This window comes from Zootoca vivipara, chromosome 5, assembly GCF_965207765.1.
Source record: "Zootoca vivipara chromosome 5, rZooViv2.hap1.1, whole genome shotgun sequence".
Classification (NCBI taxonomy): Eukaryota; Metazoa; Chordata; class Lepidosauria; order Squamata; family Lacertidae; genus Zootoca; species Zootoca vivipara.
In genome coordinates, this window is record NC_142588.1 from 56,998,557 (window position 1) to 57,070,645 (window position 72,089).

Sequence of the window (72,089 nt, forward strand, 5' to 3'; positions counted from 1 at the left end):
AATAGCTTCAGTGGTAAACACCAAAGATGTGCATCTTCCCAAAGCTTATTTACCAAGCAAACAACATGCTGTTAATTTTTTTTTTTTAAACATAGCATGCAACTTTACTTGGAGAAATCTGAAATGTGAGAGGGCTGTGTGTTCTAACCTAATGTAGTTTTAGTTCAGGCTTCGCCAACTTAGTGTCCTCCAGACTTTTTTTGACTACAACTCCCATCACCATTGACCATAGGCCATGCCAACTGGGGCAGATGGGATTTCTAGTCCAAAACATCTGGAGAGCACCAATTTGGGGGATGCACCTAGTTAAATAAAAAGGTGCAGGGACTGAATGTACTTTAACTCAAGTGGTGGGTTATGTAGATTGAGATGGAAGACCTGATATTTTGGAGCCTGGATCACCAACTGAGTCATAATATAAAGACTACGATGACGTGTTTGTGTGTGATCAGGCTTCCAATTCTACTGGTGACAAGGAATCAAATTGAATCTCGTCCTGAACCTGGACTGAAAGGAAGGTGAACCTTATTTTCCCCATAACTACTGTAGATCACACATGGATCATTTTTTTGCAGCCTTTGTTGAACAGAACCTTTTTCCAAATTCATGTTACCCATTCAGAATAAGGATTTAATGACAACAGCAACAACAACACCAGTGGAGTGATACATGCCCCAATCAGGCTGAGTAATGATGAATAAATTAAAAGGTGGAAGGTTTCTTTAAAAAAATAATAATTAAGGGCTGGTCTGACTTTGCCCGCTTTGAGGATGGGAAAGTTGTTGTCAAAACCCGTTTTTCTAACTTTTGACCTAAAGGGTCAGCACAAACTCTACTCTTCAGGTTCCCTGATTGCATCTGTGATTGTTAGTCCCCAGGACCTCAGCTTGTGCAGAGTCTAGCCATCTCTCAGAGTCCTGGCTATGAGAAAGCCGTTCTGGCATGCTGGAGGTGGCTGGTACCTAAGTGAGCAAGAAAGTGCTGAATATTAACTTTTTCAATAATCTAATTTCACCTGTTAAGAGTCAAGTTACAATTGAAGATCAGCACATTTCCCCCCTTCATCCCATCTTACCTAGACAAACTGCACACCTTTCTGCATGTGGTTTTAGCTGCACAATAGGAATTATTATTGGTTCTAAAAAGTATTTATTTCATTAACAGACCATCTTTCTTCCATGGTGGCACAAATGGGCTTCCCTAGGTGGTCTCCTATCCAAGAACTGATCAAGAGCCAGCACTCCTTAGCTTCAACAAAGCTAAGATAAGTAACTATAACTACATATCACTTACAGCATGGCAGTAACATACAATATTATAGAGAAATCCATTACCTTTTTACATGTGCCATTCACTATCATTATATGAATGCCATCTAAGTTTTCCAATGAGAATTGTAACAGAAACTAACTAACTAACCTGCTGGTTCAGGTGTGCTGAACTCATTAGCAAATCTGTATTCGTTTGAGCATGAACTATTTCGGTCCATGGTGACCACTTGCATATCACAAAAAGGGGGGAATGCTTCACAAAAAGGAGTAAAGAAGATTCAGATTTGCATAACAATTGTAAATGCTGATATATATGTATATATGTCACCATGGTAGGGAAGACCGTGACCAGATAACCTGTCTGCTTGGCTAAATCCACACTCAATGAGCTAACTGGCCAGGCTGGATGAAGACCTTTAGGAGCCATAAGCACTGAAAAGATTATGGTGATTTCCATATGTACTTCAAAATTCCCTAGAGAAACTAGACTGGCTCCCTCCTTGTTGTCCTTCTGCCGACAGGTAAAGACTTTCTTGTTTCAGCTGGCTTTTGAGAACCGAGTGCTTTTCAGATGTTAAGGAGATAAGTAACTATACGACCTTTAGAAGACACCTGAAGGTAGCCCTGTTTAGATAAGTTTTTTAATGTTTAATGTTTTATTATATATTTTTATATGTTGGAAGCTACCCAGAGTGGCTGGGGCAACCCAACCAGATGAGTGGGATTCAGTAATAATGATGATGAAGATGATTATGCAGCAAAGGCTGGTGCCATGTTGCTTTTGTTATAATTGTTTTTATGGTTTTAATTGTTTTTATATTTTTGTTTGTGCATATATTTTAGTTTGGTTGTGCTATGCACACACACACTCATATGTACACGTGTGTGTGTGTGTGTGTGTGTGTGTGTGTCACCTTTTCATGGTGAATGGGCTTGCATATTGCATATTCCTATGGCCCTTGTGAGCAAAGCCATCAGGAATCTCGTACTCCCAGCAGGGTCACCGAAGGCAGTAAGGTCAAAGGGAAGGAGCTAGACAAAGGATGATCCAAGAAGTCCTCAAGGGCAGAAGAGGAGGATGATAACAAACGGTATGTTACAACGGCTGTGAAGGTGGATGAAGGCTGCAGCAGATAGGATCTTCCTGTTCGTTGTGACTACTCATACCATCGGAACAGAGCCCTACTGCGAAGACTGTGCATTGGTCAGCGTGCACTGATCTACACACATAAAACAAAATCACGCACAGGTGTCTTCCAAAAACCCAACCCAAACCCCAAAAGTCCCATGGCGATCGGCGAATGGTAGCGGGGGCAGGATCGTGAAATCTGGAAGCCCCTGGTCACGAACCGGCACATGGGCGGTGGATACAGATTCAGTCATTCTGACTCAAGGAACGAGGCAGTTGAGCAGCTCGGCAGCTGTATACATGACTGAGCAGCCCTTTTTAGGATCTACTCTGCTCACCCCGAAAAGGCGGAAGGGCTAGAAAAGGTGCCCAAACATAGTCTGCCTCCCTTTTTCCGTGACTGGATTACTGTGCCCAGTGGGGTCACCACCTAGTGGTCGTAAAAGACAATTGAACATTGGAACATGGAATATACAGACTTTGTCAGATAATGCAAGGGAGAAACGTGCTAAGAGGAAGGCACACTTGGCAAATCCACACTGTGATCAATTCCCACCTGGGAACCAATGTCCCCACTGTGGAAGGACATGTGGATCCAGAATTGGCCTCCACAGTCACTTACTGAGGTCCAGCACTGAGGGCCTTCTGGCGGTTCCCTCACTACAAGAAGCCAAGTTACAGGGAACCAGGCAGAGGGCCTTCTCGGTAGTGGCACTCACCCTGTGGAATGCCCTCCCACCAGAGGTCAAAGAGAACAACAATTATCAGACCTTTAAAAGGCATCTCAAGGCAGCCCTGTTTAGGGAAGCTTTTAATGTTTGATGGATTTCTGTATTTTGATACTTTGTTGGAAGCTGCCCAGAGTGGCTGGGGAACCCGGCCAGATGGGCGGGGTATAAATAATATATTATTATTATTATTATTATTATTATTATTATTATTATTATTATTATTACGGACATTGTTAAAACTGTGTTTATGGAAGACAATCTTACTCGGCTAAGAGTGATCGCCAAAGAAGAAGAAGTGTGTGTATCTATTTATCTAATTCTATCAATGTTTTATTTTTTTGTTTTTATTATTATTGATGCTTATTTCCCATGTTCCTCTTTTAACCTGTAAGCAGCCTTGAGTCCCTGTCAGGGAAAAAGGGAGGGTATAAATACATATATAATCATAATAAAAACCAAAACTAATATTGCAGGGGGTTGGACTGGATGATCCTCGTGGTCCCTTCCAAAGCTGATTGTATGACTTTCTAAACCATAAAATAAAATATCATTTTTTGAAATGATGCAAAAATGAAGTTAAAATAACTCCTTTCTAGATTTTCTAGATAACTACTTGGTTGCTTTTTTGAAATCAGATGTCAGTTTATTTTATTTATTTTAAGCACCTTGCTTTTTCTCGTGCCCCTAGTCTAACTTCTTAGGTTCACTTCTTTTTAAATAGCACTTGGCCGAGAGAACCCTTCAGATTTAATAAATACTCCCTACTTTAGTCAGCGTTAACCCCAAACCTAAACCAAGTAATTCTTTATTTTTTTTAAATGGAATCATTTTACTTTCTGCTGCTGTCATACCTTCTGGGGCCCTGATGAAATTTAATTGCCTGCCACTAGTTTAGATGAGCAAGCAGTAAACGTAGCCAAAGGGGAAAAGGTTCTGACCTTTTGATTCCTCAGAAACTCTTTCCTAAAACCTTGATCCTCACTTTAGCCTGTGTTTGTGGTACCATTAAGAATCGGAAACCTCTGAGCAGACAGCTTGGAGGCACTAGGCTATCAAGCAAGAGATGCTCTGAATATGAGATGGGTTCCTAGTTAGTGAGTTGTGTAGATAGGTGATAGAGACCTGGCAACAACTCCCTCCGCCCCTCAAGGAAAGCTCAGGGGGGAGGCATGAACTTTATCAGGAAGAAGATGGACTGGCCACCTTATGTAATAGGCAAGAACCTAGGGGATTAATAGCTTGAGTCCAGGAATCCTTTGAGCGTGGAGCATTTATCACACTGAGATTTGAGAGAAGACTTGCACGCACGCACAGACATACACACGTACCCCAGTTAATATAACATGTAGCAGAACTGTTGTAAAGCCCTTTCAGGGACTGGTGGGTCAGGCTATGATGTTCTTTGTGCTGTATTACCAAAAGGGGAATGTGTGAGAGAGGTAGATAAGGACCCTAGAGAGGAAGGACCTGCCCATTTTTCTTTGCCTCCTCAATTACTCTGATCAGCCCAGCGTGGCCCCTGCAGGCATTGTGCTTTCGGCTTCTGCACTGGAAATGTGCAAGGGGTTAATGAAGCTTTTGATCTGACCAGCAAGCAAAACATTAGCTGGAGGCTCTCTGAAGCATTGCTACTTTGTCTCAGCCCAAGAGCACGGGGATTATTTCTCGTTTCCATGAACAGCATGAGATTTGCTGGGATTTCAGCGCTGCATTTGGCCGTCCTGAATCCAGGCCTGTAGTGTTGATGAAAGCCAGAGGGGGGGGGGGTCAGGGAGAGGTGATGTCCAGCACTCTGACAATATTTTTCAGCCTGTTTGTAGTTCATCTGAGGAGGATTCTGTGTTTTGTATAGTTCCTCTGCCACTGATCCTCCGGGTTTCGCCATTCATTAAGAGGGACAGTGAACTGCCGAGGTCGTGTCAAGTCCTAATGAGAAATGCCTAACAATGCTCAGCGTTTGATTTATGAGCGCTGCTTAAGTTAGGCTTACAGTCATGCCAAAACAGGCCAACGAGATAAGCACACATTTATCTATAGAAGTTACGGAATAATTATGCGAAAGCGTTACATTTTTAAGAGAAACAAAGGCAGACCTGCGGGAAGCACATTTTCACAGCGTGATTTAGCAAAGCCCAATCAACCCCCTTGCGGGAGGACAATTAACAGAATTAAAAGTTGGAATTTTAATTATCATACAAATTAGGGGGAAATTAATCAGCTCATATTTTATGACCACTGCGCTCTCAGCCTTGCCAGTTGAGGTTTTATGGCAAATCTTTTGATTAATTGAGATGCAGCATGAAACCATAAAATCTAAACTTGAGTGGCATTTTAATATGCAACCCTCTCGTTCATTTGCTTCCCCAGCATTAGGAAAAGGAAAAGAAAGTGAAAGCTCTTTGTTTACCTTGCAGCTTCACCAGACGCTGCCTTTTTTTGCCTTAAGTCTACCTTCCCCAACCTGGTGCCCTCCAGATGTTTTGGACTACAATTCCCATCAGCTGTTGACAGGCTGGGGCTGATGGGAATTCTAGTCCAAAACATCAGGTTGCGAAGACTTCCTTAAGTGTCCTCTAGCACTCTATTACACTTTCTTTGTTTCAATGTACAGTGGTACCTCAGGTTATGTACTTAATTGGTTCCGGAAGTCCGTACTTAACCTGAAGCATACTTAACCTGAAGCGAACATTTCCATTGAAAGTAATGGAAAGTGGATTAATCCATTCCAGACAATGAAAAACACCCCCTAAAACAGCAATTTAACATGAATTTTACTGTCCAACGAGACCATTGATCCATAAAATGAAGGCAATAATCAATGTACTATACTATAAAATAAATAAGACAGTATTGTAGATGAAAAAAATTAACATTTACCTCAGGTTAAATACTTAATTGGTTCCAGGGTGCCATTCACACCCCGAAAATTACTTAACCTGAGCGGCAATAGCGCGTGTGCGAAGCGCTAATAGAGTGCTCCTGCACATGCACGAAGCGCACAGATCGTTTCTGTACATGCGTGCACGGCGGAACCCAGAAGTAAAAGCTTCTTGGTCCATGGAGTACTTAACCTGAAAGTACTCAGCCTGAAATGTACTTAACCCGAGGTATGACTGTAGAGAAAGCTTCTAATCGGTGCTTTTTTCTATGAAAAAAAAAGGTGCAGGAACTCACCGCCTCAGTTGCCAACCTGACGCCATAGGGAAACCAGAATTTCGTGACAAGATGCCAGGTTCACGGTTAAACCTGCCACCTGCTTTGGCCGCCATTGTGCCCGTGTGCACCTCGCCCTCACCAGTTCAGACCGCTTTGGCTGCCATCCTGAGAACCTTGCTGCTCGGGAACTTCCTTTGCTGGGTGAGTGGACTTCTTGGACAAAGCAGAGCAAAAAAGGTGCCGGAACTGCACTCTGCCATGTTCTGGCAGGAAAAAAAGCCCTGCTTCTAATTCTAGTGGCAACTGGAGTGAGTGTTAGCATATACCCAGGGATAGGTGAATATGTCCATTTCGGTTTATCTCAGTTTTCCATGGTTAGCTGTAGTTTTCCACATTTTCTCATTAGTTTTTTATTAAAAGACGTTTTGAAAATGTTTTGGTATTTTAGCACAATCCTCCTAATAGACACATTTTTGTATGCACCTTTATTTCATATGCAGAGTTTTTGCAAGTCATGATTTCCCCATATAAATTGTAGGTTTGTATGTTGTTTTTCCTAATATTTTGTACATCGCCTTGGGGCATATGGGGCTTCATTTGTGCCCCCAGGCCTGAGGTTCCCCACCACTGCTTGTAGGGCTCCTCTCATCTGTTCCGTATTTATGTGAAACTTCTGGGTGAGATAGTTTGTGGGTCTGGCACTAGGTACCTTCAATATATTGATCATGCACACTGATATTTTCTATTTTGATATGGTCCAGACACAAGACTGAGGGCATGTTGGTTGATGAGTTTTCTGATGCGAGGAGAGACAGGGACGTGGCATGTGCACCCAAAGGGAAACTTCTATAAAAGCTTCGGAGAACATTAGAGAAACGGCAGTCCAAAGATAATAAACAGTGGCAGAGGAGGACATTTTGCCTATAATACATCTTGACGTGAAATATTGCTCAATTCTTACCTACTTAAAATGCAGAGTAGTGTGTGCTCCAGGAGACCACAATATGTTGCCATGTATGATAGGCTAGGAATACAGCCAAGAATGGCACCGGTCAATTATTTTTCCCTAGCACTTGAAGCGTCAACTAAGATGCCTTACATATCCCCCTGTTGGAGATTCTAACCTTTTTCTGTAATCATTTGTGAGAAGTCGCATTAGGAACCATCAAAAGGAAACACTACAGCTAATGGTCAATAGCTAGAGATTCATGTTCAATTTGACTAGTTTTATTTCCGCCAGAAATGCTCGACCGGCACATGCTGCGGTCTGAATATTTCGGGAACCATCTGCTGGGATGTCTTTATTTTCTAGCCCAGCTCCATTTGCATCCATGATCAGTACTGTGCATTTGGCTGGAAACAGCAGGCTGCAATGGTTCTGCTTGTCAGTATTTGCTTCAGCCAATCTAGGGCTGCAAATTAGCCTTACTTCCAGATCAAAGCATGACTACTCCCAGGAAATCTCAACTGTCTGAGGCACAACAGAAATATGGATCTTGCATAATAACTTCTGCCTGGTACAAAATGCAGTCTTTAACCTCTCATATACCTTCAGAAGTGAGTCACTTTACTCGCACAGTATCTGCATAGTAACAGGATGGAAAATATATGTGCCTAAGATTGGGATGGAAAAGTCTTGTCCATTTTGGTTCTCTCGCTTTCCCAGTTTCCCAATCTGAAATTCACTTCTCTGCAGAAATTTAATTCTTTAGCATTGGAGTGTGATTTTCTGCTAATGAAAACATTTTTGTATGCTGTTTTGACTAGTGTGCACATTTTTGCAAGCAACTTCTCCTAAGTATGTTATTTTTGCTAATATATTCCTTTTAAAGCACACTTGCCTCTTATTTGTGCATTTTTGTAAACACTGGGCAGAGAGATGCATCACAAAATTTGGTGTGGATTTCCAAGGCTGGATGTGTTTTGGGTCTCCTTGTTTTTGGGAAATGAATATTTGATAGATTCAGTTTTAAACATGAACTGAATTGAATTTCTCCTCCATCCTTAGGGTAAGAGTAACTACCCAACTGCATGTGGGCAATTTGTTTGATGGAGGTAGGGAGGAAGGAAGTTTCATCCATGCCCACCAATGTTTACCCACAGAACGCCTAGTGTCCAAGAGACAACAGCATTCCAATTGCCACAGAGGGCCCCCAGGTTGAACCAATTTTCTGCTGGTTAGTCATGTGTATAAGTGGCCTTTAACAGGAAACACAGCTTTTCATCTGAGTAATGCAACTTCAAAGCCTTTGATTTTGCTCGTGCCTCCAAATGGTCAGGGCATTCTGCAGCCAGATGGTGTGGAATTAAGGATTGCTCTGCAGGGCTGACTAGTGACATGGAAGTGATTATTTTAATTAGCTGAAGATCAGATTCTGGATGACAAATGAGCTCAGACCCACTGTCTCAGAACAGACACAATTTATGGTTCAAACACAGCCTCCTGACCTCAGCAAAAGTTATTCTAAACATAAGGATAGAATTAGGGTTGTGCTTTGACGAAAAAAAGTTGAATGCAGCTCAAGCTGGACTATTTACATTTCAGATTCATAATCCAAATGCTGTACTAGCATATGAAGATTGCAGGAAAAGCATATGCGATAACTTCAATGGACAAGCAGTTAACAGGTTTGTCCCCAGAAAGCCTTCAAGGCTGCTCCAAGAAGGAATGGAAACCTCAGACCTTTGATGTATATGCAATAATCCACATTAGTCCTCCTGTGAGCCTTGACTTGGTGTACAAAGTTTTCCACGTTTTGTGTCACCCATAATTTGGCAAGCCTGGGTAAGACAGAACAAGGCATCCCATTTACCTCAACAGCTGCTGATCCGAGAGTGCTCCTCACACTCTGTAGCTAGGAGCAGATTTGCCACACACCCTTTTTCTGGGAAAAGACTTAAGTTGATTTCTCCCAAGGGAGGAGATCTAGGGGAATACAGGGGCAGGAGTGCCCAATAGGAAGGGCAAGCTGGCTGGCAAGTTAAGCTGCCTCCACGCCCACACCTCCTCCTGCTTTGCAGCACCCATCCCCCCTCCCACAATGTAGGCTTTTGCTATTCACCTTTTGGGGCTCAGCAGGAATAATTTTGGGAGTCTCTGATGGGCTGCTGGAACTTCCAGCCCCCCCCAAAGTGCTGTCTAAAACACAGTAGCTAATGAAGCTGTCAAAAAAAGGATCTGGGGTCCCTCTTGAGCACTGCAGAAGTGTGCCAGCTCAAAAACAAATAATTCAGCCATCCTCTGTGTGGTTCCTGGTAGCCACCCCAAGCCTCTCCTGCTTAGTTCCCAGTGGGGCTTCAAGAATGTGCTCACCAATGAGTTAGGGCTTTTGTATACTTTTACAAGTATACGGTTCGATTCCCTGCAATGGGGTGAGCTCCCGTTGCTCGGTCCCAGCTCCTGCCAATCTAGCAGTTCGAAAGCACCTCAAAATGTAAGTAGATAAATAGGTACCACTACAGCAGGAAGGTAAACAGCGTTTCTGTGCACTGCTCTGGTTCGCCAGAAGCGGCTTTGTCATGCTGGCCACAAGACCTGGAAGCTGTACGCCGGCTCCCTCGGCCAATAATGCGAGATGAGCGCCGCAACCCCAGAGTCGTTCGTGACTGGAGCTAACGGCCAGGGGTCCCTTTACCCTTTACCTTATACTTTTATTATGATTATTTTGGATTCTGGTATTGTTAATGAAGCTGTTCCAAATGGCTGGAACGTTCCATCAGCCTGTTTATTGGGACTCCAGCGCACTTGGAACCCTTGGGGTATATGTGCGGTAGAAGACATTGACTGAGAGGAGGCCTGACCAAACCAAGTGCCGGGTGGGGAGGGGCCAGAAGGCAGGTAGGGGTGTCATTCCTGTGCAATAATGTTGGTGGATCTTGATGGCCAGTCTGAATGGATGCTGTAATGCTAAGTTGAAGAGCCTACTTCTGTCTACAGCCAGGCACATAGCTATAGAGAAACATGGCAGAGAAAGCCGGGCAGGGGAGGCATGGCAGCCCTTGGATCCCAAGACCCCTACACCTAAAGGATCATCTTTCCCTGTAGGAACTTGCAAGGAACCTGAGATACAAGAGATGTCTGGAGGATGGTGGCGAGAGGTGGGTCTTTTCTGTGGTAGCTCCCCATCTTTTGAACGCTCTCCCCAAAGAGGCCTTCCTAGCAGCAAGTTTGTCATTGTTTTGGCGCACAGGCAGACATTTTTGTTTGCATTTTGTTTGTACAGTGATTTAATGTTTTTATTCTGACTATGTTTGACTATCTGATATTGGGTGGCACTGCCTGTGGAAAGCAGCTCGGCTCCAGAGGATTCTCAGCCTCGCACCCCCTCCTTTTGGAAAACCCCATTTCAGAGCCTTCCACTGGACTCTGCCAGCAGGAATACACATGTCTGGAAGACAGAAGGGTGAGGTTTGTGTTGGGGCTTCCAACAGAACCTAGCAGAGGGGCACCTGCACTCAGTCCAATCCTTCTTCGGCCTCTCATAAGAGTTATTGTTATTATTGCAACCTAAGAATTAGAAGCTATTAGCCTGCTAGCCTTGGTGTAGCACTGAACAACCTTTTGGTCATCAACTCTACCGGTATGTACAGTTCAGAAGAGCAGCAAATGCATGATAGACAGGTGTGCGTCATTTGATAATGTTGAGAATATTGAAATACTACGAGAGAATAATTGCATTCCACACATACTGAAGATGGAAACTATTTGTTCATTCACTGATTACCACACATGAGCCGGAACAACATTGGCAACATCAATGTTTTTGTTTTGTTTTTTACCCTTGTACTTATAACAACTGCCCTTGCGCAATTCAGAGTACATAATCATGATTGGTGAAACATCATTACTACAGCGAGCTTCCCACCCCCTCTTTAAGCCCCAAACTAACAAACAATCAAGAGCACTAAAAAGTTCCAGATGGCAAGGTGTAAGCAAACTCTTTCCAGATGTAACATCTGGCTTTTTGACAAACTCCTCGAGCTGGTCCCTTCCTGAAGTCTTGCCATAAGATCAGACAACGAGCTGATGGCCTGAAATAGTGGCCTGGTTTTAGATCTGCTCTAATTTCCTCTTTTCTTTAAGGTGAAACAAAATACAGAGAAACATAGTTATAAGCAACAAAAAATGAAGCCCATCCTTGAGGATCTTCTCTCGTGTCACCTCCAAGAGATGTTGTGAGGGTGGCAGTGAGGGAAAGGGCCCTCTCTGTGGCAGTGGGCAGCCCCCCATTATGGAATGCTCTCCCCTGGGAAGTTCACCTGGCGTTGACTCTGTTATCTTTCTGGCGCCAGGCAAAAACATTTTTATTTTCTCTGGCATTTGAACTGTATTAATGGTCCAAATTATAGCAGCTGTTTCTAGTCATCATTCCTGTGTTAGGTGGGGTGGATATTCTTGTTTTTGATTATTTTGTGTGCTGATTTTTTTTTCTGTGTTTGTATTGCTTTTCTGGGTATTATATTGATTTGTTGTTTTACTTTTCTTGAAAAGCCACATCCACATCGTACTTTTGTAGGAAATGTATACATTTTTGTGCATTCCACAGTCTCCACTTTAACAGTCTTTTAAGTGTGCTGAGACTTGCCAGGAGATCCGTCACAGAGCTATAATCCCCAGCACCCTTAACAAACTACAGTTCCCATGAGTCTTTTGGGACAACCCATGTCTGTTAAAGTGGTATAAGAGTGCTTTAGACATATGGTGTGGATATAACCTAAATCTCCTTTGGGACTCATTTCTGTAGCATGAAGTGATAAATAAATTTCATAAACTAAATTAAAGATTAGTAATGAATAAAACAAATCCATAATTATTTATGAGCTAATCACACATGGAGCCATTTTCCTCCTACGGGTGGTTTCTTATTACTTCCCCCATTTTCTCCAGCAATAAGGAAACTTATTTCCCACTAGCCCTCTGTGTGCCTTGGTTAAACATTTCCAAGTTTTTAAATGCAATGACTGAAGAATGAAACACCAGTCTAATTACTGTTCAATACCGTCTGTCAGCATCTCTTTATAATTTAGCAATACTACAAAGGGGGAAGAGCAGAGGAATAATCCTTGCAACTTCTGTTCCTCATGCAGTGGTGACTAGTGCCCATTCGGACTGGTGGGGAGGAAGCCAGGGAGCCCAACAGTAGGTGGCGACAGAGTCAATGATTGCAGAACCAGGTAATTCAAAATTTGCCCCAATCCAGCTCCCTCCAGATTTTTACAGGAGAAACACAGAGACTGAGGAAATGGAAGCTACCAAGGGGTGTCATCATCTGGACTGGATGTATGCAAGAAGGCAGGCAGGTGGGAACAAGCTGAGAGCAGATTGAAGTTGGTGATGCAGAGCTCCACTTGCCCTACTGGACCAGACTCCACTGCTAACATCCCTCTGTAGTGTTACTGTGCCCTCAAATTCTTAAGAAAGTTGGACCTTCAAGGAAAATGCCTGACCTGGTTCCCATAGAAATCACTGGGAAGCTCGCCTCTGAACTCTGCAAACTCTGATTGAGTTGTGAACACCGGCTGCCTTACTAAAGTAGTTGCTTTGTCGATATTAGATTCTCCGCAGCATTTGAAATCTTTTTTCAAGGAATATTATCTGCTGAAACTTCTTTCCCAGCAAGGGCATGCTTGTTTATGGAATGTCATATTTCACCTGTTGTTGAGACATGCCCACGTCTTGAAGTTGAGTGCTAGAAGAAATCTTTTCGGTGATCAAATTTGCATTCGGTGTCCTTGTGCACTAGGAACAACAGATGAAAGAAATGTTGGAAACGAGGACACGGATGGTTTGGTAAATAATTCCTTGAGTGGCTATAGGGGGAATGCTAGTAAATTCTAAAAGTGTGTATTGGATCTGTGTGAGGGGCAAATGAGATGAATTGGGGTGATTCAGGGGTCTCCCCCGTCCACAAGTCAAAGGATGATGCCATTAATCCTTGCCCAAATCAAATCAAATTAGGGTCCCCACAAAGTCTTGTGTCACTGAATTGTTTCTGTACTTTTATGTACCGTATATGTCTATCTTTTCGATGTATCTCTAGATTAGGCGTGAGGGACCTTTTCAGCCTGGCAGACTGGAATCTGAGGTCCCCTCACTCCAGGTCGGCCAAAACATCAGGGGTGAAGCAGGTGGGTGTAGCCTGGGAAAAACAGCCACACATGCCCAATATGGGGCATGTTGGGCAGAAGTAAGCCAATACGTAGGACCAGAGGCTCCCAATTGCTGAGGGAGGTCCATGGGTTTTGCAAGAAGTGAGACTGTCCAAAATGTTCCATGTGGAGCACTGGAGACACCAGGATTGTTTTTTGTTAAAGCAGATCAGCAGAGTATTTTAAAGATGAAGTTAAATGCTTTATTTAAGTTTTTAGAAAATCCTTATGTTGTTCTGATTTAACAAACAAGCAATCCTACCCTCAAAAAAGCAACCAGAATTTTTCAGAACTTTGGAGGCAACATTTTGGACTGCCTCAAATTGAAGGTCCACTGAATATATCCCACATTGCTAGAATCCTTCCCTTTAAAATATACAAAGTTATAAACAAGAATAGGCACTATTTACAAATTAATTGCAGCTGCTGTCAAGGACAAAACAATAAAATTATAATTAATAAAGCCTTCCTCCTATAGCTGCCCAACTATAACACATCTGTAATTTATAAACCTATAGTATAAAAAATTGAGCATTAGAAAATAGATGGCCTTTAATGGGACTCAGCTATAGGTGATTTTAGCTGAACAGCTTTGATAATGGTGGGGAGCATCTGTGAAAGGTGTTGGCATCCTCCTGGAGGCCATATGTAATTACGCCAAGTCATATTGCCTCTGTTAGGCATGACATGCTTTTTGTTCTTATCAGAAATACAACAAATATATGCTTCCTCCTAGTGTTTTAAATGGATTTTGTTCTTTTTTGGAATCTGCATGCCACATATTCAAGGGCTTCTATGGGTGGGGAAAGCCTGCCATGGCAAAATAGTAACAGCATAACGTTGAAACTGCTTCCTTGTGGTCCCCAGGCAATGAATTCACAATTAGCCACTAATGAATTCTCTTTAAGACTGATGTCTTCTCTTCATATCCACCACTTCTCAGATAAAAAATATTTTTGTCACTCATTTCTGTTCACTGCCTCTGTAATTTGAGTTGGGTACTGTAGGAGTGACATTCCTTTTGTGCTGGCATTTCAACTGTGTCCCCTGTTTTCAATTAGGAGCCTCTTCTCCTCCCACTGTCTAGCTACATACAGTCTTGCCTCTCTGGTCAACTGCTGCTCCAAGATGCCACCTCAGCATTTGTCCACCCCACTCCAAGTGATTGCTTCAGATGTTCGGAGAAGGATGAATAATTGCCTATTGGATTCCAGTTAGCAAAGGTCAAGGTGATATCTGCCTGGCCTCTTCTGGACTTGCCATACAACTTGCTGTTATTACATGGGTTATTCAAGCCTATAATCGGCTGAGTTCCACTGAGATGGAACCGTCTGCTTCAGTGAATTGTGTTTTTTTTTTTTTGCAGCACAGCCGCCAGGATTTTTCTGCCCTGGACAGCAGGAACAGGAGCGGTCGGTAAATTTTTACTCGTGCAAACCCATTCTATTTTTAGTTATTATGTAGTAGATGAGTAATGAAGAAGATCAAGCAGTGCTTTGGAAGCACAGTGACTCCCCAAAGCTACAGTAGTTTACACAGCAGTGTTTTAAAATGTTGCACTGTTGTTTTGGACGGACTGAGAGCACAAATCGTCGTGCCCCCACTGTAAAATATGCTGGGAGGAATCACTGCGTACCAGAGTTTGTTCTGAAGGAGGATTTCTTCTTACGGATATCTCAGGCAGAGGCAGCCCAGGGAAAATCTTGAATGCAAATGGATGACACTCACTAAAATTCAGGAGACATTCCTAAGTACCAGGAGAATGAAGCAGAAAAACATAAGTCTTCTTCCACATGAAAAAGAAAGCTTTTGAGAAATTGGAAGAGCTTTCAGCACAGCACTACTGCAGGCCAGCCTTCTCCAATTTGGTGTCCTGCAGATGTCTGGGACTACAGCTGTCATCTTCCCTGACCATTAGCAAAGCTCGATAGGACCGATGGGAGTTGTAGTCCAAAATATATTGGAAGACACCTAGTTGGAAGAGGCTGACATAGACTATACTGAGCTAGATGAACCAGTAGTCTTACTCAGCATAAGACAGCTTCCTACCTTGCTGCTTTTAATCTGAGCAGCTTTCCATTTCTTCACAGAAGCTCCTAATTGAAAGTGGATCAAATAGATATCCATCAAAACTGTGAACCATGCTGGAAAACACAGAAAGTAGGGAAGTTGTGTATGACTCCCCACAGATCACGTTTCTGTACTAAAGCGGCTTGATGAAGGACTACAGTTCTTGTGAGGTTTTTCCAGATCAATTTCCTTCCAGAAGGTGAGTCTGGATGGCATTCAGAAGAGTATCTGAGCAACTGGTATAGATTACTATTGCTCTTGAGGCTATGGCTTCCAAGTATCAGAGACTCCTGTGTATACTGCACATATTTTGCTTCCACTGAGGAAAAACAAGTGGGATTAGCTATAGCAGGCATGTCCAACAGGTAGATCGTGATCTACCGGTAGATCACTGGACGTCTGTGGTAGATCACCGGTAGATCAGTGGCTCCCCCCAAAGAAGCTAAAAATCTTTGGCTCCCCTAAAAAAAGCTCAGCATCTTTGCCCTGCACCCCTAAAATGACCTGAACCACCAAAAACAGGGTTTTCCTTCCTAAAAAAAAGCTCAACGCCGCTTTCCTCTTCCCTAAAGAAGTTCAACAACTTCTACATGAACCCCCCAAAACAGGGCTTTCCTTCCTAGAAAAAGCTCAACAACTTTGACCTGAACCCCCCAATCACTGCCAATTTTTAACTGTGAGTAGATCGCAGTCTCTTGGAAGTTGGCCACCCCTGAGCTTTAGGACCCCAAAATTGGTATTTTTCTTGCCGCAACTTGACTTGCTATAAAAATGGTGATGAAGACAAAATCTGTGAGCTGAACTTGGCAGCTCTAGCCTGAGGAAATAGCCTGTCGTACCCTTTTAAAAAAATTTGCTCTTTATACTTTGCACAATTGGCCAAATTTGCTTGAGCCATAATAGATGCTAATTCAATGGACACAGTTAGCGTGCATTTTTCTATTACGTAAATAGAAGCATGGGTGAAGTTTGAGCAACTGGTAAACAAAGGATGAGGGAATGTTGGATGTTGAATCTGGATGTTGATGGATTCTATTTTATTTTTAAATCTTTTGCTTATCCCCCCATTAAATTTCTATGCCAGCATTCCTCGGAGGATCACAGAACGGTTTACAATATAAAAACACAATCCCCCCCACAGTGTCTCTCATCAGCCCCCATTGCCAGTGATCTAGAAGGCCACCAATTTTCCATCCCTGTTCTAAACCATGAATGGGAACATCACTTGAAATGCAAATGACAGCGTCGGAGTGGAGATTCTTGTTGAGATCCCCTTTGCTGTGATCCTGTGGCTACTGTAGCTTCCCCTGAGCTGCTTTTCATTCACAGGTGCACTTTACCTGCATGCCTAAGTCTGGACCACAGTAGTTTTCATGCAAAGAAATAAAATATAAAACGTACAAGATGCTTACCTGAAAGCTGATCGCAATTCAAAAAGACAAAACTTAGCAATCTTCACACACACACACACCCATAACACAGCATGGGCTCTATCTACAAAGCTTCTGTCACAGGATCTAGGATTGCCTAAAACTCAGATAATCAAAATAATAAACTGTAAAGTGGGGCTTGCCAGACAGAGACGGTGAGTTAGCTGCCGCACCCCATGAGCCCACCACCAGAATGAGCAACAGACAGAAGAGCCCACTCTCAGCACATTCGCAAAGCTTCCATCTGCTGCTGCAGAAGGAGAAAATGCAAGAATCGCCTCTAGCCAGAATTAGAGACTTTGAAAAATAACAAAGTCTGTGGCTGGCTATGCAGACCTACGGTGGCTAAGTGGTTGGGGCATCCAACATGGTTTCAGAGCCTTCTTACTGTGCACCTCTCAATGCATGTATAAAAACCAGAGTGCCTTTTTCGGTTAGATTCATGTAGCGACTACAAGTGGGGCAGTTAGGAACAAGGAAGCTGCCTTGTACTGAATCAGAGCATTGGTCCTTCTAGCTCAATATTGCATGCACTGACTGGCAGCAGATCTCCAGGCAGAAGTCTCTTCCAGACCTATCTGGCAATTCTGAAACTGAACCTTCTGCGTCCAAAACGGCTGCCCCACCACAGAGCTATATCCCTTCTTCATTTTGTTAAAGCTATCCTTGCATATCAGAAATAACTTTCTCTCTGAATTAATTTACACTTTTATCCTGCCTCTTCTCCCAGAGCTCAGTGTAAGTTATGTTTTCGCGTTCCTGCTCCTGCCCTTTATCCTCCAAACAACCCTGCAGAAATTTGGTCCTCTAGAACCAGTGGACCTTGTATTTCTTGGGCTCTCCTTCCCACCTACCTGGAAAACATACATTCTGAAATGGGAATAAATTATGCATATTAGCTTAGTACAGTCACACCATTGAACTTATCTGTGCAAACCTGAGGGCTAGGAACATTTTAAAGAATGAAAGTCCAATTGCTCATGATTTTTTCATAAGTCTCATGGCTACAGGCTTTTAAAAATAGGCTTTTACAGGCTTTTATGATTGCAGGCTTTTATCTACTTATATCCTCTCTACCACCCCTCCCTATTACGAGCCCAAGGGATAGTGTTAGCGTTCTTGCTCGCATAAATGCAGAAATTGTTACACCCCTTTTACAGTCAAATCAAAAATTCATACATGTAAATAATTCTTGCCAGCTTCTCCATTTTCTACTAGACACATTCCAAGCTATTATCAGAATTAGCACACACAGTTGGGTTTTGAACCAACCTTTTATCCCACAGATCTTCACCTCCAGAGCCACCAAATAAGTCAGGCGACTGCATCTTGCCACTTTTATCACATTGCAACTTGCATCACATCGCATGGCAACTCAAATGGTCGCTGATACTTAAAAAAGAACCCCCAAAACCCCCCAGCACATAAACATATGCAATTCCACTATGACGATCTTGCACCATTGAAACAATTCTGATTAAGAAGGGCTATGGATGCAGCAATGGTTCTGCCACTGGATCCCACGTCACCCGTCATAGGATAGCTTTGCCTTACACTAGAGCTTTGTTGTTGCCATTAATTATTATTAGTACTTTGAATTCATACCTGCCCCTCACCCCAAGGTCCCAGAGTGGATGTGGAATCACCTTGCAAATGGTTCATAAGGCTGGGCTGACACAAGCTCTGCAGATTGATTTTGAAGGACAGTTGAGTTCATACTGACCCTTGATCCAAAAACGGTAGGACTGTTTTCAATAACTAGATCCACATGCAGTTCCATCAGGATTGCAATAAGTCCTCTGGTGGATCCACAAGACAGCATGAAGCTATCTTACATAATAAGTGGCAGATTGAACAGCATTCTTTTAACTGTGTTTCAGTGCTTTTGTGTGAGACTCAGAGCTAACCATAGAATATTGACTCGCTTGGGCCAGTAGAAGCAGCAGACATAGCAGTGCCTATATTATCTATAAATTAGGCTGTTGTCTCTGTTCTCTGTAAGTTACTGATTCTGCCAACACTACGAAGGTGAACTCAATAGGTTATTGTCATGGGGAAGCAGTGGTGAAGAGCAAAGCAATTGTGATCTATTTATTTTTTGCAAGTTTCCAGTTCTCTTGTATTATACAAAATGTCAAACCCATTTTGGAAAAGAAAGCATTTCAAAAGTCTCTGCTCACTTTATGCACTGGAACTTGGAAACTCTTTAAATTGATCATTTCTGTTGCAAGCTCAAAACATTTAGCTTCTTCCTTTTGACTGTGGAAGAGCTATGCAAAATAGGAAAGTTTATGCACAGTCACCAAAAGATGGGAGAATTCCTCCAGCTTTCCGTATCATGATGTTTTCTTCATTACGTAGTTGGATTGCAGAATCAACCTTTCCTATGCATTTTTCTTAGGGCTGGGAGAGCAAGAGAGCTTGCTTTCATTTGCTTAGATACCACTTTAGGTTGGTACTGGAGCCAACTGGGTCTTCTTCTACAGAACTCGGTCTTCACTATGGATTTATTGGAAGCGGAATAAGATTATCAGTTTGGAAGGGAGAGCAGCTCCACGTTTCCAGTACACAGTGCTTGAATGGTAATGAGAGCTGCATCTCGTTAGGATTAGCAATGCAAAAAGGGTTCCATTTAATGAACTGCACAAACATTTTGGCAGTTGCCAAGCAGCCTATTGCTGGGCTGTTCATGCTGTTGTTGTTCCGAGTTCCTAATGAGGCTGTCCATTACCAAATTGGAATTTTGAGGGGTTATTACTTCTCCAGGAAATGGATGCCTCAATGAGACTTGGCACCTAAGCACTCCTCTCAAGGAGTACGTTCTGTGATGTGTAATCTCCTTTGTGCCGCGTACAAAACTTGCACTTCACAGGCTGTGAAGAATGGCTTACACTTTCAGGAGCCAGCCCAGAAAGGCTTCATGGCTTGGGAAAGCAAACAGAAGCGGGTGGCTTGCCGCAGCCAATTTGAAAAGGCAGCCCCTTTCATAGTGTTTTCACTTAATAAAAACCACATCTACATGCCTGCAGATTTGTTTGCCTTTGGTGTACGTTGTCTACTTGCTACTCATAGAATCATAGAATTGTAGAGCTGGAAGGGACCCCAAGGATCCTGTGATCCAAGTCCCTGCAATACAGGAATCTCAGCTAAAGCATCCATGTCCAATCTCAGATTTAAAACCTCCAAGGAAGGAGAGCTCACAACCTCCTGAAGGAGACCTTTCCACGGTCAAATGTGTATATCTTATCATTGACTGTACAAGTTCATGTATGCTCCCGCACCCTGGCAAATGACAGCTGGGGGAGGGCTTTAAATTAGGAAACTTGTCCTGATCTGATTTTTCTCCACACCTACTGTGATTACCTTTTTTTAAAAAAACAAAAAACAACGCTGCTGCCTCCCCAGGATGGCAAGGGGGGGGGAGACATACCAAGAAAGAACTGACCAGCTCCTGAGTTCTCGCCCCTTCCCACAATACTAACAGACATAAAGTAAGTTCGGCCTGTGCAGATAGGTTGGGATGGTTCCAGTCTTCCAATAAGCTATGATCTCCAAGGAATTTGGTGAATGAGTTTCCCTGCTCTGCAACCTTCACACTAGACTGAACCTGGAACCTTAAACATGAATACTAAAATAAAAATTAATTTTTTATTTGTACCCTGCCCTCCCTGGCTGGAGCCGGGTTCAGAGCAGCTAACATCTTATAAATAATGTTGTTGTTGTTTAGTCATTTAGTCGTGTCCGACTCTTTGTGACCCCAAGGACCAGAGCACGCCAGGCACTCCTGTCTTGCACTGCCTCCCGCAGTTTGGTCAAACTCATGTTCGTAGCTTCGAGAACACTGTCCAACCATCTCGTCCTCTGTCGTCCCCTTCTCCTAGTGCCCTCAATCTTTCCCAACATCAGGGTCTTTTCCAAGGATTCTTCTCTTCTCATGAGGTGGCCAAAGTATTGGAGCCTCAGCTTCACGATCTGTCCTTCTAGTGAGCACTCAGCACTATTTATATTGTATAAATAATACAATATGCATAAAACAATCAATCAATCAATTAAAATACACCCCAAAATTAATTCAAAAAAATTAAAATTGAAACTGACCAATGACAACCCTCAGGTTAAAATTGAAAGCGGTTCATACTTGCCAGGACCAACTGTTTCCACTGATATTATAAGGACCTGTGAGCAGGCTGGGAAACCTCCTTCGTGCTTGTTCTTATGCAAAGAGAAAATGAGTCAGCCTGGCGGAACAGCTCCGTCTTGCAGGCCCTGAAAGATGTCAAATCCCGTAGGGCCCTGGTCTCTTGTGACAGAGCATTCCACCAGGTCAGGGCCACGACCAAAAAGGCCCTGGCTCTGGTTGAGGCCAGTCTAATCTCCCTGGGGCCCGGAATCTTCAGGGTGTTGTAATTTGTAGACCGCAAGGTCCTCCGTGGGGCATACCAGGTGAGCACATCAGCAATGCTCAGGTTTATGAGCAAGGAATAGACTGGGGCTGAGGAGCAAGGCTGAGGACACCTACCTGGAATTAGGTTTGTGGTTGTGGCATCACACTCCTACTTTTTGGTCATGTCCATGGTTGGTACTGAACACACTGTGTGAGGCAATGCATGATGGAGAAGTGCTTGCGGTCTAAACAGCATTGTCCGTCTGTCCGTCCGTCCCCTGCAAGTGGTGAGGTCAGCACGAGGTTTCAGGACGTGAGCGCATCCCATTGCAATATATGTCCAATTTAAACAGCTACATCAGATTTTACTTTTTTTCTTGCCCAAAGCAAGTCTTCCCAAATAAAGAATGATAGTTGAAACGAGCAATGGCATTTAGTAGATATGCTAATTAATATCTAACAGCTATTTTCTTTGGTGCAATTAAATCCAGGCACATCCTTTTAAATTTTTAGTGCTTTTAATCAAATGGCACCTTCATTTCTTTGGCTAACCATTTCACACACAATAGTTAAAAATACAAAGTAAATGCTCCGCAGCAGCAAAGTATACTGGAATTTAATGAAATTGTAACAACTGTCCTACTGAATCTAATTTAGGTGCTTATTTCAGACGCTTCATTTAATGTGTTAACAAAATAAATTGCGTGTAATTGGAAGCATCAATACTGCAATGAAGGTTACTGAATTAGCAATGGGATGCAGGCAATAACACATTGGTATTAAAGAGGCAAAAGCAATGTCAATTCTTTTCAATTTAAATAATTAGGGAGGGGGAAGTAGTTCAAGGTATAACATTAGTTTTTGAGTCCTCATTGTTTATCTTTGCCATATTCTGTTTTCTTCCCAGCATGTTGTATAAGTTATCACCTTAAGATAATTCAGTTTTGAAGGCCAAATCCGCAATTAGACCCAGGGGCTATAGTACAAAATTGAAATAAATGTGGACAAGATTCATAACCACTTTATATCTATAGTTTATAGGTCAACATTTTCAGTTCTTTCAGTTGCTCATTTTCTGCCTACCAAAGACAATATATTGTAAAGCCCAGCTTTCAATAATTATTAATCATTTACTTTGGGGAAATCAGCCTTGTGAGGAGTCTCAGCTGACTCCCAAACTCTCTGGTTCTGGAAACTGTACATTCACATTCACAATTTAACAAAGTACTTTGTAAAGTCCTCTTAAACATAAACAGTTGAAAGGACGCTGGTTTATTTTTCAGCAGTGTCTGTTTCCTGTGAAGTGTATCATTTGGGGGGGGCATTGAAAGAAGTATTCTAACTAGGGATGCCACCAAACAATGACTTTAAAAATGGATTGTGTGGCCATATCTGAAGTTACCCTGTGCAAAAAAAGAGGATGATTCCATGGGATTTCAAAAGGCTATATGTGTTGAATGTGCTTCAAATGTGTGGATTTGCCCAAGACCTGGAAGGCAGTAGGTTCTCAGTCTGGGTTTAGTATTTCAGACACCTTATTTTATATGCCTAGTTGTAAAACGTACCATATATGAAAAAAATATAATGCAGTGAAGAAAGGTTTTGATTCCGGAGAGCTGCTCATTAAAGGAATGATTCTACAAGGCTTATTCTGAAGGCTGTGGTTGGAATAAGCTCTCCCATGCAAAGGCAAATTCAGCCCAGGCAGCAGCTCACTTTGATCAGTCATGATAGGCCTGCAAAGAGAGATAAAAGATTATTTATTAAGGGTGAGTGAAAGGACTCACAGCCATTTTAGACACCAAAGGGCTGATCATGCATTACTGGATCGTAAATTCCATGATATTTGCACAATGAAATGAATTTGATTTGGCTAAATTATATCTGCCAGTGGTTGCTGACATCTAAAAATGCTTTGTTATTTAAGTGCTGGTGGTCAGAATGGTGTTAATATGGGATATTTGAGTCTGAACCAGATAGTTTGTGTATTCATTTTAGAGAAGCCTATGACTCGTGCCTGCATATGCTAATTAAATAATGAGTTTCCTTCCTCAGGAGAAGTTTGTGCAGCTGACTAAATGGAAAATGCTCTTTTCACAACTAGAGATCTTTGAAACTTCACAGTACATACACAGACACAGTACATACTGCAGTGGTATCTGTTTCTCACACCCACGCACACGTAAGTATACCCTGCAGTAATATTACTTAACCCTGCCAGAGACCACCTTATACCTTGCATATTCTGTGGGTCACTGTGTTCTGCTGCAGAGCTTTTCCTTGAAGTTCCTGAAATTTCAGAAGCAGGGCTTTCGGTGAGACTGCCCCTGTCTTGTGGAATACCATCTTGTTGAGATACATCAGGTGGCCGCTATTTGTAGTTTACGGGGGGAAATGAAGATACAAGCAGTGACCATTTTGCTCAGGGGTTCCTTTCCTGCCTCCCACGCTCAGGGAATCAGGCAGAGGGCCTTCTCAGTAGTGGCACCCGCCCTGTGGAACGCCCTCCCATCAGATGTCAAAGAGAAAAACAGCTATCAGACTTTTAGAAGACATCTGAAGGCAGCCCTGTTTGGGGAAGCTTTTAATGTTTAATAGATTATTGTATTTTAATATTCTGTTGGAAGCCACCCAGAGTGGCTGGGGAAACCCAGCCAGATGGGTGGGGTATAAATAATAAATTATTATTATTATTATTATTATTATTATTATTATTATTATTATTAGTGTGGTGTGCATAAACCTGCCCCACCCCGTTCTGCCCTGCCCCATTCTGCCCTCTTCTGGATCAAAAAGGACCCATTTGTCAGCAGTCACACATCAATTGGACATGCACAAAATGGTTACTGCCTTTACTTATGTTTTGACAAGCTTTTCCAGCTGAATCAGGAAAACTGAAGTCTGTGCCCTGAGTGTTTATTCTTATAGCTTTACACTCATTTTTAGCTGTTCTAATTCAGGTTTGGGGAACCTGTGGCCCTCTAAATGTTGCTAGACTCCAACTTCCATCATTCTTGACTGTTGACCAGGCTAGTTGGGCTGATGGAAGTTGGAATCCAACAACAGCTGGAGGGACACAGGGTTCTAGTTTAGAGTACGGTTGTAAATCACCTTGAAATTTATATGAAAGGCATTAAGTAAGTAAGTAAGTAAATTGTCCCAAGGGTTCACTAACTGTACAGAGACGTTGTGTGTGCCCTAGAGCATCACATTTTCAGTGAATATATAAAGTAGTACAAGTGTAGCCATAAGAAGGCATGGCAGAATTTAATGCGTATAAAGGAGTTCTAATTCCTCAGCTAAGGAATAAGAGCATGAGATACAGAATTCCACTGAACCAGGACTACAAGCTTTATTTCAAAAAAATTGCAACAGGCTAAACTCCAATCTCCTGTATATGTATAACTCCCTGGACTGAGATTGCAGAATCTTTTGCTCAGTGCTTTTTTCTAAAAAAAAAATGTTTAGAGCATGGGTAGGCAAACTAAGGCCCAGAGGCCAGATCTGACCCAATCGCCTTCTAAATCTGGCCCGCGGACGGCCTGGGAGTCAGCGTGTTTTAACATGTGTAGAATGTGTTCTTTTATTTAAAATGCATCTCTGGGTTATTTGTGGGGCATAGCAATTTGTTCATAAGTTTTTTCAAAATATAGTCCGCCCCCCCACAAGGTCTGAGGGACAGCGGACTGACCCCCTGCTGAAAATGTTTGCTGACCCCTTGTTTAGAGGCGCTCTCATTTTCCTACTCATATTGAAATACTGCCCCTCAATGAGGCCAAACTTAGATTCACAAAATATTTAGGGGTATGCGTACCCCTGTGTCCCCCCCCCCAGAAAAAAGCACGGCTTCTGCTTACCTCCCATACATGTGCACACACACTGCAAGTAAAGCTGCATTTTGCAATAAATTTTAAAATCCTGAAGAGAGTCTGAAGGTTTTGCGGCTATTCAGCAAACTATGTCATTAAATGTTGAAAGATCCATTTAAACACAATCTTCCAGATTGTTAGTTCATATACAGATCTGGCAAACCTAGGCTGAAATCCCAGCCCTCATTACCAATTCTGTATGTCCGCCTTCACTAAGCTGTTTCGGACCTGCTCATTGAGTATCATAATATCACTGCTATCCAAAAATGCCTGGATCCAGTGATAGGAAAACACGGCAAAGTTGCCCGTGTAGTCTCTCTAAAGCAAAGATGGGTAACCTCTGCATTGTGCATAAGATTTGTGAACATCCCAGCTGTCCATTGGAAAGGAGCCTGGACTCTGTGGCCTTTTTTTTATCTCTCCCATCACTATGATAATTTGAAACATCTTTTAAGCAAGCTTTGATCTTGCTTAAAAGAACTGATCGTAAATGAACAGATTCATATGCAAAATTCTTAACATGCCACCACATGTATAAAACCCTCTCCTTTCCCCTGGGGACCCAAAACAGAGAACCATAGCTTGATAGCACTTGTTATGCTTCCTTCAGGGGCAGACCTTAGTAATATGGTGCGCATTATGTCAGATACTGAAGCTCATGTGAGATCACAGCTCTACTTCCATCAATAGAGAAACTGCAATGCACATGAGCTTCAGTATCTGACATAATGCTCAATGATGTCACCATCTCCTCTTAATCACCATAGCCACAGCTTCCTGCTTTCTGTTCCCTTGCAACGGACATATGAACATACAATGCTGTCCTATATTGCCAAGGCCTCAGCTCTGCCAAAGTGGGTGGTAAGCTTTTGGTTCTCCAGCTGGGTCTAGCCTGCAGAAGCCGCTGGAATGGGGCATTTTGGAGCAGCCTTGTGGATTCCACACTCAGCTATGGCAGACTGGAGCTGGCATGACACAAACTGGGAAGAATGGTGGCTCCCATCTTCTGTCCTGGCCAGCATAAACCAGCAGGGCTTTGAATAAGTCCCTCTTTAGGATTATTCTGCCCATCAACCCATAGCTGTGCCAGATGAGATACTCTTTTTCTGAAGGTGTGGGTATTTCCTGCATGCAAAGCACAGAGATCTATGTTACTTCCCCCTTACTATCCCTCTTACATTTTCAGGTTTCCTATCTTAGCAATGCCTTCCCCCACCCCACACACACAAAAATTTGTGCTGAAAGTTGCATGTGCATTTATGCAATATATTTGTTTTGCACACCTCCTTCCGTAAGTTAAGTGTGAAAGTATTAAAGTTCTAATCCATGCAATTTGGAATTGTTGCTCAGCGAGTTTGCCCCAGAATAGGCTAGCATTGTACATTAGCTCAGTTTGATTGCCTTATATTACTGATCTCTTTAATTGTATCTTTAAAATAGCTTCATTTCTTTTGGCCTGATGAAATAATTATCAGCAAGTTGTTGTGCTTTTTAATCATGTTTCTTTCATTACGTTTTCAATACACGTTTTATTCAATCTATGGTACACTCCGGGGAAATGCTTTCCTCATCTAGAGAAATTGTTGCAATAGTGAGGATTGGAACCCAACGGTCTATGATCAAATAACCTGCTTGATCCCTATCTGATTGTTTTCTCAAAGGGTTTAAATATTAATCTAATTGTTTTCTGGCAGAGTATAGATATTAATATGGTTGTTTTGGAAATTTAATATAAAATAGCAGAGTGCTCACAAGAGCTAACACTCACCTTTCTCTCCCAGGGTAAGCAGTTCTCAATCCTGAAAAAGAGCATAAGGATTGATAGGTCAATAAACTGTTTTACAGCAATAGTTACTCTTCTCTTTGCATTCCGAGTGTTTCTTGTGCAAAGATGCTCCTTTGTGAATAACATTAAGACAGTACTGAAGGATGACCCTAGAAAAGCAGGATCTGATTCATGTGCCCTAACTTCTTCGCCCCAACAAATTGAAAAGGGGAATTTCAGCTTTAATTGCACACACATTTGCCCAGTTGTCAGCCTGTGTGTAATTTATTTAGTGTGGTAAATCTATACCTCACTTTTCCAGCCATAGTTAAGAATAACCATAGTTTTTGGTTTGTCTATAATGAACCATGGTTACTGAAAACTTCCTAGCTCCTGCTTGTGGTCATGTTGGAAGGGCAGAGGGAGTGCACAAGCTCAAGGCTTGAGCACTTAATGCCAAGCCTTAGTTTAGGATTACAGTCGTACCTTGGTTCTCAAATGGTGTGGCTTCCGATTGGCTGCAGGAGCTTCCTGTACTCAATTGGAAGCCACGGGAGCCACGTCGGACGTTCGGCTTCCAAAAACATTTGCAAACCAGAACACTCACTTCCGGGTTTGCGGCGCTCGGGAGATAAAACGTTTGAGTCGCAAGGCGTTCGAGAACCAAGGTACGACTGTACATGCAAACCAGATCCATGAGTTCTTTGCACATCTTGGTCTCAAGCTGCTGAATTGGAAATAAAGGCAAACAGAAGTGATCTCTACTCAACAGGAGCAATTTTTATAGCTACTCACACCCAACCCAGAAGCTCATGTGGAATGAACCACCCTGGCCTTTTGGTGCAAGGAGGTTTATTTCACTGGTGGGGCTGGTCTCCTTGCAGTCCCCTGGCTAGAGCTGAGTTGGTGGCATACAGCCCAACTATCCTGCAGCCTGTTCTCACAATGGCCAACCCAATGTCTATGGGAAGCCTACAAGCAGCATGTGACTGCATTGAGCTAAATTCTTGCCTGACATTCTATATTTAGATCACCAGCTCACAAGTCACTATGATCTTCAGTTCCAACACCTGCTCCCCTAAGCACCGACTCACATTTCAGCTGTGCCACGCAACTTGCAATCAAGGGAAAGGGATCCAAATGTGGGTTCGAGGTGTTAAGGCTTTTGAAAGGTATATCCAGTCCTAACGGTGTCATCTCTTTTAGAAATATGAAGCGCTGGGTGTCACTGGGTGATTCCCTTTTTATGCACATGCCTGGGTATAAAATGAGAAGTATTTCAGAAGTGTAAATTCACCATCTGTGTACAGTCATGAGATGGAAGACAATGCTGCCGTTAACCCCAGCCTACCAAAGAATTCTGCCTCCATTTTTTTATTGCATTGCTGTAAAAGAAATTCAGGGGGGGGGAGGCTGGTTCCCCATATCCATGAACCCTGAGCCCATGATGGGAAGCATAATGCAAAGAATTCTCCAAAGTGAATAGCTTGCCCAGTTTCTATTGTTAAAAACATAATGAGTTCATGCATCTGACTGTAATGCAATTATTTCCTAGTGATGTTTAACAAGTTGCTGTTCCTATAAAATGTTACAGAGCTCTATTAATATTGCCCTTCTTTGGCTATGTAATTTTGCTAATGATCCAGCATATTTAGTGGCATTATTATGTCCTAAGAGAATGATGAGCCTGACTAGCAAGCCTCATGAAGCTTGGGTGTGCTGTTGTAACCCGTTCTGTGCTGAGAAATTTGTTCTGCCCTACTGCACCTAATTGCATTTTAACTCGTGTTGTGAAGTGGGGCTTTCTGCTCTTGATAAATGAATAATAATTGCTTTTAATGGAAGTTTGGAGAGCTGAATCTGTTAATTGTGCAGTATTGCTGAGCATAGTGATGCATTTAGCTAACGGCTTTCCACAATACTGCTTTTTTAAAATTCAGATGGAAGTTGCTGTTCCAATATTTTTATATTGACTTTTCTGTCAAATCATGGTGCTAATTATAGATAGCAATGCAGCTCAGAGACTGAGATCAAATACGTCTCTGCTGTATGGGTGCTAGGAGACATTTACCTGTGAGTTAACTGGGTAATGTAACTACTAACTGGGTCCTCCCTTAAAGAGGGCATGTGTTGCAGTGAGACCTGGCAACCAAACCCTGTGTTGTGGGTGGGTAAGATTGGAAAGCCACAACACCCAATTGGTAGGTCCCTTGATGCAGGGTTTAATTGGGCCAATGGGATGCAGGCTAAACGTATCAAGGTACCTATATATACCCATGCAAGTGACCCGGAGCTTCCTCTTTTGGTGTGTGCATTGGAAAACCCGCCCACCTCTCCCTATTTTCAGGGCTTGTGCGGTTGACCTTGCTATGGCGTCGTGTGTCGTCTGTCGTTGGGACAGGGGCATGGCAGGAATTTTCCCCACTTGGCTGATTGGCTGTTGCCTTTTGGGTTTTGCCTGCCGCGTAGCAAATCGTCACAACTTGTAAGGTTGAGGATAGGCTCTGGTTCAGGTGATAGGGATGGGGGAACACTCTAGCCATCCCTTTGTGAAGGGTATTCCATTAAAGGAACCCATGGACTCTATGGTTTCGTCAACCCTGTGAGGGAGTTGTGCCCGTGCCTGAGTCCAGGGGGATATCCGGGTGGTGGACATAGCCTGTTCCCGGCTTTCCGCCTATCCGGGTGTTCACCCTAGGCTGGTGCCCTGGGTCAGGGCTACCTGCAACGGTGCAGGGAGCTAGTCGAACCAGAGCCTATGCAACCACTCACTTGCTGTAATCAATAAAGTTGTGGCCTAAATTCTGCCAAAAACCAAACCAAAATTTGAGTCTTGTCTGAATTTATTTAAGGGGGAGGTTTAAAGGTCTTAACACGCAAATAATAGGCACCTAGGTTTTTTACTCCTTAAATGCCTCTGTAGCCCCTATGTGATTCCTTTCCTCTTCTCCTGCCTAATACCATTGTTTTGCTACTCGAACACAAAATACCTGTGGGTGTCTTACTGCTTCCCTGATCCTAGGATAGGGATCCATTAACAAGCCCCTCAAAGTTCCGAGATCACTGCTGAGAAGGTTCCTGACATTTTGATGCCTATCATGGCGACTTTCATCGGAATAAAATAATTCCTCTCACTCTTGTTCCACATTCCATCGCTTCCTGAAAATGTACAGAGAGGGACAGTTAGATGCTGTTAATCCATAAGAACATTGGTCTGTATAATTATCCTCTTGACAGTAGTTTTACTGCTTATTACCATTTAGTCTTCCAATTCTTCCAAATGGTTCAAGCTGGGGTGCATGATCACACTCCACCCCCTTTTATTCTCACAATGGCCTTGAGAGGTAGGTTGGGATGAACCATAGTTGCTGGCTCAAAAGTCACCCAGTAAACTTTGTGGCTCAGCAGAGATTTGAGCCAGAGTCTCACTGGCCAAAGCACATTACTATATCGAGGGGCAGTAAGAGATCATACACATAGTAAGCTTTTTCTTCAAAACTGGCATTTTATAGTTTCTTGAGGAACATGTTATATCCGGTCAAACAAAATATGCTGTTTTGTACACACTTATCTAGCAATAAGCCCCACTGAACACAATGAGAAACTTACCTCTAAGGTAGGGTTGCCATATTTCAAAAAGTACAAGACCCCAAAATTGTTGAGGTGTTGTTGTTTTTTAGACAACCCCCACCAAGTTGTTGAGTGCTGCTTTTTGGAAATCCTCCTGGACGTCCATTCCGCCTTTGACATGCTGGTAATGTCCAGGAAAATATGGACGTATTTGCATTATAAAGCTGTTCTGATAATGTAGAGCATGTGAAAAGATGTCATCCAGCTGATATTCTTGAGATAATTAATGACATAACCAGGATTCTGCTATTACCGTATATGGGCAATCTCCATGTGATCAAAGAATAGCTCAACAGCCTTTGTTCAAAGTTTCCTTCATCTTTTCTGGTTGCAATCCTATTAACAGACTTACTTGAGAGTAAACCCTATTGAATTCAATGAGACTTAGTTCTAAGTAGATGTACATTGGACAACACTACTAATGTGGCACAGTTCATGGACAGATAGATTCCATAGTTACAATAAGTCAGAGAAAAAGGGAGACTAAATTGTATTTTTTCCATAGAAAGCTACTATGGCAAATATAATTTCAGTGTTGCTTTGGTACTCATTTTGTTCTGAGAGCATTCCAGTAATGTGGGCAGTGTCCATTGTATTAAGATAAAGATGTGTTTGGCAGACGATCCTCCCCCACTCTTCCTTTGGAGCCTACCGATGACTGAAATAGGTTTTCCTTTCAGGTTTAATACGCAAACAGCATAATCTTATTTAAGCCTATGGTTTAAACAGCTGTGTTAAGGGGGGAACTGCAGAAAATCTATTTCTAGTAATGTGCTTACAGGAGCTAAAGTACAGATATTGTTTTCATGAGATTTCTGGACTGTTTGATTCCATGAGGAGTAAACCAGATTATCGTGAGAAAAAGTTCCATAGTCCTGGTGCATTTCCCCCCCCCCCCACTTTATCTAATATAGGATACCTTAATAGGTATCCTGCAACACTGATGGGTTGTTTCTCCACTGACTCCCTTGTAAACTAATAAAAGCAGGTCTTGCACATGGAATTCAAACAGACCAGTAAATGCTGCCCCTTTCCTGCCAGTGCTTTAGTCCCAATTTCTCTGGTAGTCTTCACGGAGGGCAGCTGTGTCTGATGGAATTCCTTAAGCAGGCAACAAAGTTTGCACTCCTTTTAACACCAATGATAACAGTCATTTCTCCCACTGGAAAAAAGGCTATTTCTCCCACTGGGGGGAAAAAAAGCAATATCTTCAGCACATCACCAAATCAAGGACAAAACAGCACTTTAAAAAATGACTCCGATAAAGGTCAGGTGAAAACCTTCTGTTTTGCAGCTCTCCTCCCCGCTTCGCAGGAAGGCATTTAGCTGACTCAAGGTATGTGACTCATGCTTTGAATTTGCTTAAGTACAAAGGCAGCTTAAGCAAAGGCAGCTCATCCTTTGCCAGGATTTACCGTAGCTGGGTGAGACGAGAGAAACTGAAGTCAATGAATAGGAAAGGTACCTGGCAGGGAATTGAATTTCCTGTATAGGTGAACAGCACTGAATCTCCTTCAGGCACCTGAGGGAAATGGGATGGTAAACAGTGCTGGGCAGGACTCTCAAGCACTGCTTTTTATTAATTCGCATCAGTTGCTGCATCTTGCTGGTATTTTTACTGCCATAGCTGCCAAGTTTTCCCTTTTCTCGCGAGGAAGCCTATTCAGCGTAAGGGAAAATCCCTTAAAAAAAGGGATAACTTGGCAGCTATGTTTACTGCATTTTAAAGGGTGCAATTATATACAGTGGTACCTCAGCTTAAGTACTTAATTGGTTCTGGAAGTCCATACTTAACCTGAAGCGTACTTAACCTGAAGCGAGCTTTCCCATTGAACATAATGGAAAGTGGATTAATCTGTTCCAGACGATGAAAAACACCCCCTAAAACAGCAATTTTACACGAATTTTACTGTCTAATGAGACCATTGATCCATAAAATGAAGGCAATAATCAATGTACAGTGGTACCTCAGGTTAAATACTTAATTGGTTCTGGAAGTCCATACTTAACCTGAAGCGTACTTAACCTGAAGTGAGCTTTCCCATTGAAAGTAATGGAAAGTGGATTAATCCGTTCCAGATGGGTCCGCGGAGTACTTAACCTGAAGCGTACTTAACCTGAGGTATGACTGTATTTGAAATTGTGGTTGGGGTGCGTGTGTTCTGTGCTCTGCCTTGTGAGAGCACCTGTCCTTAAAGGCGAGATATAAATTTCTTAATCAATATATTGGAAGCATTCCTCGTGATCTCCTACTTTGCCACCAATAGCTTCATTTCCAGCTTGGAGAGAGCTGATGTGCTGGCTTCATTCCTACTGCCTGGCCCCCCGTGTTAGAAATCTGCTCTTCAGAAACAGTCTTATGAACTGTGACTTGTCCTAGTGTTTAGCAGGAAGGTGACTGTTTATTTCCTCTCTGAAGTGTCTCATGAGATATTTCTGAGGAACAAGAGTTCTTGGGAGCAAGAGTTCACCATCTTATGATGGTGAACATGAAAGAAGTGGTTCTTCATATTTAAAAATCTTCTAGCGAGTTGAAGATTAATAGATTAGATACAATCAGCAGATCCTAACATTTTCTAAGGTTATGGTAAGCTGTGGAGGATGTGATTTGAATACAGAAACTGCTTTCTCCCTCTCAACATTTAATGTTATTAGGATCAAAGCACAATCACCATGAAAATCCTTTACTTATAATTCATGCAAATTGACTTCATTTAAACTAGAATTCTCAAACACTTAATATCTGGCTTATTATTGTGTTATTAAAAGTGGAGTCTGCAACAAAAAGCTGCAGTGTGAAATGTTTCTCTTCAGTCTACTCCATTCCATTTGCCTTCCCATTAATTTTTTTCACACATACACCCTGCCCTTTATAGTCAGACACCATTCCCTGGCCACTGAGCAGACTCAGTTTCCATTGAACTGCAAAGGGGTGCCTATAAGCCCACCGAGTCCTGTTCCACCCTGTATCATCCTGCCCCACCCTACCCCCATAACGCCCCCCCTTTCCCAGCCACTTCTGTGTTTGAACATGTGCAAAATGGCCGTTGCTTGTACAGAATCAGATGAGTAAATGGTTAATTTTTACTAGATAAGTAAACAACACTTTAGGATAATAGAAGTACATAAATGTCTTTCTAGGTTACAACTTGTACTTAAAAGAAAAGTATTAGTGTTAGTATTAGTATTACTTCTTCAGATATACCCTGACTTTTCCCTAACGGGACTCAAGGGGGAAAATGATCTTAAACTGTCAGATGGACCATAGTTTTTTGCTTGAAACATACTAATTGTAATGCTTTGGTACTACTTTGTTTTTGTTATATATACAAAGAACAAAAGTTTCACTCAGTAGCACCTTAAAGACCAACTAAGTTTTTATTTTGGTATGAGCTTTCGTGTGCATGCACACTTCGTCAGATACACTGAAACAGAATCCACCAAACCCTGTTTCAGGATTCTGTTTCAGTGTATCTGACGAAGTGTGCATGCACACGAAAGCTCATACCAAAATAAAAACTTAGTTGGTCTTTAAGGTGCTACTGAAGGAATTTTTTTATTTTGCTTCGACTCAGACCAACACGGCTACCTACCTGTAACTAAAAGTTTCACTGTTATGCATATATTTGAACTGAGAAAAATGAGAAACCAAAACGGACACCTTAGTCCATTTTTTCTCCCAGGTAAGAGGGCATTGGATTGCAGCCTTGGTGAGAAATTTGCCATCATATGACAAGAAACTCTGCTACAAAGGAGCCAAGTACTTTTCTTGACTGTGCAGTTTGTTCAGGTTATCCTGGGGGACAATCTACTTTACTCCTTTGAACAGCTGCAAGATTAAAACTTAAATGAAATAAACGACTCTTTCTTTGAGTGTCAGAATCTGTCTTCTAAGAATCACTGTCCTTCATGCCTTTTCAGTTTTTGGGCTGCTGAGTAGACTCATCTTCAGCCTGCTTCTAATTCATGCTTCTAAGATGATAAGCGAGAAGCCTTCAGTATGGTGTTACGCTGGTGGATACGTTGATGGCGAAGACACCCAGGAGGCATAAAGCTCGACATCTTTTACTCTCAACAAATATCGGATCACAGTCCTTCAGTGACTTACAACAATGTCCACACCTTTCAGGAATAAATAAAATACATTCTGCTTTGTGTGAAAGCTTTAGCAACATTTCTGTTCTCCTTTGAAGTTAAGTGCTTAATGGAAGTTCAGTTTCATATTTTTCACAGCCTGTCAACAGAGTTCTGTTAAGAAATTCCACTTGAGAGTTCAGACATGTATCCATTACACAAACTCCCTAAGAAGTAAGTGGAGTGACTCTGGCCAACTTAAAATGATTGCTGTATACAGCCTTGTGATCTGTTTCCCTTCTGTTGTTCAAACAAGCTTGTTAACAAGTTCCTTAAGAAACTTTGCATCTCTCTTTCTGTAGCAATGAACTTCGGGAAAGTTCTGCAAACAACTGTATATGTACTCAGGTTCTGCAGTGACCAAAGAGCTCAATTATGAAAAGAGAGTGTTGCAGATCGCCTGGTTGCAGCAAACACATTTTATATCAGCCTTCCCCAACCTGGTAGTGGTCTTCCCTAGGAGGTTGTGGACTCTCCTTCCTTGGAGGCTTGTAAGGTTTTTAAGCAGAGGTCGGATGGTCATCTGTCATGGATATTTCTGCATTGCATAGGGTTGAACCTTTGGGGTCCCTTCCAACTCTACAGTTTTATGATTCTATGACTACAATGTCCATCACCCCTAACCAATGACTGTGCTGGCTGGGCTGATGGGAGTTGTAGTCCAGAAACAACTGAAGGGCAAAAGGCTGGTTCTGTAGTAGTCAATTGTTCCTTTTATTTGCACAAATGTGAATCAAGGAACTATGTTGTTCAGCCTATATTTTTAGAATGGGTTCCCTTCTTCCATATGTTCCTCACTGCAAACTCTGATTGTCATCTGCTCCGAATCCCTCATCCTCAGAAAGTGAAGGGGTGTGACCATTTCTGTTGTTGTACCTACCCAGGGCTATTTTTCAGGGGGAACTCACAGGAACTCAGTTATGGCACCTCTCAGGTGGCTGTCATTGCCGTTTTAAGAGAATAAGGGAGGTGTTCAATAATGAGTTCCGGTACCTCTTTTTCTAGAAAAATAGCACTGTACCTACCTGTCAGGGATGTGGTGACTACTCTTGAGTAACGACCATCCACGTGCACATTATTTACAGTGTAACGAACTGCAGATTCCATGTCTACCCGCTCGAGTCAGATTCCTGCACTGGCGCCTTCCGCGTTCTGGACCAACATAAAAACCTCGGAACTGAGAAGTGCCTCCCTTTTCTCCTCCTCCTCAACTCCTGCATCGGGGGGGGGGGGGGGAGAGACGGGTCTTCTGTCTGACCTAATCCTGTCCTCTCTTTCTGCCTCCCTCTCTTCCTGCTTATGGAGCCGGGGCTCTTGGATGTTGCCAGAGACCTGGCACTCACTCTCCGCTTCCTGACTCCCTCCATCAGACCCTTCACTCTCATGACTGCTGGGAGACGGGGGGGGGGGGGTTTCTCTATAATCCCTCCCCCTTACACTACCTAATAGCACCATTGCACCAGGCATATATATATATATATATATATATATATATATATATATATATATATATATATGAATACAACTGCAAAAAGTAGGTAAGATGTATAAATCAATGGATTTTTTTTTTTAAATGAAACAAAACGGCTGTGACTGTGACTGAATGAAGAACATGGGTTGTTTACATCATCATCTTCAGTTTTAAGAAATAAATAGTGAAAAGGTATTTGATAAACTGTATTTTTTGCTTACTCAGCTCTGTGTTATTTTTGTACTGCTGGGATTTCTTCAATGGGTTGGATATTGTTAATTTATTAATTTGAATGTATGGAGGTGTTTAGATAATTTTGTTTCTTTCATTCTGCTTTTCTTACAGTTTGTTAGCTGCTTAGACTCTCTTTGGAGAAATACACAAGACAGATTTAAAAATAAATAAACATAAATATTCTGATAAATCATGTACATAAAAAGGTAAAGGTAAAGGGACCCCTGACCATTAGGTCCAGTCGTGACCGACTCTGGGGTTGCGGCGCTCATCTCGCATTATTGGCCGAGGGAGCCGGCATACAGCTTCCAGGTCATGTGGCCAGCATGACAAAGCCGCTTCTGGCAAACCAGAGCAGCACACGGAAATGCCGTTTACCTTCCCGCTGTAGCGGTACCTATTTATCTACTTGCACTTTGAGGTGCTTTCGAACTGCTAGGTTGGCAGGAGCTGGGACTGAGCAATGGGAACTCACCCCGTCGCAGGGATTCGAACCGCCGACCTTCTGATCGGCAAGCTCTAGGCTCTGTGGTTTAACCCACAGCGCCACCTGCGTCCCTGATCATGTACATAGCATATTGCTAATGAAATTTTCAGTTATCATGTTTTCATTCCCTTTTATAGTGATTTGTTTCAGAGGCAGGATTATAGCAAATGTGACATCATAAACTACATCACTTGAATTCTTGCCGCCTCCTGGTTATGGAACAAATGACAGTCAACCCTTGAAATAATTGGTAAGTGAAATATACTCGGAGTCGAGAGTGAATTTCATGCTCTTTATTCAGCTCATATTCATCAAGGAGAAGAAGAGAAGACGAATGGCTCTTTTCCCAAAACCATCTGCTTATATACATTATTTACACAATGGGCCTTGCGTGATTGGCTACTTCAGGGCTACACCTGTGGGCCAATTATATTGTGGATTGACTTCTGCCTGCAGCCTGATTGGCTGCTCCTACAGGCCAATCAGGTAGCAGATTCACTTCTGCCAGCCGCCTGATTGGCTGCTCCCGCAGGCCAATCAGGTTGCGGATTCACTTCCACCTGGAGTTGGATTGGGTAGCTCCCGCTGATTCTGAATCCTATTGTTCTAGGATTCAGCTCAGTACATAACACCCCTCCCCTCTAAGTTCCAGTCCTGCCCGGGAAGTTGCATTCGTAGTCCCCAAGGTCTGCTGGCCGCCTCCGTGTGCGTTGTGGCCTGGGGTGTTCCTTGGTCAGGGGTTCTGGTTCTGGCTCGTGTTCCGAGGCTGCTGGCTGTGCCGGGGCTGTCTGGTCTGGCGCCACTGAACCACTAGGTTGTGACTCTGGTTCCGGTGTCCTTCCAGCCTCGGGGCGCCCCTCTGTGCCTACTGCTTCTGCTTCCCCTGCCCACCCCTCTCGCTCTACAGGCCTCACTGCCCTGCTGTCCCCTTGGGACCCCTCTGTCCCGCTCTCCTCCCGGGTTCCTCCTGGGAATCGTCGCCGTAGCTGGTCGCAGTGGCGGCGCCAACATTGCCCCCCTTCCGTTAGTACCTCGTACGACACGGGACCGGTCACCTTGGTGACTGTGGCGGGTACCCATGCTGGGCCTGCCCCAAAATTCTTTGCATACACTGGGTCCTGGGCCACAAATGTCCGGGGGTTCCTGCCTTTCCCCACCACTACCTCATCCTGAGCTCTGTCGGGGTGAAGTCGGTCCAGTCTAGTTGCAAGGCGCCGGCCCATGAGTAGTTCAGCTGGGCTCCGGCCCGTCGTTGTGCTTGGGGTGCTGTGCTGTGCTAGAAGAAATGCGGCAAGGCGGTATTCCCAGTCCCCTTGTGTTATGCGGCGGAGGCTGTCCTTGGTGGTCCGCACCATGCGCTCCGCTTGGCCATTGGTGGCAGGGTGGAATGGTGCTGAGCGGATGTGGCGGATGGCGTTCTGCGCTGTGAAGGTCTGGAACTCCTCTGACGTGAATGCGGTTCCATTGTCCGAGACGAGGGTGTCAGGGAGCCCGTGGGTTGCAAACAGCTTACGTAGTACCCGGATGGCTGCCGCCGTAGAAGTGGACGGTACCAGTGCGACCTCCAGCCATTTGGTGTAGGAATCCACCACTATGAAGAATGTTTTTCCCTGGAAGGGGCCAGCGAAGTCCACGTGCAAGCGTGACCATGGATGTCGGGCGGACTCCCAGGGCTGGACTGGGGCCCTTGGGGGATCCGGGCGGGATTCTTGGCAGGTCTGGCAGTGTTGGACCCAGGCCTCTATCTCTCTGTCAATCCCCGGCCACCACACATAACTCCTGGCAAGGGCCTTCATCCTCACTACCCCTGGGTGTGTCTCGTGTAGGGCTGTGAGGACCCTTTTGCGGAGGGGCTGGGGAACAACAACCCTGCTTCCCCATAACAGGCACCCCTTGTGGGCCGACAGTTCATGTTTGCGGTTTGTGTAGCCAGCGAATTCTGGCCCGGGGCTGCTGCTGGGCCATCCTCGCCACACCCAGTCCAGGACCCGGGAGATGACCCTATCTTTTGTGGAATGGTGCGCAACTTCTTGTGCCTGAATGGGTCGGTCGGGAAGCAGCTCCAGGGTCATAACCTCTTGCGCAGGCGCTGGGTCGGGGCCTGTTTCTGGTAGTGGTAGCCTGCTGAGTGCGTCTGCGTGGCCCATCGCCTTCCCAGGGCGGTGGATTAGTGCATACTGGTAGCCGGCAAGGAAAATTGACCACCTGAGGACACGTGGAGACAACACTTGGGGGGTCTGCTTCTCGGGGGCAAACAGGCCAAGCAACGGCTTGTGGTCAGTCACTATGGTAAAGGGCCGCCCGTACAAGAAATCATGGAATTTTTTTACGCCCTTCACGATTGCCAGACCCTCCTTGTCAATCTGTGAGTAGTTTCGTTCGGCTGCAGCAAGCGTCTGGGAGAAGTATGCCACCGGCACCTCTCTTCCATCCGGGAGTTGGTGTCCCAGGACAGCGCCGATGCCATAGGGAGAGGCGTCGCATGCCAGCACCACTGGCAGCCTCTCGTCGAAGTGTGCCAAGACCGAGTTCGAGACGAGCAAGTCCTTGACTGCCTGGAATGCGGCCCTTTGTCGCTGGCCCCACACCCAAGGGGCCCTTTTATCTAGGAGTCTGTGTAGGGGCTCCGCTACCGCTGCCTTATGGGGAAGGAAGGCATGGTAAAAGTTCAATAGTCCCAAGAATGACTGAAGTTCGGGCTTGCTCTTGGGCGCTGGGGCCTCACAAATGGCCCGTACCTTGTCACCGGTTGGATGGACCCCTTCTGCGTCCACCTTAAATCCCAGAAAGTCCACCTGCGGCACTCCCAGTAAACACTTTTCCCGCTTCACCTTGAGGCCCGCCGTCTGGAAACGGTGCAGGACGGAGCGGAGGCGGTCCTCAAATTCCTCTGGTGTGGGCCCGGCGATCAGTACATCATGGAAGAAGGGGGTGACGCCAGGAATCCCTTTAAGGAGAGAGTCCATTAGATTCTGGAATATGCCTGGTGCCACGCTAACGCCAAATTGCAGCCGCTTTACTCTGAATGCCCCTCTGTGCGTCACAATCGTCTGAGCCTCTGCTGTGGCTTCGTCCACAGGCAACTGTTGATACGCTTGGGCCAAGTCCAGTTTGCCAAAGATTTTTGACCCAGCCAGGGTGGCGAGGACATGGCTGACCACTGGCACTGGGTATGCATGGGCCGTGAGAGCCTTGTTTATGGTGCATTTGTAGTCTGCACAGATGCGGACCGAACCGTTAGGCTTGACGGGTGTGACAATTGGAGTTTCCCAGGGGGCGTTGGGCACCGGCTCCAGCACTCCTTGCTCCACGAGCCGGTCCAATTCCTCGTCTATGCGGGGTTTCAGGGCGAACGGGACCCGGCGGGCCTTGTGCCTGATGGGTCGTACAGCGGGGTCTAGCTGTAGGGCAATGGGGGGTCCTGTATATCGTCCCAATGCCCCATCGAAAACCCCTGGAAACTCTTTGCATATGGCGTCCACGTCCACTTGTAAGCTAGTGCGGTTCACCCCGGTAACGGCTAGCCCCAGAGGTCCAAACCATGCCAGTCCCAGTAAGCTAACGTAGGGGCCCTTAACTACCAGCAAGTCCAATTGTTGCTTTCACCCTCGATATTGCACCCTGAAGGTCCCCACCCCCATTGTAGGGACCTTACGTTTCTGGAAGTCCCGGAGGGTGAATGGGGCCGGCCTTAGTTTGGGACCCCCATTAGGGCACAGTTCCCTTAATGTTCGGGCCGAGATTATGGATAGAGTTGAACCTGTGTCCAGCTCCATGCGGCATGGGGCTCCCTCTATCTGTACCTCTATATAAATTTTCTCTGTGCTGGGATGGGGCAACTGGAATACCTGGTAGTCCGTGATCTCCGTCGAGTTGCCTTGGTGCATGGTGCCGTGTGACCTGGGGCTCCTGGGTCGGTCATCTGATGCTTGTCGACGGGTGAGTCGAGCCCGACACACCCGGGCGATGTGTCCCAATTTTCTGCACTGCCTGCACTCTGCGTTGCGGAAACGACAGGTCCTCCTCTCGTGGTTCTCCCCGCAGCTTGCACAGTTCCCTCCTTCTCGTCGAGGCTGCTGTGGCGTGTGTGCTGCTTGAGTGCGCCGCTGTACTCGGTGTACTTCCTCCCTGTCAGATTCGGATTCGTCGGTGAGGTCTTCGTGGTAGACCCTCGGTTGGGATGGCAGGGCCGGTCGTGCCTCTTGCGTTGACCTCTCGGCGGCTTCGGTTGCCAGGGCTTCCTCCAGAGCAATCTGGAACGTGAGGTCTTTTTTGGCGTAGAGGCGTCGTTGCAACATCTCGTCCCTCAGGCCACCGACGAGGCGGTCACGAAGCATGTTCTCCAACTCTGAGAAGTTGCATAACCGGGCGGCTTGGCGGAGGGAGGTCACAAACCCAGTTATGGTTTCCCCCGGGGCTTGCCGCTTTGCGTAGAAGGCATTTCGGCAAGCTACCACCGAGGGCTGTGGTGAAAAGTGCTCCTTCAGCCGTTCCATTATTGTTTTGTAAGAGACGGTAGCGACATCTCTAGGTGCAAGGAGAGCCCGGGCGATTTCAAACGTCTCCTCTCCACAGACGCTGAAGAATGTCGCCCTCTTCATGGCATCGTTGGTGACTTCTTTCGCTTGCAGGAGGAAGTTGAAACGGGCGGCGTACCCTTCCCAGTCTCCTGATGCTGGTTTGAATGGCAAGAAGCTGCTGTCGGTTGCCATTCTGGATTCCTTGGGTCCTGGAGCTGAAGCCTGGATGCACGGTGCGATGCAGCGGTGCAGCAGGTGGCGGTGCTGCGGTGCAGTGCGTGGTGGCGGTCAGCTCAGCAGGATCCCACCTTCGTCGCCAGTGAAATATACTCGGAGTCGAGAGTGAATTTCATGCTCTTTATTCAGCTCATATTCATCAAGGAGAAGAAGAGAAGACGAATGGCTCTTTTCCCAAAACCATCTGCTTATATACATTATTTACACAATGGGCCTTGCGTGATTGGCTACTTCAGGGCTACACCTGTGGGCCAATTATATTGTGGATTGACTTCTGCCTGCAGCCTGATTGGCTGCTCCTACAGGCCAATCAGGTAGCAGATTCACTTCTGCCAGCCGCCTGATTGGCTGCTCCCGCAGGCCAATCAGGTTGCGGATTCACTTCCACCTGGAGTTGGATTGGGTAGCTCCCGCTGATTCTGAATCCTATTGTTCTAGGATTCAGCTCAGTACATAACACCAAGAGAGGCTCAGCCTTTTATCTACATAGGATTACTTCTCTAAAGCTTGAAGTGCTCCTTGAGAATAATAAGATCTTTCCACAAACTGCAATATGTTTCAAGAGGAGATGCATCTCAGAAGAGTTTATCAAACCTTATGAACTCACATGTCACAATCACAGGTATCAGCTCCGTAATGACTCCTGAGGATAATAGATTGAATCTATCCCTCTTTTGAGGGGAGGAGGAATGCCATTTTTCATATGCAGGGTGGTAGATAGATTCATATTGGGGAAAAATTTTTACATGAGAGAACATCCAGCAATTGCAACTATATTAACCTGAAAAATATTAACTTGTGGGAAGAGGTTTGGGTTCCCTTCACACTTGATAAACACACAGCATATAAGTAGTCAAAGTATTCCCACTTTCCTTCCTCAGCCAGCAGGAGCATCTATTGAAAAATGCAACTACAGTCATACCTCGGATTAAGTACACTTCGGTTTGAGTATTTTCAGTTTAAGTACTCCGCAGACCCGTCTGGAATGGATTAATCCACTTTCCATTACTTTCAATGGGAAAGTTTGCTTCAGGTTAAGTACACTTCAGGTTAAGTACAGACCTCCGGAACCAATTGTGTACTTAAACCAAGGTACCACTGTATTTGAAAACTATTTGAATGCCCAACGAAGCTTTATTTCAAGTGACTGTGGTGCTTTTTTTGTAGAGAGAGTTTTTTTTCTGTCCCTACTGTTGTGCAGACTGTAACAACTGCCTTGGTTGGCAGATGCTCACTGATGGGAAATAGGGGCACTGCTGTGTGTGCCATGTACAGCTTTTTCTGAGCCCCCTAAGCTAGTCTGTTGCTTCAGATGTGGTGGAGAATGCTGTCCTCTTTCCAGTGCTGAAGGAAGTCAGTCAGTCTGGCTTCTGTATGTGACTCTGGGAGGGGGTGCCATCTTATACCAGCTTCTTACCGGTAGTAAGTTTCATGACTGAGTCTGGATTTTCTATTGCCACGTCCACCCTCTAACACTAGTTTACACTTCGTATTAGATTAGGGGTAGAGAAATCTCACGCCTGGGAGCTGAATGTGGCCCTCCACATCTTTCTATCTGGCACTTGCAACTCTGCATCAAAACAGACCCTCCTTAAGCCATACCTCTCAGCAGTGCTTTTTTCTGGGGGGGGGGGACACAGGGGTATGTGCAGCCCTAAACATTTTGTGAATCTAATGGGAGAAGCTTCTTCTCTAGCATGGTGAATCGTCAGTTCCATTGCTACCCCTGATGGCAGCCTCATTTCCTGTCACGGTGTTTCCTGAGTCTCAGATGGAAGCGAGCGTTTAATGAGTGAAGTAAGAGTTGGAATCTAGTTTCGTTGTTACCACCCCCAATGGTGGCTTCCTTTCCTCTCCCTGTGTTTCCTGAGTCTCAGATGGAAGCGAGCATTTAACGTGTGAAGTAAGAGTTGGAATCTAGTTTCATTGTTACCACCCCCTATGGTGGCTTCCTTTCCTCTCCCTGTGTTTCCTGAGTTTCAGACGGAAGCGAGCGTTTAATGTGTGAAGCAGTGTGGAATGTGGATGTGTGGAAGTTGCTGTGAGCTGTGAACTGTGACGTAATGTGTGTTCTTTGTACTTTTGTCTATTTACTGTATTGTTTTGCCCAATTTGAACTATAAAATGGTGGTTTTTTTGAGTCAAAATGAGAGTACCCCTAAACATTTGTTTAGAAAAAAAAGGACTGCCTCTCAGACACCCTGCTCCACGCACTCCTCAGGTGTTTTTGTGAATTATTGAGCTCTACTAATGCTTGGATGGAAAGATGTCTGCATAAAAACCTGAATGCAGCCTCTGGTGCAAAGGTAAGAGTCACACCTGTTGCTCCACCTTCTTTTGTCTCTGGCCCCGCCCACCAGTGGCCTGCAGTCCCTTCCAGAAGGTTGCTCATGATGGAGTGGAGCCCTTGGGCTTAACAGGTTCCTCACCTTTGTATTAGATGAAACACTTCTTTACTAAAAGGGGAGGGGAAGGTATATCTTCACCCTTTTTTAGAATACATTTCCAACATTTTAATTTATGGAACAATTCAGATTCTCTCCCCCCCCACACACACACCTTCAACAGAAGCAGTTTTATGCAAAATGTATTGGCTGAGGGGGGAGGATATAATGTGGCTGTATTTCATCCCCCAACCATGGGTTAAGGAGAAAAAATTTAAGATGCAAATTGCATGTCCCAATAGTAAAAAATATATAATAAAATAAAAAATGGTTATGACACGAACACTTGTAGACTAGTACTTGAATTTGAAGATGAGATATAGTTTAATGTTCCTGTTGTAAAGCATCCATGTCTTCTTCCAAACCTTTGCTGAGCAACTTTCCTGTCAGATTTATTGCATGGGAAATGAACCAAGCAATAAAGAACAGAAGTAGTTAAAGACATTCTATTTGAACCTGGAAACCAGTGTGGAATGGACAATTAATAGCTTCCCCACCCCCCAACAGCCACTGTAGCTCCAGTGGTTCTTTCTGTGATATATGTAATGAGACACATGTCAAATCATAGTTCTTGGCCTCCATAGATTTTTAAATCATGCTGTGATGTCCCGTCAGTATTCTGCAGAGTTATTGGTGGTCCTGCTGTTTTCTATCTGGATATCAGACCCATTTTCCCAGCAGTTTCAGATCTACACATCTTATTAAAAACACTGGGGTGTGGGGTTCTTTCCTTTCCTTTTTTTAAAAGCATTTACATCGTGCACAAAATACACATCACAGTCTAAAAATTTACGCTAAATTAAATGTTTCCTGTGAGAAAAGGTAGATGAATTAAGCAGCTACAAGAGGCTCTAATTTTTATTTTTATTTTTACATTCTGATGCTCAGTTCATAGATCGAAAAATAAGTCCTGAGATTATAGATACTCTGACTGAAGCGCTCTCTCCTAGAGATAAGCTAGCAGCCAACCAGAGTTATGCCTGTCTAGCAATGGGAAATGCCATTAAAAGTATGTATTTCCAAGCTGGGTTTGAAGGTCACATATTGTCAAGCCCTGTAATCGTCAGGCATGGTATTCCAAAGTGAAGTGACTATGACCTGTGAGGAATGGAATGAATGCAAAATATAGCTGTGATTCTCAGGGCTTTGACCTTCCACAGCAGATCAGACTTCAAAAGCAAGGTCCACACACACACACACACACACACACACACACACACACACACACACACACAGAGTGAGGTTCAGAGGTTTCAATTCTTCTAAACGTTGCCTCTTGGAGTTTGCCCCCTGGGCCTGTTCTGAATTTCTTCTGATGTTTTTCAGGGGCTCAAAGATGTGTAAAGTACACTTTGTGATTCCCCAATTTCCAGGAGAAGGTAAATAATTATGGTTCGGAGGATTTCTCTGCTTTTGCTTAATAGAAAAAAGATTTATGAACAAATAAGCTGTCACAGAACGAGCTTTCTTCTGCTTCACTCACCATTTTGCTCAGAACACATCCTAAGCATATTGCTTGCAGGGAAGGGGGAACCCTAACATTTAAGTTTATAGAGCAAGTTTCTTCCCAAAAACAAAATGCATGGGGGAAAGAGTGAATTGTTGTGATTCCTTAGTCTGGCTAGTGAAGTTTAGCGAAGAGCAAGCTAATGAACCTGCCAACTAATTCAAAAACTCCGTCATGAAAGTAAGAATAATTTTTTAAAAATATTTTAACATCCAGTCCTAATAAAAAATGCAACCAATGACTATGTTTATTGCTTCACTATGGCTTATTGTACAAAGACCTAAGTTTGCATTCAATTGCTCTTGCTCGTCTGAAGATAGGCTGCCTCTGGAAGTATTTCACGCAGTTCAGGGACGGTAGTCCAAAATCTGGCCTCTTGCCCTGGTTGAAAAACTTACACAAAGACGTAAGCTAATGAGGGATGAACGCAGGAAAGAAAAGTTTGCAGATATGTGGGACCCCTTCTTGCATTATGTTATTGTGAGCAATTTGTTTGGTTTTTTGGTTATATATGTTGTGTTCTCATTTCGTATTTTTATTTCGTGCGTTTCTGAATTTTCTTTTTTAACAAGTAGTATATTGTTGTGCATTGCATTGTTATGGTTATATTAAAGTCCTTTTGCATAATTAGGTATATTGTATGCTGGGGGAACCATAATTAATTCACCTCATTTTAAAGCAGTGCATACTTCAACTGGCCATTTTGCCTCATGAACTTCCTAACTCATGAAACGGTTTACATAAATAAATAAATAAATCCTGTTTCATCCAATAGCTTTCCTAGCCTATTGGTCTTTTCATCGTTTAGTAAATTTATTGCACACTGAAGTATATTCGACAGATTCCCCCAGAGACTGTTCATAAAATCTCACTGCTTTGCAACACGATCAATTAACAATCCAGAACTCCCGTTTCGCTTTGTCTGTGCCCTGGAAATTTTTCACGTGAGGATGACATCTCTAAAGCACATCTGTTTGATAATTTTCTTTTTTAAATCCATAGAGAAAATCCACACAGAATAAGAAATAAGGGGAAATAAAATATGCAGTAAAATAGCTTGTAAATAATACAGTGGCTGCTAATTTTTCCCTGTGAGTGTGAAGCAAGGTTATGATCACAATCCAACAAATTAAACCTATGGAGATCAATAGACTTTACCTAGGGCAGGGGTGGCTTACCTCCAGCCCACAGGTCACATCTAGCCCCAATAGATTTTTGTTTCTACCCCCACTCGCTGTAAGACCCTCCCCTCCAATTAAAAAGTTTTAATTTTGGATTAATTCTGTTGGGTTGCAGTTGAAAAGAGAGCACTAAAAACGAAAGGAAGCAAACCCTCAAGACCACACTGAAAGAATACCTTTAGTAACAGTCCCAATGAAAAAGTAAAATGCCCAACACATCAGTGATAACCTTCACTGTTGGCACAAAAGTTCCCAATACAAGGCAATATGTCTGACATGCCCCGAGGAAGGCTGTCATCAACCAAAATCCATTGGACACGTTATTCTGTAATTATACCGTAGTTATTATCAGTGCTATTTTTCTAGAAAAAGAGGTGCAGGAATTCACCATGAACACCTCCCTTGTTCTCTTATAATGGCAATGGTGCCCACCTGAGTGGTACCAGAACCATACATACACCCACACACACCCCGTGTTTTTCCATCTATAAGACGCCCCCTATTTTGGGGGACTCAGATTTAAGAAAATGGGGGGGAGATGTAGCTGTGTTTAAGACGCCCCCTAATTTTTGACATTATTTTTTAGGGAAAAACCTAGTCTTATACACAGAAAAATACAGTATGTTTATTTATTTTTCTGTATTATTTTTTCTTCCTCTTACTATTAGGCGACCTTCTGTTTTTCAATGTACTTTCAGGAGTTGGTGTTGTACATTGTACTTTCAGGAGTTGTACATTAATATCCCACCTTACTTCCATCATGTAGTTCTCTTTTGCCTAAGACATGCCATTTTTTGAATGGAAACTCACAGAGACACTGTAAAGGATCTCTACATTGGTTTCCAGCAGGAATGGGGAACCTATGACTGACTCCCCAGATGTTGCTGGGACTCCAATTCCCATCAGCCCCATCCAGCATGGCCAATGGTCAGGAATTATGGGAGTTGTAGTCCAAAAATGTCTGGAGGAGTTCACTGGTCCCCCCACCCATGGTTTCCAGTATACTTCAGCACAATCCTGGAATTCATGCTATTGTGTCACTGTGTTGAGGATCATGTAAATGTTTTGCTGTGGGTTTCTTTTCTTTTTGTTTGTTTGCTTGCAAAAGCTCAAAAAAATGTCATGGCAGATTGTTTAATTGTCAGTTGCATGCAGTACTTGACTGTTTCTGTCCAAGTAGCCCTTAAATTATACATATTGCAGCAAGATGTCTGGAGGCTTTCCTCCTTGTTCGTTGAGTATTTCCTTTTGTGCAGGGTTTCAACAGTGGTATGACTCACTAGGAATTAGTTGAAGGGACTTAGACCTCTTTGGAATGTACATTCCAGAATATTACAGACCATACTAGAATATGAATCTATGTTGCTTGGTGCCCTTCCTAGCTTTAATTGTGTTGACACTTACAGAGCTAAACTTAAATGTGATAAGAGGAGCACAGTCATTCTGCTTCTTCCTCTGTCTTATTCAAATGCATATGGGGACAATTATCTGTTGACAACGCTGATGAATAACAGTGCTCTTTTACTTGACTTGTCACATTGATCACCAGCTACTGATACAATTAATAAAGCGTTGCTGTCCGCATAGCATATTAATAATTAGGCTGAATTGGAGACAAGAAGACCAATGCATCCAGTGCTCTTAATGTTTCATCCTTTACACCCTGCCAGTTCCCAAGATAAAATAAAAAATCTCCAACACAGCTCTCCTCCCAGCCTCCAGATCACAATAGGCTCCTGACCTTCTCAGCTAGAGCAAAAGCTGGATGAACATTTCTAGCATCACTTACTGTGTGTGTGTGAAATGCATTTGCCAAATCCAAATGGATGCTTGCACCAAAAGAACTGGGCATGGCCAGTGAGATCTATGACTCCTCCCTCCTTTTGAATCACAGGTGGGGATTGGGAGAAATTTGACTGGCTTGCCATTTTAATGTAAAACAACCTTATTTACACTTTCTGAAACAATATGCAAACTGAAACTCAGCTGTCCTTTGGAATCCAGACTTCTGCAAAGTTTACAATGCAGTTCTATGGGGACAAAAATGCATATATTATTGAACAGTGTTGAGGAAAATGCATACATCACTAAAATAATAATAATAACAACAACATAGAGTCATAGTACTGTAGAGCTGGAAGGGGTCACGAGGGTCATCTAGCCCAAACCCTTACAATGCAGAAATTTATTTAGCCCAAGTTGGGGCTCAAACCCATGACCTTGAGGTTGAGAGTCTCATGCTCTACTGACTGAGCTATCCCAGCATATAGAACTCCATTGCATTAAGGGAAATGTGCATGAAATTGCTGGTGAATTTCCATAAAGATTTTTTTTTTTAATGTGAAGTGATTCAGATTTGGAGAACAGCTTAAGATTTGGGAAAGGATTCTTTTTTAAAAAAAACACACCAAGATTTTATTAAATCTTTTTTGTAAGATAAAAGAAACTAATCTAAACAAAAACAAAAGCAGAGAAAGAAACTGAGATAGATAGATTCGCTCAGTCCTAGGTCCACAGACCACTGTGTGATATCATGAACTGCTTTTGAAAGTTCCCTCCATTTCAAAAGTTGTTTGCTATTGGCTTAGAGAACTGTTGTCCAAGACATACAAAACCAAAGGCCTCCTGGGGCACATGGAACTGATTAAGCCTATATTTTCCTCATCCTTTCCTCTTGCTCTTCCTGTTTTCATTCATACAGGATAAGATTTCATTACCAGTTTGATCAATCCAATCAGGAATTGTTAAGACGAAAATGCCTTTCTGAATTTACAGGAATGTTTCTTAGTAAGTACCGGTATTAATGAAAACATCAAGTTATAAGCAGCCTCACCTGTGTAACAGACCAAAGACTGGATTAAACTCACTCTGTGATTACAACTAATAACCTGGATATTCACAGCAAACTTGAAATCCTATTAAATGAATTAATTGACATGGCGGGAAAGAAAATGTGAGCTTTCAGACTATGCGTGTCATTAGCAATGGGTTTGTATGCCTGGTGGCTTTATTCATTTATTTGAATTATGTCTATATTGTCTTTCCCTAATTCCTGATTGTTCATATACTGCATATGTGCAGTTAGTGAGCTCCTTCCCTCTCTCTCTACTTTTAGAAAGAGAGGTGTCGGTACTCACCATGAAGCTGTTACAGCAACTAGCAAGTGCCACACTTTCGACATTTGAAAAAGGAAAGGTGCCTTGAGCACCCCTAGAAAAAAAGCACTTTGTGCAATAAAAGAATATAAAGGTATCCAAGACAGTAAACAATGTAGTTACAGGTAGGTAGCCGTGTTGGTCTGAGTCGAAGCAAAATAAAAAAATTCCTTCAGTAGCACCTTAAAGACCAACTAAGTTTATATTTTGGTATGAGCTTTCGTGTGCATGCACGAAGAATGCATGTATCTGAAGAAGTGTGCATGCACACGAAAGCTCATACCAAAATATAAACTTAGTTGGTCTTTAAGGTGCTACTGAAGGAATTTTTTTATTTTGCAGTAAACAATGTAAACGCTGTAGTTGAAAAGCAAAGTCAGCAACACTCCCCACCTCCCACAAAAATAAGTGATTCAAGATTACTTTCCCATCAAGTAAAGAGGGTAGTCATTATGAATTTTGGTCCCAGGAGCCATCAGTATGCTGATGACACTCTGCTCCGTTTCCCCATAGGATCTGAATCAGAAGTCCTAGTGGTTGCATGCAGTGATGGGGTATATGAGAGGAAATAAGCTGATCTTGTAACCTGGCAAGATTGAAGCACAGCATTGCGCTCCCCATGAAGGAGCAGGTTTGGGGTGCTTGTGGATCCAGCCGTGTCCCTGGAGAGCCCAGGGAGCCTCAATAGCTAGAAGCACCTTTTACCAATTTCAACAGGTAGAACAGCCCTAGCTGTTAGACCAGACAGTCTTGGGCACAGTAGTTCAGGAATTGGTGACTTCAAGGTTGGATTACTGCAATGCACTCTATGTGCAGCTTCCCTTGTGCTTGACTCAGAAGCTGCAGTTAGTGCAGAATGCTGCAGTATTGTTGCTGGCAGGAAGGAGACCTGACAGCATACAACGCCTATGCTCAGAGATCTGCACTCCAGACCAAGTTCAAGGTGCTACTATTAGTAAATAAAATCCTGGCTTGAGACCAGTTTACTTGCCTTATCCCATGTATACTTGCTTAGCCACTTCAAATCTGCGGAACTGGCACATAATACTTGTTCTGGTCTAGTGGTGCAGCACATTTTTCATACCCCCTGCAGTGGTGGCTGCTGGGCTCTGTTCTCCTAAGTTGCCCTACAGGTCAAACATTAATTAAGTGTTCTATCTCTGCGCCATAGGCTTGTTCTCTCCCGACATATTAACTGCATTGATTTCACCCTGTAATTGATTTCAAATGTAGAAACGTTTACATTTTTGTTGTGAAACAATATGGTTACCTTGTTCTGATCACATCTGTTCTTACATTCGCCTTACAAATTAGTCATCACAATAATCATCCAACTCTTCCTCAGTGAAATGTCAACTCTTCTCTGAACTTAATGTCTGGTTTCCAGATTTTTGGAGTTTTGTACATATCAGTGCATTTTTCAAGCAGACACATTTTTGGCAGCTCACACTCTGTGGCTCAACTGCAGGCTAGCTTCCAGTGGGGTGCACTGGGCCCCATACTTTATTTGTTTTTACATACATTAAGGTTTTCTGGCATTGGGGAACTATGCTTAAGCATATCATGCTCCTGGAGGTTTAAATATATAATTTAGGGTAGCCCAAAGCTAAGGATGGGGTAAAGGTAAAGGTACCCCTGACTGTTAGGTCCAGTCACGGACGACTCTGGGGTTGCAGCGCTCATCTCGCTCTATAGGCCAAGGGAGCCGGCGTTTGCCTGCAGACAGCTTCTGGGTCATGTGGCCAGCATGACTAAGCCGCTTCAAAACGCCGTTTACCTTCCTGCCAGAGAGGTACCTATTTATCTACTTGCACTTTGACGTGCTTTCAAACTGCTAGGTGAGCAGGAGCTGGAACCAAACAACAGGAGCTCACCCCATTGTGGGGATTCGAACCGCTGACCTTCTGATCAGCAAGCCCTAGGCTCAGTGGTTTAAACCACAGCGCCACCCGCTGTGAGTTGGGGTGCATACCCTCAACTCAGTTCTTCATTCATTTATACATGTTTGGGCAGTTATCAGTATGCTTGGCAGTGTTTGCTGCCCAGCTAAAATACTGTGATGTCAGATGTGATGCTTTGCAACTCATAGATGACTCTGTACTGGAATTGTGAGTGACCACACAAAAGACTTTGGGCAGTCTGCAAGGGATGTGTGCTAATATAATGGAACTTCCCCCTCCTTTCTTCTCCCCTGCAGTCTACCGTGCACCCACAAGATTGGCTCCAGGGGGTTCTCTCAATTTATATTCTTCCAAATATTAAATTCAGTGCTCCACATTTTACAACAATTTTTGAATTTCAAAATCATCATGAAAATTCTTCAACATTTTAGAGAGCATGAGACTCTTAATCTCAGGGTCAGGGGTTCGAGCCTCATGATGGGCAAAAGATTCCTGCATTGCAGGGGGTTGGACTAGATGACCGTCATGGTCCTTTCCAGCTCTACAATTCTATGACTCACGTACACATGTTTGCAAGCAATTTCACATTCAGCATTATTCATCACATCTGGTCAGAATGTTGATCCTGGATCTCAAACTAATTGAAACTGATTAACAAGAGGTTCAAGACAAAACACAAGGAAACATTTCTTAATGCAAAGCATAATTGTTGGATTCATTAATTGTTACCATGAGGTGCTGTTATGGTCACTGGCTCTAAAAAGGACTCACTAAATTCATGGATGACATATCTGCTAATTGCAAAATGAACCATCAGAGCAAGAAAAACAGACCCTCCATGTCCAAAGGCAGTCTAACTTGGAGAACTATAGAGAAATGTAAGAAGAGATTTGGATTTGGATTTGATATCCCGCTTTATCACTACCCGAAGGAGTCTCAAAGCGGCTAACAATCTCCTTTCCCCTCCTCCCCCACAACAAACACCCTGTGAGGTGGGTGGGGCTGAGAGACTTCAGAGAAGTGTGACTAGCCTAAGGTCACCCATCAGCTGCATGTGGAGGAGCGGAGACGCGAACCCGGTTCCCCAGATTACGAGTCTACCACTCTTAACCACTACACCACACTGGTTCTTACACTGGTAAGAAGCTACCTTAGACCAAATCATGCCATTGGTCCATATAGATCAGTACTGTTGATACTTAATGGCAATTCCCCTACCTGGGATGGAACCTGGGACCTTTGACATGCAAACAGATGCTCTACCACTGAGCTATGACCTTTGCACAGATGCCAAGGGCAAACAGCAGAGAATGGCCATCTCCATTATGCACTATAAAAAGGTAAAGGGACCCCTGACCATTAGGTCCAGTCGTGACCGACTCTGGGGTTGCGCGCTCATCTCGCATTATTGGCCGAGGGAGCCGGCGTATAGCTTCCAGGTCATGTGGCCAGCATGACAAAGCCGCTTCTGGCAAACCAAAGCAGCACATGGAAATGCCGTTTACCTTCCCGCTATAGCGGTTCCTATTTATCTACTTGCATTTTGGTGTGCTTTCGAACTGCTAGGTTGGCAGGAGCTGGGACCAAGCAACGGGAGCTCACCCCATCACAGGGATTTGAACCGCCGACCTTCTGATCAGCAAGCCCTAGGCTCAGTGGTTTAGCCCACAGCGCCACCTGGGTCCCCTCATTATGCACTATAGTAATTTTAATAATAATAATTTTATTATTTATGCCCCACCCATCTGGCTGGGTTTCCCCAGCCACTCTGGGTGGCTCCCAACCAACTACTTGTTGGTTTCCCAGGCTCACCTGTATGACCAATAGTTGAAAGGGAGTGCAAGAAAGGGTGGTTCTTTGGCCTGACTCAGCAAGGTAATTCCAATGCCAAGTACAATTTCTTCCAAAAAGCTGTAAAGGCCTTCTGTTTAATCGCCGTGTGCTTCTATTGCTGCATGTTTGAATTTGTACAAATGTCAAAATATTGCTCATTGGCTACTAAAATGCACCCATTTGTCATTTTCCTTAACGAATGTTTCAAAACCTACTTAATATGTCTTTAAATTCTTTTGTATAGCAGTCCATTAGCTAAGATGTTGCACAGCAGGCAGCAAATGGAACATTTCTGAGGACCGTTGACAGGTATGCATCTTTGAAATGGTTTGCCACACAGCAATATCACCGGGCAGAATGCAATTCAGAAACGGAGAGATGATGTGGAGTGGAGAGTTTTCAGAAACTGACAGCTTTGGGAAAGCTTTGGAGCTGACTGCGTCCCACTGTGCAGGGGGCAGCTTCTAACATGTGACAGATCACACAAGATGGAAAGTATGCAGTGAACCAGCAGTGCCCTTGATGAAATCCCACACAGTGTAATGCTGTGGTGGGAAACCTCTGGACTACAAGTCCCATTATCTCTCCTTGTTGGCCATGCTGGCTGGGGCTGATGGAAGCTGGAGAGGGCCAGAGGTTTCCCATCTCTGGTGGAGTGTATAGCAGGGGTGGCTAAGTTGTGGCCCTCCAGATGTTGTTTGATTCAGGTCCTATCAGCCCCAGCCAATCGTCAGAGATAATGGGATCTGTAGTCCAACAACATCTGGAGGGCACTTAGAATAAAAAGGTATGAAGTGATATAAAAGATAAAAAGTGGAGATGAAGAAGATAGGGATATAGGAACATATATAAAAACAGAATGCATGCAGAGAACATATACAGAGGAATAAATAATTAATTATACTTGCAGAACTGAAGTAAAATCGGAAACAAATGTCGAGGAAACAGCGGAGGGAAGTCTGAGGGGGGAGGGAGGCGGGGGTGAAGGGTAAATCAGGTTTTCTTTTTTTCTTATTATTATTATTTATGTTTATTTGGTTTATACGATTGTATTTTATTTTGCTTATTGTTTATGTATGATTTGTATGATTTGATTGCTTTTCAAAAAAAATATTATTATTTAATTTAATATACTTATATCCCACCTTTCTCCCAAACTGGGACTCAAGGAGGCTTACAACATTTAAAACATTATAAAATGCAAAGTAACCAAACCAAATGAGTTAAAAACAAGAGTTAAAATTCATCAAAAGACATTTCAAACCAGTAATTAAAATACAGTTTGCTTCAATAGCATCCCAGTGATCAGCATCATCTGTACCTTAGTTTTGTAAGGTGTGTCTGAACTGGAAGGTCTTAGCCTGCTGGTGGAAGGCTAACAAACAGGGAGCCAATCTAACCTCTCTTGGGAGGGAATTTTGCAAGATGGGAGCAGCCACAGAAAAAGCGCTCTCTCATGGCACCACCAATCGTGTTTCTGTTGTTGAAGGGACTGAGGGTAGGTGCTCGCCTGAGGTGCTTAGCACCTGGGCAGGTTTACATAGGGAGAGATACGATGTTTCAGGTAGTCTGGGCCCAAGCCAGATACAGTCGTGCTTTATAGGTCACAACCAGCACTGTGAATTCTGCCTGTAAACAGACTGGTAGCCCGGGAGGTTATTTTAAAAGGGGAGTAACATGCTCCCTATAAGCAGCCTCAGTCAGCAGTCTGATCACATCATTCTGGGCAAGCTGAAGCTTCCGAATCCAAACCCTTTTCAAAGGCAGCACCAAGTTGTGAAAGACTGGTGCCTATGGAATGACTCAGTCTGAAGGGATTGCAATCAGAGTAACAGAAAGCCAGTTTGCAGAGGAGTTGGTGGTGGTGGTGGTGATTACTGCATATATGCATCAAAGGGGAAGGCATATTCATTCTCAGCCAGTCAGGCCAAACAGCAACACAGTATTTTGCAAACACAGAAACAGCAGGATTATCTTCCCTGGAGAGAAAAACGGGATCCTGAGTCCAATGCAGACATTACTGGTGTTTGAAGAGCAGCGGCTAAAGGAGATTAATTGCTTCAAGAGAAGTAACTGTGAGCTACATAGGAGGGTTTCAAGTTTGCTATAGGTCAAACAGAAAATACCCCTGACCTCTTTTCCTTCCTAAGTGGGGTTTGTGTGTGGACCTCTTTGTGGAGAACACCTGGATAAATGCATTGGAATTCTTATGGGCAGGTGAAGACTATTGCTCATGTGCAGGAGCACAGATCAGCTTTGCATGGGGCAAGTTGCACATCTAGGGTTGCAGTTTGCTAAGAGAAGCTCCTGAGAGGGACACTGCTATCTTTAAGAGTTGAAGAGAAAGGGTGGGTGGGTGGGAGATTCCATCAGTTGCAATGGGGTTCCCCATTGCAGTGGGGAAAGGTGCACCTGGCGCAGTTCTGCATTCTGTGAAATTTCAGGAGCTTTCTCCATGTCTGCACAACATATGTGAATGAAGGGGTTGAAGAGGTGCTGCTGAAGGTGACCCTCAGCATTCTTTTACCTGTGCACATGGACCATGGTACTGACACGGGGTCACAGTCCATCCTTTCTATGGCATGGTGGAAGTCTAATTTGGGAATAGATTTGGTGATCTTGTCAATAGCCTTTCTGAGCTTTGGGAGCAGGGAGCTCCAGGGAATTTCTTCCCTTTTGTAACGTGTCTTTTCAACTCCTCACTGCCTCCACCCCCACCCCAGATCAGATCAGGATTTCCATGGGTTCCTAGAGGCAACCGTCAAAGATGCTCCAGGCTTCCTGATGGCAAAGCAGCACCAGGTTTTTTAATCTGAACTCTTCCCTTTGCATTACAAGGACCCACAGTTCTGTTACAAGGGTGATTTCACTACGAGAGTTTTAATTATGTGTTAGTTTGTCTTTGGTTTCAAGGGCATGTTTAACTTACCTCCAGGCTAACACAATGGGATATCTTATTAGTCTATTTGCATTCCACTGATATAAAACTGACATGGTGGTAGTAATGTGGATTTGGGAAGCCTTCAGTCACAAATCACATTTCAGTTCCATCAAAAGGGTTATTAAAGGATCCTTGACTTTCAGTCATGGAGTGGAAGCTCATGAATGTGGCCTGATTCTTTCCTGCTTTTATCTCTCTCGTTCGCTGGTGCCTCATAGCATGCCAACAATTACCTAACAAGCCACTTACAGTATATTTGCCATAGGGAACTCAACTTTACTGAGACAGGTTGTTAGCCTATCTTACTGAGTATTGTCCACATCAGGCTGTGCTGGCTGGGACTGATGGGAGTCGGGGTCCAAAATATCAGGAGGGTGCCAGAGTGGTGAAAGCTCATCTGCACTGACCGGCATCACTTCTCTAAGGCCATGATATAAAACCTGCTTCCCTGAGCATGCTAGCCCAAGAATTTGATTCAAGTCACTTTTGGTGAGATTTGGCTTCCTTTCTTTTCCTTTATAAACGAGATGGAAAATACTTTTATTCCCCCCGCAGTACAAGAGTCTCTAGACAGACGATATCTGAACTGAGAATACACAAATAAACCTATTGATTGTGTGGTATGTACTGCATATGAAACTTTATAAGAATGTACCACTGGACAAGCTACTGATGTTGTATGTTGCTCTTGTATGTAAATGAAAAATTATTGGGGAGGGGGAGGAGCTCTCCGGGAGTTCCCAACCCTATCTGAGAATGCTACCAACTGAGCTGCTGGCACATGAAAAACATAGTTTTAATAGCTACATTCAGATGTTCATTCATACCACCGTAAACCATGGTTTCTGAAGTCAGGGAGTAACACTGTGGATGTGTGCTCCTGCCTTGCTCCTCCTCCCCAGGTACACTGGTTTCAGCTGAGAGATCTTGCCTTTTGTTAAGCCAGAGTTTCCCATGGCATGGCCAGGCACTGTGAACCCACGACCCCAATGAAAGGTAGACCAGATTCAATCCCCTGGTTGCATGAGAGGTTGTTTTGTCTCCCACCGGCCAGAAGTTCGGCAGGAGGAATTTAATGTCAGTGGCAGGGGGGGCTGGCGCCATGATAAAGGTAAGCGGAATGATATCCAAACCAGGGAATTCTGGGTTAATGCTGGTTAACAACCCAGGATAATAAGCCATGTTCTGATCGAACAAGATCATTCACGTCGCACTAAATTTATGGTTTAGTGCTTATATTCAAGCAGGATGCAACGTGTTTGTCACAGAACTCAGTTCTCACTTGCTTTCACTTCCTTGCCAGGTGGTAGTTATGCATGAGAGGTTATCAAGTTACTCAGACTGGTTTCTCAATAAGAAAAACAAATACAGATTCACAACACCCAAATGGACAATCTATTTTTATAACATCAGCTCTGGGAATTTATGCAGCTAATTAAAAATACATCTTTTCCTGAGTCCCAAACTGTTGTCTATAGCTAGGTTTGTTACACATTGATATGCATTTTAGCTATGACAAGCTTTCTATACAACATAAACGCCTCTGCCCCTACTCATCCATGTCTCTTCCCCAGCTCTCCTGCATAACCCTCATCAACTGTCTCACTCGCCTAACCATCAGTTTAAATCATCATGATGACCTTATATCCTTTACTCTAATTCTGCTTCAATTCTCCAAGTGCTCTCACTTCTGTAGCCAAAACAGAAACCACCCAACCCACACACTCTAGCCCAGTTGGGAGTCAACATGCTTAACAGCACAGAATGCTGAGAGGAAACTGGGTGGGGCAGGGGAATGGAGTGGCTGAGAAAGGAAGATGGAAGAGGAGGCATATAGATATAAAAAGGTTAGACAGAACCATCTCATTGTCTGGATAGGGCATTTCCTGGTTCACTGTTTTATGCCCCAAGAGATAGAAGTAAGAGCTGCCCATATAAATCAATGGACAAATCCATCTTACTAATGTAGCTAGCTTTGGGCATGTCCACCCCATCCCAACACATTAAAAAAACAAAACAAGACAGACCAATCAGAGCTAAGAATGCTCAGTGGGTACAGAATGATGATTGACTGTTGGGAGGGGGCAGAAAACTGGGGTATGGGGCAGATGGAATGGAGTGGCTGAAATCCTGAAAGCTCCTGTTGTTGTTAGCCCACTTCTATGTACCAATCACAAACCGAGGGGCTCTTTTTATGACAATGGTGCAGCCCAAATGAGGCTATTGAGAAACAAAAGGGGGGTATCAGTGTGTTAACGTAGGAGCGGGGAACCTCTGGAACCACAGGCCAACATTGGTCCCAGCTCAGCTGATGAGGCCATTTTCCCCAAACCTTGCCCATCATCAGGTGTGGATCAGGTAGAGACATAGATCTTAAGGAACAAAATGGTATGTGCCCAATTGCTCCCTGCAATTGAGATGTTCTGTCAGTGGCAATCAGCTGACTGGTAGAAACAGCTGTGTGACAGAGCACCCTGTCAGGTTTCTGCAAATAAGCTGATTGGGTCTTTTGAGAGCCATTTTAGAAAGCAACTAATAAAGACACAAATCACACTCCATGTGGGAGGGGCAATGACTGAAAAGGCTCTGTCTTTTCTCCCCACCAATTTGATGGAGTTGACCAGGGCCCCCCTGTGGATAATCTTAAGGGCCAGACAATCTCATGCAGGTGCAGGCAGTCCTTCAAATTGCCTGGTCCCAAGCCAGTTATCTCTATACTGTAAAGATAAAACCAGCACTTTAAACTGGGTCTGGAAATTCCCTGACAACCAGTGCACCTGGTCCAGAATAGGTCTTATATTCAAAGTAACTGAAAGTTTCCCATGAGCTTTACACACAGCTACACAACATATTTTTGCTCGACTCCAAACCAGGTGAGAGTCACTGAGTAATGGAAATGTATAGTAGGGAAAACTTCATCTTCACCAGCAGTTTTCAATATGAAATGAAAATATATAGGAAGCAGCCTGTGCTCCACTGATCAAATGGATCTGCAAAGCACTGGTATCCCCCTTAGGCCAACTCTGCAAGACTCCTGAATTGTGCCTGGGAGGAAGGAGCTATCTGTTTCAGTGTTTACACAATTATTTGTTTTATTTGGGCCCCGTGAGAGTTTATTTATGCAAGCCACTTATTCTTCATCCAGAGAGCACTGTGTTGTAGGGTGCAATGCAGTAGGAATTTTTCATGTCTCCCTGACAGCGGCACCAATACTCCCAGGCAAGAACAGAAGATTCAGAGCCAGCATTATCAGATTTCACACTCAAGCCCAGGAAGTCATGGAAAGTCCAATGACAGTGCTGGGGAAATTCCCACCAATTATAAAACAGACTGAAGTGAAGGAGGCCTCAGGGGGACATTTCTTGGAAACAAGAGTGAGACAAGGATCAGGTACATGTCCTTATGTGATCTTTCCAGTATTGTCGGTTTGGGGAAATGGCAGAATTCAGGGGCCTCAATGCATAGCTGCCAAGTTTTCCCTTTTCTCGCGAGGAAGCCTATTCAGCATAAGGGAAAATCCCTGTTAAAAAGGGATAACTTGGCAGCTATGCTCAATGCCTGCACAGGCAAAGCAGGGGACTTCCAGATTCCAGTATCTTCAAACAGCCAATAATAAGAGGAATAGGCAGTTTCAGGAGCTATCACAAGCTTAGCTATCTGAAGGCACACAAGCTGGATCTCTAGTAGAAACAAGATATGTTGATGTGAGGATAAAGGCTGGAGATATCATACCAGCAGGTGCAATATAATAAAGAGTCCTTTCCAATGGAAGCAAGGGTTTGGCCACCCCACCATACCAGCAATTGGCTCATCATCAAAAAGATGCAGAGTAAACCACACCAGATCTTTAAGACAGACAAGCAGCAGCTATTTCTGCTCTTTACATACCTTAGTTTTCTGGGCCAGACTTTGGCATCACCATGGTCCAGGTGAGACAGCCAGTACTGTGAAAGATGGTGAGGGAGTGACGAGTCTGCAATGAGGGATTGGCAGAGACGTTTCAAACCCTAAGGCAGAATAGAACCAATAGCAATTCTTAGAACGGAGTCCACAAAGATGCAGGTTTTGTGTGCACAGGCGAATGTTCTAATAAATTGACTGTGGGTCATTTTAAAGAGCAAGAACCCAATTAAAAATGTTAGGCCAGAGGGATCTGTGTTCAGATCTCCACCCAGCTATAAAATGTTCTGGGTGATAATGCAGTTAGTCACCAACTCTTATCACAAAACAGCTTGCAGAAGTGGTGTTAAAGAATTGTAGGCTATTTGTAGATGCCAACTACACCAGTTGGACTTCCGCAGAGTAAGCACAGGTACAGCTGTAGGTTGCAGTTGAAGGCAAGCAGCTCTACACAGGAACTCACTATATACAAGTTTATTTACAAGAAAATAAATAACAAGAACAGTAATCCTCTCTACCTCTAACATAAACTCACCACACAGTCCACCATCTCCTACCTCTCCACACAGAGCACATTTTTGGTCTCAGTTTTTATTGTTCTCTCCATCCAATCAGCTAGCTGTTGCTAGGCAGACTTTCAATTACGTAAGGTGCTGAGTCATTCCCCAGGTGCTTAATTGGTGTGGTGTGTTGAGCTGCAAGTTTACACAGAAACCAAAACTCTAACACCCCCTCACAGCGAACACACCTAAGCAATTAGCTCCTGAGCATGAGCAAAGTGCTTTTAACTTATTTTTCAAACAAACCCAACTTATCGCACATCAGTTTGTTTTTCACACATGCCAATGGCTTGGTCATGACATCTGCAATGTTTTGATCACTGGATACATAAACACATTCAACTGCCTTGTTCTCAACATTGCATCTCACATTTTGATATTTTACAGACACGTGTTTTGACTTAGACTTAAAGCTCTGTGTATTGCTAAAAGTGATACAAGCTTGATTATCAATACAAACCTTTACAGGCTCATTACAGTTTATCCCTAGATCATTTAACAATTGTCTGAAAAAACACAATTCATTACACAATTCGCTCAGAGCGGCGTATTCGGCCTCAGTGGATGACACACTGACAATGGATTGGCGTCTCGATTTCCATTCAATTAGTGCCCCACCAAACATGATCACTAGACCAGTAACTGATTTTCGACTAGGTAAATTTGCCCAGTCACTGTCTGAATAGCATTGTAACACCTCTTCACCTGTTGAACTAAACCTCAACACGTAGTCAATCGTGTGTTGGAGATAGCGAAAAACACGCTTTACAGCTTTCCAAGCATTGACTGTTGGTTTAGCAACCTGTCTTGAGAGAATACCAACAGCATAGCTTATATCAGGGCGACTCCACTGTGCTAGATATAGTAAGCTTCCAATCGCTGACTGATACAGCTCTGGCTGATCAAACTCTGTGCTGTCATTAGTGTGCAGTGACTTAATGAAACCTGGCTCCATGGGTGTGGTCACCCCTTTGCAATCCTGCATGCCGTAATTATTTAACATCTGTTTGATTTTGCTTTTCTGACTTATCAAACAACTATTATCATCCGCCCAGCACGTTTCCAAACCGAAATACATTTTTACGGGACCAAGAACTTTAACCTTGAACTTTTTAGCTAATTGTGTGGCAAACTTTTTTGTCTGTGCCTCTGTGTTACATATGTATAAAAGATCATCAACGTAAATTACGCAGAACTGTTGTGACAAACCTGACCCTTTAACATACACACAGTTATCAGCAATGCTGCGCTGGAAACCAAGTGAAATTAACACACTGTCCAGACATTTGTTCCAGGCATTTGCTGACTGACGTAGCCCATAAAGTGCTTTGTTCAATTTCCACACTTTGTTTGCTCCTGACTCAAATCCTGGTGGTTCTGCTAAATAAATGTCTTCTGTCAAAGAAGCATGTAAATACGCAGTTTGAATATCGAAATGATTGACCCTGAGTCTGCGTTTAGATGCAATTGCCAGCAACAAACGCACACTACCACTTTTAGCTGTGGGAGCAAAGATTTCGTCGAAATCAAGTCCTGGCCGTTGTGAAAAGCCTTGGGCTACAAGCCTTGCCTTGTATTTGTAACCACCAACTGACAAAGGCTTTAGTTTGTACACCCATCTGCACCCCACAATTTTAACTCCTTTGGGTGGTGACATGGCTGTAAAAACATCATGTTCTCTAAGAGAATCCATCTCTTCCCTCATGGCCTGCATCCAGAGATTTGCTTGTTCCTCTGGAAGTTTCAAAACCTCCTGGAAACTCTGAGGTTCACAGGCTACATGAAAAACATTGGCTGTGTCAGGGGAAAATCTTTTCGGAGGAATTCCCTTGTTCTCCCTCTTAGAACGTCTTGGAGAAAAACTTTCTTCCTCTTTATTCTTATCCCCCTCAGTCTCCAGCCCCCCTTGCCGTTGCTTGGCAACAGGCAAACTATCCTCCTGCTCTGAGTCTGAAGATAACACTCTTTTCTTTCCTCTTTGCACCTGCACTTCCTTATCTTCCTCCCCCTCAGAATCTGTACTCCCTCCTCTTTGCTCTTTAGTGCCAGTAAACTTTTGAGAAGGTTGTAACCAGACTTCTGAGTTAGCGTGCAGTTTCTCCCAGCCCTTTTGCTCACAAAATGTTGCGTTTCTGGAGATTACAAGCCCACTCTGCCCTTCAGCAAACCGGTACCCTTTGCCAAGATCTTGGTACCCGACAAACACAAGCAGCTTGGACTTAGGGTCACCTTTGCGTCTCTGGGCTTTGGGAATGTGTACCCAGGCCTGTACTCCAAATGTACGCAGGTGGTCAACCTTAGGCTGTTTTTTAAACAATTCAAAGTATGGAGTTGTACCAATGGCACTATGGAACAACCTGTTCTGTAAATAATTCGCGGTTAACATTGACTCCGCCCAATAACCCATTGAAAGACCTGCGTCCTCAAGCATGGCATACATCATATCCTGTAAAAATCTCCCTTTTCTTTCTGCAAGGCCGTTCTCTTCAGGACTAAAAGGATTTGTTTTCCTATGCCCTATGCCCTTCTTTTGAAGCCAATTCTGGAATGCCCCAGACAAAAATTCCCCTCCTCTGTCCGATTGAAGTTTCCTGACTTTACAGTCAAATTGCCTTTCAACCATAGCAACCCAACCTTTAAACTTGGTGAAAACTTCACCTTTATGCTTCATTGGATAACACCAGCCAAAACGCGTGGCATCATCCACAATTATAAGGGCAAAACGTGAACGACCCCTGCTCTCAGGGAACGGTCCTGACACGTCAGCATGGACTAGCTGAAATGGGATTTCAGACACCCTGTCACTTCTAGGATAAGAACCTCTGTGACTTTTAACTTTCTTGCAAACGTTACAGTCTAGATACTTTGCACAATTCTGCAACTTGCATCCTTCAGTTAAATCAGGCATTTTCAACACATTTTTCCAATTAGCATGTCCTAATCTGCGGTGAAGTAAATGAATGCAGTTTTTGTGCATAGGCTCATTCTTAAACACATTTTGAGCATTACTAACTACTGCAGAATGTTCAGAACAGTCTCTAAGCACAAACAACCCATTCTCTGGAATAGCTGTACCCAGAGTCTTTCCGTTCTTCTTAATCACACAGCAGTTGTCCTCAAAATGAACGCCAAACCCAGCTTTCATCAAACACGACACTGACATCAGATTACTGCGCAGTGACGGTACGCACAGTACATTGTCCAGGTTGGAGCGTAAACAGGCAACATAGACAGAACCCCCCGACTTTACCTCGGATTTTCTGCCATCAGCCAACGCTACCTGGCTGCGCGGTGTTGAACCCTTAGCAACAAACAACTCCTCTGAGTTCACAATGTGCCGAGAGCTCCCTGAATCAACCACCCAGGTGTTCAACCTCTCGTCAGCACACTGCGCTACGGCTGTAACAAGCTGAGCTGACTGCTTGCTCTTGCCAAACTTTTTCTTCTTTTGCTGCTGCTGCTGCTGCTGCCGCTGGCCCTGGAATCTGGTCACCTCTGGACACTGTGCCTTGAGATGTTGCGTTGACCCACACCGGAAACAACGACGAACAACGTAGGCCGATTCCTCACCAGGCGCTGGACGCTGACGCTGTTGTGGCTGCTTTTCTTGCTTCTCCCCCGGACTGTCTGCATTCCTTGCAAGCCGACCACTTGCCGAAGCCTCCGAAGCTTTATCCTCCCTCTTCTGAGCTTCCTCAAGCAAACGCCCAGTTACAAAGCTAAGAGTCAAATCCTGCTCACGAGTAGCTTCCAGCGTCAACACTAAAGTGTCCCAGCTTTCAGGAAGAGAGTTTAGGATGATGCATACCTGTTCCTCCTCATTCAGAACACAGCCTCTTTCCTGCAGTGCCACAAACTTCATTTGCAAACTGTGCAAATGATCCTGCATGGAAACGCCTGGCTGCAGTCTCGCTCTGTACAGCGACTTTCTGATGGAGAGTCTGGAATTAGCAGTCTCACGGACGTGGAGATCCTTCAACGCCTCCCACACAGCCTTCGCAGACTTATGCGCACGTACATACGGCAACTGGGAGTCGTCTAAACCAAGTATGATGGTGGCCCTTGCTCTTTGGTCTTGGTCAAGCTCTTCCGCATCAGGCTTAGCGGGCGGTCTGTGCACTGCTTCCCAGAGATGGTCCCTCTGGAGCACAGCCTGCATCCGCTCTGACCAAAGCAAGTAGTTGTGGTTGTTCAGGCGCTCAAAAGCCATTGGATAAGGATGTGAAGCCATCTGAGAGCAATGTTCCCCACAGCAAAGCACAGCAAACACAGGAACCAGCTACTCACAGCTTCCGATAGAGAGAGGACAGAACCACAGCACCCAGCTTCCAACCGCTGCAACTGTAGTCTGTTCTTGGCAGCTCCAAGTGTCCACAGCTTCACCAGCTTACTGCCAACCTGCAAGCCAAGTCCTAGGTCTACCCACTAACTGGGCCCATAACCTGTTAAAGAATTGTAGGCTATTTGTAGATGCCAACTACACCAGTTGGACTTCCGCAGAGTAAGCACAGGTACAGCTGTAGGTTGCAGTTGAAGGCAAGCAGCTCTACACAGGAACTCACTATATACAAGTTTATTTACAAGAAAATAAATAACAAGAACAGTAATCCTCTCTACCTCTAACATAAACTCACCACACAGTCCACCATCTCCTACCTCTCCACACAGAGCACATTTTTGGTCTCAGTTTTTATTGTTCTCTCCATCCAATCAGCTAGCTGTTGCTAGGCAGACTTTCAATTACGTAAGGTGCTGAGTCATTCCCCAGGTGCTTAATTGGTGTGGTGTGTTGAGCTGCAAGTTTACACAGAAACCAAAACTCTAACAGTTCACACATTACAGTACCTGTATAGTTAAGCTGTACATATAATGTTCAGCAAATGTATAGTCTGTTGAACACAATAGCTAAGCTGAACAAATCTAGAGGCATACACTCTTTCACACAAACACAGCTTCTTCAGTATAACTTGTGAAAAAGTATTTCATTGCTGTTAGGCTAAATAGTGTGTGGGTGTGTATGTGTGGGTGGGTGTGGGTGTCTTATATGCTTTTGTTTTCATTCCACCACAACAGGTGGCAGCCAAAATCTCCACTCCACTGAATGCCATGGATGCTCCAGGACATTATGGGTAAAAAAGTGGGTGCCACAGAAAGGTGCCTCCGACTTAAAAGCTCCACCCCATGAACATTTCCACAACTGCAGTCACCCAAAGTGCTGAAATGGTCTCTTCAGCTTGCCATCTGTAAATAGAGCAGTGAATTGAGGTGCATTTTTGCTCAGTCCTATATTCTTTGTAAGGTAGTGGTGAGGAGACCTTGAATGTTGTGCTGCTACTTCACCAAATATTAACCCAATATAGGCAGAAACCTCTATCACTTCTTCACTTTGCTCAATATACCTTATGATAATGTTTTAAGTGCTGATAACCCTCCCCCAACAGTCTCTTTAAAAAACCATCAATAAAGCTTGCTCCCCACTCTCCCTGCAATAAGAGCAAGGTGATTCAAGTTGCAAATAAAGAAATGCAATGAGCAAAACAATGAACTTTACTGCTTTGGTTGGATGAAATGAGATGTAAAAACAAAGTTTGGCTCCCCATTTAGCTGGCCTACCATCAGCAGAACAGTTCAGCTAATGCAGTCGCACTGTACCCAGTGAACAGCTGGTCTCTAGCAAGTATGCATAATACTTCATGCCTCTGCCAGGATCCCATTCCCGTAAGACAGAAAGAAGTGGGGGCGGGAAATCAATAAGTGCAGACCAATTGCAACCTTTAAAATAACTTTGGATGGCCTCAGGGTAGCTTTCCAGAACAATATACTACAGAGTAGATTGGTCAAATACAGGCCTTGAGAAATTGAAATGCACGTGGACTCTGGATTATGGAATGTCAACAGTTATGTTTGTATTGTAGTTCAATTGCTTTGCAATTAAGAAAGCAGTGACAAGTGGCAAGAGTGGAAAGGTAACACTCATGCACCTCCTACAGAGCACCAGTGGGAAACCTCCAGCCTGCAAAGGAACAACCAGAAACCTTGAAGTGCACTCCCAATTATTCCTTGGCAACTGGGGCTTGTATTCGGCACCTCTTAAATTTGGCATCAACTGCAAGCCCCACTGGGTTGCATCCACTTGAGAGTTCCCGTGGTGGTTGCAAACCCCAATGGCATTGGCTACATTTGGGTGTTCCCAAGACCACCCTGATTGGCACCAAGTGCAAATCCCAGGTTGGGCAGGGATCTTTCTTTGCAGCCTTGCTTGAGTTCAAGCTGGGCTGTAAAGAAAAGAAGAAAAGACTCTTGAACAGAGTGTGGGTTCCTGATTCTTTCCTTCAAAGCTGGGGTCCCTGGTGCCATGGTGACATCAGGTGATTGACAGGTGGGTGACACTACCCACTTGTCAAAGTGGCCCACAAGGGAACGTAGCTCACTGGCTGGATCCTGTTCCCCTTCCCGGCAATGTAGCCTTAGATGACGTGCTTCCAAATATCATGTGCTTATTATGGGGTGGACACATTGGCAACAGTGGATATGTCAATCCTCATCAGGATGTATGATCTGTTCCAAATTGATTTGCAACACTCCTTTTTTCATATGGCAACGTATGCTCACAACAGGGCTCATTCCTAGAGAAATGCCACGGTTACAGTCTGGAACAAGTGCAGCACGTTTACTAAGGCATATATCCTAGTAACTTCCCTGGGATTTAATCTATAATCCATGTGCATAAGGTTTCAGCCATACCCATGCAATGTCCTGCATCTCAGTAGGACTCAAATGCAAATAATTATATACTGAACTGCCACCCGTATGTTTGAAATAATGGTGGTGACGCCGCAGTTTGGGGATGCCTGGTCTGCATGGAATCTGGCAGAATGGTCATTTCAAGAGGACCTTGCCCCCGACAGCAGTACAGCCCTTGAGTCCAAGGCATCTTAACCAGCCTGCCCAAGATGGATCCCAGATTTCCTGTCACCTCACACCCAGTTAATCTGGTAACCTTCCAAACTTTCCAGGTAGAGCGGGAAGAGACTCCTGCATGAAACCACAAAGAGCCACTCCAAAACACTGTGGACAGTACTGAGCTAGAGGCAACAATGGTCAGACTCAGTATAAGGCAGCTTCCTGTGTCCCTTCCTAAAGATGGCATCCTCTGGCATATGTTGATGGACAGCCAGATCTGATGGATCTGTTAGCTGCAGCAGAACTTGAGCATATAAATTTCAGGTCAGCATTTAATTTAGCTTCGAGAAGCGTGAGTAATGGTGCCGACAAATACTGCCAGAGGGGCTGGGGGCAACTTCCAAGGGCCCTTGCACTGAGGATGGGATCTTTGAAGCTCGATTTCATGCATTCTGGAAGCAGAGCTGTTAGTTTCACCCAAGCATGTTATAGAGAAGGATATGCAAATTACCATGAACACGACTATATCAGAGTGTGCAAATGAGCATGGAGGGGTGGAGATGTTGATGACGGCACCCTTCAGTCTTTCATCTTCCAAACTCATTTACATTCAAAATTAGAGCAGCGGATTTTTGATGGATTTGGTTATTTTGCACATTAATTTTTATATGTTCTTATTAGAATGTTCAGCTGGAGTCATCCGAAAGTCCTTCTTATTTAAATCACCAAATTATGTCCTCAAATCAGTCAATTGCAGCAGCAACAAGAGACGAATCTGGAATGCTGGTCAGGTAAAGCGCCAGCCTTAAGGCAGCGTCCAGAATAGCAAACCACTGAATATTTCACAGATGAGAATAGGGATAAGCTTGTAACATCCTTCTTCTCATACCACATATAACTTTGTGGGCCCGATTCCCTTCACTGTGGCATATCATCAATGGCTTTTCACCACCTGGTTATATGCTCTGCGTATTTACTCTGCAAAAGCCTGCCCTCCACAGAAGGCTGGTTATTTCTTTGGGTTCAATAAATGCTAGAAAAACACCATTGTCCTATAAGCAATACCTTACCAACAGTGCACAATATGTTAGAACACTTATGGTTTTATGTGACTAAATGTGAAGTCTCAGCATTAGCCAACCTCTCAACTCTAACCACCATTCCTGCCATTCCTGTCAGCACCCCAGGGTGGGGGGAAGTGTCAGAGATGATGCAAAATGACTATTTGCCTTAATCCCGTGGGTTTCTCCCAATCCCCATTAATTTCCTCAGAATTTTGTTTAATGAATGCCCAGCTAAATCCTGAAAAATGCACTCAGGAGGAATGTGGGAAACAGTTTGAAAAGGTTGACCTACACACACACACACACACACACACACACACACAATCAAATACCTTTCAATTTCCATAAGGTTGTGGGAGATCTGTGCTCTTGGGAAACCATGTTTGCTAAATTCTCCAACATATTGCAGACTTGTCCCTTCAACCTCAATTAATTCTGAAGTTTGCTTTGCCTTCTCCCTTATAAGAAAAATCTATCAGTTGCTCTAATGAGAGTTGACTTCCAGAAGTTAAAAAATATTTACAGGAGGCAGGCTGCCCTGTTAGCTCTGTTACACACTCCTAGAGTTGCCTTTGCCAACTTGATGCCCTCCAGATGTTTTGGACTACAACCAGTACTTTTTTTCTAGAAAAATACGTGCCGAAACTCAACATGAATCTGTTACGGTAAGTGCCACAGTTTGTAACCAAAAAAAAGGATAGATGCCGGTACCGTGTACCCTTGAGTACCCCCTAAAAGAGCGCTGACTACAACTCTGATCAGCACCAGCCGCCATGCTGCCTGGAACTGATGGGAGTTGTGGTCTAAAATATCTGGAGGACAGCAGGTTAACAAAGGCTGATCTAAAGCATCTTTTCCTTGGAGTCGTCTTCAGGGTCCTACCACTAGTTGGCGGTTGTATACTTCCTCAGAAGTATGCACCACACCAGTATACTGGGCTGGATGATTCACTGGAAGGGCTCTGCTTTGTTCTCTGCTGGTTCTTTGTCTTATAGTAAGAACAGGTTTTCCCCGCAATTAGTTAAGGAAAAACAAGATGAATAGCTAATATTTAAGTGCATACACAGTTTGGCTGTAAAAAAGCAATTGTGGATTCTGTCCTGTCTCCCACTTCTCCATCCTCCCCAACATTACTCCAGCAAAAATGGGGACATCCTATTCCATACTCTCCAACATTTCTCCAGTGAAAAGCGGGACATTCCGGGATCAAATCAGAAACCAGGACAGCTTCTGTAATTCTGGGACTGTCCCTGGAAAATCAGGACACTTGGAGGATACGCATCACTCCCTGACTTTTGCATTTCCTAAGCACTGGATCCCATTCCCTGTGGAAACTGATCCTCAGAAGAAACCAACATCGGCACAATCTGCTGGGATGTTTTCCTGCCCAAGGCCCAGGGAAATGGATGGGGGCAGCAGAAGAGCACAGCGATTCTCTTGCATTCATTTGGTTTTTGCAGGAGAACTCCCCACTGGATTGTATTGCAGGCTTTCAAGGAAGTCAGCTTTTCTGGGCATGGTAAACACACACACACACACACACACACACACACACACACACACACACAGCTCCCTCCAACAGCTTAGCTCCATGGGGATCATGCTGCAAAAATCAAGGCTTATATGGTGATGAAAACTGAACTGAATTGCCTGTTACACATCCATTTCTTGCGATGCTTTTGACTCTTCTTTTCAGAATCCCATGATGCTTCTAGTTTCTGAGAATTAGGCAGGGAGAGAAGGATAGATCAATTCACCCTAATTCACATAAGCCCAGCTGTCTGGCATCTCAGTGCTTTTTTTCTTTTCTAACTTGTGAAAGCTACTTTTCTCCAGACCTGCTTTTCTCCAGACCCCCTGTAGTTTTGGGGAAATTGTGCAAAAAATCAAGACATAAATTAAACTAGCACAATAGGATTCCCAGTATAGTAATTCAACTTCTCAGGCCTTTGTCTTTGACTGACCTGAGGAATTCATAGGGATTAGTTGATCCAATGGCTTGGATGCTGCTGCAGGGATATCCCAGTGTTAGTTCCACGTTAGTCTCTTTAGGTGTCATTAGCAGGAAAGAGGGACAAGTAGAGAAAAGAGGAACAAAGCACTTAACTACCATCAAGACTAGAGCATATTAAAGAGTGAAACAGATGCTTTATTCCATTAATTTTTCACCATCTGTTGGCATCTTTTTGCAGGTCAGAGGCAGGAAATATAAGATCATCAAACAGCATGAACAATGTCACTTCGATTTTGAAGATCAAATTTTAACAAGGACAGCATAACTATCTACGTTATAAACTCTGTTTTATACCACTCTAATTGCCTTGCTTTCTCTTCAAGAATCCTAGACGGGGATGGATGAATCCATTAATTTCACTTTCTCCGTTTTTCATTTTTCCAATATTAAGTTCAGTTTTCCACATTCTTCAATACACTTTGTGATTTACTTGTTGTTTTACAAAAAGTCCTCATGAGCATTTTGGAGTGCGTTTCTCCTAATGCGCACAATTCTGATTGCAATATTGCCTACAGATAAGCACATTTTTTACAAGCAATACCCCATGGAACCCAGGATTAAGAGCAATCAGGTCATCTCTAATTAAACTTTACTTTAGTGTAGCTTACGCCTGTGTTACTGGACCTGTGTTATTTATACCTGCTCTTCACCTAAGGTTTCGTGCTGGGGATATCCTTTCAGGTGGCATTAAAGAGAAGCAGAGGAAAGCCTCTGCAGAGCAATCCCCTGGCCTTGTTTGGCTCTGTCAGTCTTACAGCAAAATAAAAAAATTCCTTCCAGTAGCACCTTAGAGACCAACTAAGTTTGTTATTGGTATGAGCTTTCGTGTGCATGCACACTTCTTAGAGCAGTCATACAAGGGTGGTGTATATACTTCCCTTTTGTTTCCTGTATTCTGACCTTTATTTCAAAATAAAATTCCATTTTAAAAAGCACACCCCTGTTTTGTACATGGCAGAGCAGCTCCCTCATGAAAGTCAGTCCTCGATGCAAGCTGTGGGAGTTGAAAGTGGCTATGA

The 72,089-nt window shown here is 43.8% G+C and overlaps 1 long non-coding RNA gene across 1 annotated transcript; it reads right to left on the bottom strand.

Moving 5' to 3' along the window:
• Window positions 1-21,838: 21,838 nt before the first annotated feature.
• LOC148685690 (uncharacterized) lies at window positions 21,839-28,185 on the bottom strand. Its single transcript, XR_015950066.1, has 3 exons — window positions 28,049-28,185; window positions 26,958-26,988; window positions 21,839-23,056 (listed from the first exon to the last, which is right to left on the bottom strand). It is a non-coding gene; the product is annotated as an uncharacterized LOC148685690 (long non-coding RNA).
• Between the last annotated feature and the right edge of the window lie 43,904 nt (window positions 28,186-72,089).